A 57878-nucleotide genomic window follows, 5' to 3' on the forward strand; every position below is an offset into this window, starting at 1 on the left:
ACAGTATACTGTATTCTTTCCATTTCCATATTCTGGTATATTTTTGGGATTTTTTTTTTAATAACCAAACCCTGACACTTTCCTAGAACACTGTCACAGACTTATGATAGCACATTTATTTTCACGATACTATTCAGGATCTGAACAACATCTGGTCTTTTTTCAATTGTAATTCCCCCACGCCCCACAGTTTCAGTAAGCCTGCGCCCTTGGCTGACAGGAGTGGAACCTGATGTAGTCATCTGCTGTAGCCCACCCTCCTCCGGGTTCAGTGTGTTGTGCATCCTGAAAGGCTTTTCTGCTCACCAGGGTTGTAAAGAGTGGTTATTTGAGTTACCTTAGCCTTCCTGTCAGCTTCAACCAATCTGGTCTTCTCTCCTCCCCTCTCTTTTTTTTAAAGTGTTCTTCTCTTATCAAACTTTCAAACCACTGGGTGTTTTTGTTTTTTTTAAACTCTAGAGACTGCTGTGCGTGAAAACCCCAGGAGCTTAGCAGTTTCTGAAATACTCAGACCATCTGGCACCAACAACCACACAGTCTGTGAGATTACATGTTTTTGCACATTTTGATGTGAACACAAATTAACCATTTGCTGATTAGGGCTCTAAATCCTCATTTGGTCCAAATGATCAACTCCTCTGGAGCAGTGATGGTTTCAGATGGTATGATTTTGGATTGTGGCTTTTCCATTTGCTGCCCAATAAAGTTAGATATGAAACCTTCTTATCCCTCCACCTACACACTACATTGCCACTGTTGGCCAATTTGGCACTCTCCTAGCTCCAGTTTTGAGGTTTAGAGGTCTCTTCCTGTTTGGTCTAATGGTTGTACAGAAGTGTGTCAGCTTGCAGCAAATCTCTCACAAGGGAAACATAACTTTCAGCATATGGTTGGTGGTGAGACAACAAGGAGCTTTCCATTAACTCCAGGACTGCATTATAAGCCAGAGCACAATGCTTTTCATTCATTCTCATTCCCAATGTAGATTTTAGTGAATTGCACACGTGCCATATTTTGATCCCCATCAGTCTTAATCATTGTCTTATATTTTTACATTATTATCCTAGGGGCTAAAAGGTTTTGGGAAATTTTCCTGGAGCACCTCCAAAAATTAAGCAAACTTCATGAATGTTGTGTTGGCACTGGACTGTAGATGACTTGAAGTATTTGCATGGCTGCTCAGGACAACATTCTGGCTACATGGACCACAATGGAAACAATGGAAACAAGCGCTGTGCGCTTTATTGTGTTATCCTGGTATGATTATGTCAATATTTTATATATTTATTTATGTAAAGTTTTTACATGTTTATACCGAATCAATCAATCAATCAATCAATCAATCAAATACATATGAAACTTGTACTGCTTCACCTCTGACGCAGTAATTCACTAGGGAAGGAAACTGGTATATTCCTATGAGTATATTAATTTATGTAGGACATCATCTGCACAGGGCGGCACGGTGGTGTAGTGGTTAGCGCTGTCGCCTCACAGCAAGAAGGTCCTGGGTTCGAGCCCCGGGGCCGGCGAGGGCCTTTCTGTGTGGAGTTTGCATGTTCTCCCCGTGTCCGCGTGGGTTTCCTCCGGGTGCTCCGGTTTCCCCAACAGTCCAAAGACATGCAGGTTAGGTTAACTGGTGACTCTAAATTGACTGTAGGTGTGAATGTGAGTGTGAATGGTTGTCTATGTGTCAGCCCTGTGATGACCTGGCGACTTGTCCAGGGTGTACCCCGCCTTTCGCCCGTAGTCAGCTGGGATAGGCTCCAGCTTGCCTGCGACCCTGTAGAAGGATAAAGCGGCTAGAGATAATGAGATGAGATGAGATCATCTGCAAAGTTGTGTCAGTGCACAAGCAGACAGCAGTTCTGGACATAGATTGATGTGGTGCACAAGGTGGTGAAAAAATAAAGCCAATTAGAGTGCCAACTCCATTAGTACTTTAATGTAATTACTTTTTTGTAATTAATAAATTTTTTCATTAATCAGTCAGTCAACACCATTTTCTACACTCCCCAAGATGCATACAGTGGTGCTTGAAAGTTTGTGAACCCTTTAGAATTTTCTATATTTGTGCATAAATATGACCTAAAACATCATTAGATTTTCACACAAGTCCTAAAAGTAGATAAAGAGAACCCAGTTAAACAAATGAGACAAAAATATTATACTTGGTCATTTATTTATTGAGGAAAATGATCCAATATTACATATCTGTCAGTGGCAAAAGTATGTGAATCTCTAGGATTAGCAGTTAATTTGAAGGTGAAATTTGAGTCAGGTGTTTTCAGTCGATGAGATGACAATCAGGTGCGAGTGGGCACCCTGTTTTATTTAAAGAACAGGGATCTATCAAAGTCTGATCTTCACAACACGTTTGTGGAAGTGTATCATGGCACGAACAAAGGAGATTTCTGAGGACCTCAGAAAAAGCATTGCTGATGCTCATCAGGCTGGAAAAGGTTACAAAACCATCTCTAAAGAGTTTGGACTCCACCAATCCACAGTCAGACAGATTGTGTACAAATGGAGGAAATTCAAGACCATCATTACCCTCCCCAGGAGTGGTCAACCAACAAAGATCACTCCAAGAACAAGGCATGTAATAGTCGGTGAGGTCACAAAGGACCCCAGGGTAAGTTCTAAGCAACTGAAGGCCTCTCTCACATTGGCTAATGTTAATGTTCATGAGTCCACCATCAGGAGAACACTGAACAACAATGGTGTGCATGGCAGGGTTGCAAGGAGAAAGCCACTGCTGTCCAAAAAAACCATTGCTGCTTGTCCGCAGTTTGCTAAAGATCACGTGGACAAGCCAGAAGGCTATTGGAAAAAAGTTTTGTGGACAGATGAGACCAAAATAAAACTTTTTGGTTTAAATGAGAAGTGTTATGTTTGGAGAAAGGAAAACACTGCATTCCAGCATAAGAACCTTATCCCATCTGTGAAACATGGTGGTGGTAGTATCATGGTTTGGGCCTGTATTGCTGCATCTGGGCCAGGATGGCTTGCCATCATTGATGGAACAATGAATTCTGAATTATACCAGCGAATTGGGGCGGCACGGTGGTGTAGTGGTTAGCGCTGTCGCCTCACAGCAAGAAGGTCCTGGGTTCGAGCCCCGGGGCTGGCGAGGGCCTTTCTGTGTGGAGTTTGCATGTTCTCCCCGTGTCCGCGTGGGTTTCCTCCGGGTGCTCCGGTTTCCCCCACAGTCCAAAGACATGCAGGTTAGGTTAACTGGTGACTCTAAATTGACCGTAGGTGTGAATGTGAGTGTGAATGGTTGTCTGTGTCTATGTGTCAGCCCTGTGATGACCTGGCGACTTGTCCAGGGTGTACCCCGCCTTTCACCCGTAGTCAGCTGGGATAGGCTCCAGCTTGCCTGCGACCCTGTAGAAGGATAAAGCGGCTAGAGATAATGAGATGAGATGAGATCATCTGCAAAGTTGTGTCAGTGCACAAGCAGACAGCAGTTCTGGACATAGATTGATGTGGTGCACAAGGTGGTGAAAAAATAAAGCCAATTAGAGTGCCAACTCCATTAGTACTTTAATGTAATTACTTTTTTGTAATTAATAAATTTTTTCATTAATCAGTCAGTCAACACCATTTTCTACACTCCCCAAGATGCATACAGTGGTGCTTGAAAGTTTGTGAACCCTTTAGAATTTTCTATATTTGTGCATAAATATGACCTAAAACATCATTAGATTTTCACACAAGTCCTAAAAGTAGATAAAGAGAACCCAGTTAAACAAATGAGACAAAAATATTATACTTGGTCATTTATTTATTGAGGAAAATGATCCAATATTACATATCTGTCAGTGGCAAAAGTATGTGAATCTCTAGGATTAGCAGTTAATTTGAAGGTGAAATTTGAGTCAGGTGTTTTCAGTCGATGAGATGACAATCAGGTGCGAGTGGGCACCCTGTTTTATTTAAAGAACAGGGATCTATCAAAGTCTGATCTTCACAACACGTTTGTGGAAGTGTATCATGGCACGAACAAAGGAGATTTCTGAGGACCTCAGAAAAAGCATTGCTGATGCTCATCAGGCTGGAAAAGGTTACAAAACCATCTCTAAAGAGTTTGGACTCCACCAATCCACAGTCAGACAGATTGTGTACAAATGGAGGAAATTCAAGACCATCATTACCCTCCCCAGGAGTGGTCAACCAACAAAGATCACTCCAAGAACAAGGCATGTAATAGTCGGTGAGGTCACAAAGGACCCCAGGGTAAGTTCTAAGCAACTGAAGGCCTCTCTCACATTGGCTAATGTTAATGTTCATGAGTCCACCATCAGGAGAACACTGAACAACAATGGTGTGCATGGCAGGGTTGCAAGGAGAAAGCCACTGCTGTCCAAAAAAACCATTGCTGCTTGTCCGCAGTTTGCTAAAGATCACGTGGACAAGCCAGAAGGCTATTGGAAAAAAGTTTTGTGGACAGATGAGACCAAAATAAAACTTTTTGGTTTAAATGAGAAGTGTTATGTTTGGAGAAAGGAAAACACTGCATTCCAGCATAAGAACCTTATCCCATCTGTGAAACATGGTGGTGGTAGTATCATGGTTTGGGCCTGTATTGCTGCATCTGGGCCAGGATGGCTTGCCATCATTGATGGAACAATGAATTCTGAATTATACCAGCGAATTGGGGCGGCACGGTGGTGTAGTGGTTAGCGCTGTCGCCTCACAGCAAGAAGGTCCTGGGTTCGAGCCCCGGGGCTGGCGAGGGCCTTTCTGTGTGGAGTTTGCATGTTCTCCCCGTGTCCGCGTGGGTTTCCTCCGGGTGCTCCGGTTTCCCCCACAGTCCAAAGACATGCAGGTTAGGTTAACTGGTGACTCTAAATTGACCGTAGGTGTGAATGTGAGTGTGAATGGTTGTCTGTGTCTATGTGTCAGCCCTGTGATGACCTGGCGACTTGTCCAGGGTGTACCCCGCCTTTCGCCCGTAGTCAGCTGGGATAGGCTCCAGCTTGCCTGCGACCCTGTAGAAGGATAAAGCGGCTAGAGATAATGAGATGAGACCAGCGAATTGTAAAGGAAAATGTCAGGACATCTGTCCATGAACTGAATCTCAAGAGAAGGTGGATCATGCAGCAAGACAATGACCCAAAGCACACAAGTCGTTCTACCAAAGAATGGTTAAAGAAGAATAAAGTTAATGGCCAAGTCAAAGTCCTGACCTTAATCCAATCGAAATGTTGTGGAAGGACCTGAAGCGAGCAGTTCACGTGAGGAAACCCACCAACATCCCAGAGTTGAAGCTGTTCTGTATGGAGGAATGGGCTAAAATTCCTCCAAGCTGGTGTGCAGGACTGATCAACAGTTACCAGAAACATTTAGCTGCAGTTATTGCTGCACAAGGGGGTCACAATGAAAGCAAAGGTTCACATACTTTTGCCACTCACAGGTATGTAACATTGGGTAATTTCCTCAATAAATAAATGACCAAGTACAATATTTTTGTCTCATTTGTTTAACTGGGTTCTCTTTATCTACTTTTAAGACTTGTGTGAAAATCTGATGTTGTTTTAGGTCATATTTATGCAGAGATTTAGAAAATTCTAAAGGGTTCACAAACTTTCAAGCACCACTGTAATATTTTTGGCAGCAAAGAAAATGTAAAAATTGAACTCAGCCATAATTTCCAAAAATCTAAGGCTTATAAACAGATTAATAATGTGTTATTTAACAAAGAAAAAAACAGCATCATTGACATGGGGAATCCTTCTGTATGGAGACCTTATTATTTTTTTTAACATTCATGGAAGGAGTCTCTAGTATCAGGGTTTTGTAACGGTCAGTATTTTTTCCGCCAGTGTAAAGTCTTCAAGAAAGAGAGGACTTTTCTGGTTTTATGGCAACACAGTAAACATGTTAATAAAAATAGGGACACAAACTGCTGGGAATTTTTTTTTTGGTGGGGTACCAAGAATTCTGTTTATGCAACTCACATAGCAAATTCTCTGCTTAAACAAAGTAACCAATGCTTACTTTTTGTCATTATTTTTTTATTTTATTTTTAAATGTATTCAAAGTGTAATAATTTTAAGGTGTTAACAAACATGTCAGTAGTCAATTAAATAACACTTAACACTACCATACATACAGTACATAACATTTTACAGAGCAAAGACAATTTTTTTTAAAGCAAAAACTAACAGTGTTTTATAGGAAAGAAATAATTTGAGGAGCAAAAACTGACAAAGGACACAGCTACAAATAAATCCAAAAATTTAAAATAGACTCCTTTAATATCACCAAATGTGCTCATGTTAATGCATACACTTTTTGCAGAGATTATGCAGGAGAAGAGAAATTTGCAACAGATACACTGACCCCACTACTGAGATTCTTGTGCATATTTTGCAAACTCAATATCAAAACTTTACACAAACAATTTACTGAGGAATGTAAAAGTTTATTGCTGTATAAGAAGGTATATATTTAAAATCACAGGGTAGAGAAAGCAGCCTTTGGGTTGAGATTGGCCTAGCGATGGCCGTATTTGGCAGACCAGTCTGTGCGGCCGTGAACGGGCTGAAGAGGAGGCCGAGATCTCATGCCAGGTGTGCTCTTGGTGGGAGATGGCACGTAGGACGATGTGCCCACGTGACTGTTTGCCCTGCTTGATTTCCATGTTGCATAATCTAAGAAAATTACAAGTTAACATGAAACAGAATTAAATATAGCTTTCCCCCCAGGGGGGAAAAAATATATATTAAATACACAGGTATAAATGCACTAATTACACATAGATATTTAAAACATACACACACTGAAAAGACATCTGTGTCGATAAAGTACAGAAACGCACTGACAAACATTGATGGTGAGTCGGATTTGGGTATTGAATTTCATTTCAAAGCCAGAAGCATTCACAGGTGTGCACAATTTAATGTCTTAAAGACATGCAAATTTAAGCTGTATTTCAAGAGGGCAAATTATTTGTATTATATCCATTCAGAGAAATGGGGCATTTTGTAACCTTGAATAATTAATGCACATCATGTATGATTGGCATTAGGGAAATAAGGCAATGCAAGCCATGTTGCAACATATTACAATTTTACTTCAGGTAAAGTTAACCTCAAAAACAGTGTAAAAACCCGATTATGTTCAGAAGATTACTACTTCTCTCCACTTTCCTTACTACAGTCAAATGTAAGACACTTTCTGTATATTCTGGTCTGGGACACCATCCCTGAGGCCAAGTTTACATTAGACCGTATCTGTCTCGTTTTCTTCGCGGATGCACTGTCCGTTTACATTAAACCGCCTGGAAACGCCGGGAAACGGGAATCCGTCAGGGTCCACGTATTCAATCCAGATCGTGTCAGCTCCGGTGCTGTGTAAACATTGAGAATACGCGGATACGCTGTGCTGAGCTCTAGCTGGCGTCGTCATTGGACAACGTCACTGTGACATCCACCTTCCTGATTCGCTGGCGTTGGTCATGTGACGCGACTGCTGAAAAACGGCGCAGACTTCCGCCTTGTATCACCTTTCATTAAAGAGTATAAAAGTATGAAAATACTGCAAATACTGATGCAAATACTGCCCATTGTGTAGTTATGATTGTCTTTAGGCTTGCCATCCTTCCACTTGCAAGTGGTAAGTGATATGCGCTGGGATCACACACACAGCGGCTCAGTCCCGAATCACAGGTAGTGCACTTCACTCGCGTGCTCTGTGAGCTGCGCAGGGCCGGAGTGCGCACCCTCCAGAGGGCACTCGCTGTTCAGGGCGGAGTGATTTGGAGCGCAGGATGCCTGCGGAGCCGAGCGTATCCGTGTATTGGTGTTGCTGTGTGCACGCAAATCGTGTATTGGTGTTGCTGTGTGCACGCTAATCGTTTTAAAAACATTAATCTGATGATCCGCTGATACGGTCTAATGTAAACATGGGCTGAGTGTGCCTGGTCATGTTAAACCCAGCCCAAGACCTATGCATTTAAAAAAAAAAAAAAAAAGGGGGGGAGGGGGGAGAGAGAACCCCTTCTGTCCTCCCCCCCGCTTTTTTTTTTGTAATTAGCTTAATCTCACACTTGGCATATTTCCTTTTAGGGTTTCCTCTGGGTTCTAGGTTCCTCCCAAAAGCATGCCGGTTGGTGAATTGGCTACTCCAGGTGAGAGCAGCACCTTCTTTTTTTTAAACCCATCTTTACCAAGGGTGCCAAAAATTCTGAAGCTTTTATATATAGATACCACACTCTCTCTGTCTCACACACACACACACACACACACACACACAGTGAGACGACATTGCTAACCACTATACCACCGTGCCGCCCTATACGGTACATCATACCATAGCATGGAAATTCAGAAAGCTATAAAGCCACCCTAAATCATGATGCTGCCACCGCCACCACCACCCTTGATGGTCAGAATGGTGTGACCTGGGTGTTGGGCGGTATTGGGCTTTTAGACCAAACCGTTTAAAATCTTTTTTCCAAAAGCTCTCAGAATCTAGCAAACTCCAGGCATGCCTTAATTTTAGCCTCTCTCAGAAGTGGTTTCTTTTTGGCCACTCTCCTATTTAAGCTAGTGAGCTCTGTAACCCCTTCGGTGTTGTAGCTGGCTTCTTGGACACTCTTCTGACAACTGCCCTTCTTGCCTGTGCACGCAATTCACAAGGACAGCCTGATCTCGGTAATTATTTACCTGTTTATCTTATTAAAGATGTATTATATTAAAAGATGCATGTTGTACAATCGTTCTGCCACAGACAAAGAACAGTTCCAAGAAATCACTAAAAGCCCAATACTCATGTCTGTGTAAGTAAAATTCTGATCGCAACTGTATATACACAGCATGTACATATGTATATAGAGACTTATTCTGATATGCTATCATTTCTATGGTAACAACTACCCCATTAGTGCTTTCCCCCATAACAGCATACCCCCCATCATGTTTCATTTCTTACTTAACTTGAAGTACAGTGGTGCTTGAAAGTTTTCGAACCCTTTAGAATTTTCTATATTTCTGCATAAATATGACCTAAAACATCATCAGATTTTCACACAAGTCCTAAAAGTAGATAAAGAGAACCCAGTTAAACAAATGAGACAAAAATATTATACTTGGTCATTTATTTATTGAGGAAAATGATCCAATATTACATATCTATGAGTGGCAAAAGTATGTGAACCTCTAGGATTAGCAGTTAATTTGAAGGTGAAATTAGAGTCAGGTGTTTTCAATCAATGGGATGACAATCAGGTGTGAGTGGGCACCCTGTTTTATTTAAAGAACAGGGATCTATCAAAGTCTGATCTTCACAACACATGTTTGTGGAAGTGTATCATGGCACGAACAAAGGAGATTTCTGAGGACCTCAGAAAAAGTGTTGTTGATGCTCATCAGGCTGGAAAAGGTTACAAAACCATCTCTAAAGAGTTTGGACTCCACCAATCCACAGTCAGACAGATTGTGTACAAATGCAGGAAATTCAAGACCATTGTTACCCTCCCTAGGAGTGGTCAACCAACAAAGCTCACTCCAAGAGCAAGGCGTGTAATAGTCTGCGAGGTCACGAAGGACCCCAGGGTAACTTCAAAGCAACTGAAGGCCTCTCTCACATTGGCTAATGTTAATGTTCATGAGTCCACCATCAGGAGAACACTGAACAACAATGGTGTGCATGGCAGGGTTGCAAGGAGAAAGCCACTGCTCTCAAAAAAGAACACTGCTGCTCGTCTGCAGTTTGCTAAAGATCACATGGACAAGCCAGAAGGCTATTGGAAAAATGTTTTGTGGACGGATGAGACCAAAATAGAAATTTTTGATTTAAATGAGAAGCGTTATGTTTGGAGAAAGGAAAACACTGCATTCCAGCATAAGAACCTTATCCCATCTGTGAAACATGGTGGTGGTAGTATCATGGTTTGGGCCTGTATTGCTGCATCTGGGCCAGGACGGCTTGCCATCATTGATGGAACAATGAATTCTGAATTATACCAGTGAATTCTAAAGGAAAATGTCAGGACATCTGTCCATGAATTGAATCTCAAGAGAAGGTGGGTCATGCAGCAAGACGACGACCCTAAGCACACAAGTCGTTCTACCAAAGAATGCTTAAAGAAGAATAAAGTTAATGTTTTGGAATGGCCAAGTCAAAGTCCTGACCTTAATCCAATGGAAATGTTGTGGAAGGACCTGAAGCGAGCAGTTCATGTGAGGAAACCCACCAACATCCCAGAGTTGAAGCTGTTCTGTACGGAGGAATGGGCTAAAATTCCTCCAAGCCGGTGTGCAGGACTGATCAACAGTTACCGCAAACGTTTAGTTGCAGTTATTGCTGCACAAGGGGGTCACACCAGATACTGAAAGCAAAGGTTCACATACTTTTGCCACACACAGATATGTAATATTGGATCATTTTCCTCAATAAATAAATGACCAAGTATAATATTTTTGTCTCATTTGTTTAACTGGGTTCTCTTTATCTACTTTTAGGACTTGCGTGAAAATCTGATGATGTTTTAGGTCATATTTATGCAGAAATATAGAAAATTCTAAAGGGTTCACAAACTTTCAAGCACCACTGTATGTGATTACTTATTTGTAGGGCTGTCGAAGTTAACGCTATAATAATGCATTAACGCGATCTCAATTTATCACGATTTTAAAAAATGGTGCCGTTAACGCAAATTCTAATTTGGCCCTGCGAGTCACCCGTAGTTCATGTTGAGGCTTGTCGCGCGCTGCTGCAATAAGAGTAAGTGATGGAGAAAGGTCTGTTAAAGGAACAGTCCTCCGTACTTCCATAATGAAATATGCTCTTATCTGAATTGAGACGAGCTGCTCCGTACCTCTCCGAGCTTTGCGCGACCTCCCAGTCAGTCAGACGCAGTCAGACGCGCTGTCACTCCTGTTAGCAATGTAGCTAGGCTCAGTATGGCCAATGGTATTTTTTGGGGCTGTAGTTAGATGCGACCAAACTCTTCCGCGTTTTTCCTGTTTACATAGGTTTATATGACCAGTGATATGAAACAAGTTCAGTTACACAAATTGAAACGTAGCGATTTTCTATGCTATGGAAAGTCCGCACTATAATGACAGGCGTACTAACACCTTCTGCGCGCTTCGGCAGCGCATTGATACGGAGCTCAGATATCAATGCGCTGTCGAAGCGCGCAGAAGGTGTTAGTACGCCTGTCATTATAGTGCGCACTTTCCATAGCATAGAAAATCGCTACGTTTCAATTTGTGTAACTGAACTTGTTTCATATCACTGGTCATATAAACCTATGTAAACAGGAAAAACGCGGAAGAGTTTGGTCGCATCTAACTACAGCCCCAAAAAATACCGTTGGCCATACTGAGCCTAGCTACATTGCTAACAGGAGTGACGGCGCGTCTGACTGCGTCTGACTGACTGGGAGGTCGCGCAAAGCTCGGAGAGGAGGTACGGAGCAGCTCGTCTCAATTCAGATAAGAGCATATTTCATTATGGAAGTACGGTGGACTGTTCCTTTAAACGGGAAGTTTCATTTCAAAAGAAGAGTGTGATTGAGTTGGTTTTGGTATGCACTTTGCAGTTCTAAAATACTTTTGTAAAGTGAGATTTCAGTATGCTGTAGCACTGTGATATGACACTAAATGCCTTTATTGAAGTCCAACTGCAATTTATTTTTGTTTGCACAGCACTGTGAAGTCCTATAGGTTGTGACTGAATACAAGTCCGGCACAATTGAAGTTTTATTTCATTTTTATTTTCTTTGGTCACACATGTCTGAACTGAGACACAGTAGTATGTGATTACATGTTTTATATTTGAGACTACAGCTCCCTAATCCATCACAAAATCCAATTTTGTGTTTTGTATGTTCAGTACTGCTTAGTATGTGAGTGAATAAACTCCCTTACCATTTTCTCTTGTCCCAGCAGTTTTTAACAAGTACTTTTAGCATAAAATGTGTTCACCATTTTAATTGTAACATTCCACTTTAAAAGCCTTATTCATTTACATAGATTTAAAAAAAAAATGCGATTAATCGCGATTAACTATATGAAATAATGAGATTAATCGCGATTAAATTTTTTAATCGTTTGACAGCCCTACTTATTTGCTTATATGAAAGTTATGTCCAGTTCTGTAACTCACTTGACAGTGTTGAATCAACAGCTGCGAGATGCACTCTTTGGCCAGCTGAACCAACCTCTTTCTTATAAACCGCAGGCACATATCCACCTGTACGTGTACCTGCAACACATTTCACGTTCGCAACATGAAAAGGTTAAAAATGGTTCAAGACGTCATACTACAAAACGTGACAGTCCAAAAACTGTGCAGTTACAAACATTACCGATGAGACATGGACACCAGGAAGAATAGCCTTGTTCATAACAAGTGCTAATGGTGATTCCGAATAAAAATGAAATGGTATGCCAAGTGTTAGCTACCCTGACATTAAGTGCCACAAAAAACAATGTTTGTCTCTTACCATGGTTGCCCCTGATGGGAAGTGCCCCTCCGACAGGAACGCTACTGCCTTCCCATACATTTCCACTGTAGTCCTTTACTGCATGAACTACTACATTCTTCTTTGTGCTTAACCCTGTCATTGAGAGCACATAATATCCAAGCTAATTAAACGACATGATCTGAGGACAAATGAAAATGTCAGAATTTATATTTATTCTGATTATAGCACTTTAGCTACAAATATCAAATTCCAATTCTGCTTAAAACAAGAGCACTGTATAATACCAGACGGAGAGCTAACACCCTCTCCTGGACAGAGGATATGAATTGCAATAAGGTGACAAATGATTTTGCTTCAGCTCTGCACTCCAGCACACACAAGCTAAACAATGATGTGCTGGATTACAGCTGCCTTTTTTTTTTTTTTAAATACATACAACTCCCATTTTATAGCAGCAGTGAAAAGTACATGGTCATGATCCATACCAGCAAAACCACCTCAACTGTGAATTATGGTTGTATAGGTATGCAAGGCGGCCAGTGGCGCCGAAGCACTCTCTTCATGATGTGACAACTAGATTTCTGAAGAATATCGAATGCTCAGATCCAGGCAACGCCATTAAACCTTACACATTACAGTGTAAGCAGTTTAGACTTTGTGATTACAGTGGTCTTTTAAGATTCTCAAACTGTATGAGATCCCAATAAAATCTCGGCCGAATTTAATAACAGACTTTGCATTAATATGCTCTCTCTGCCCGATAACTGACGAAGATCCACCAACAGTTGACCTGCGATTCAAGAAGATTACTACTTTCTGCTTACGTCATTCATCAGTGCACGTGTTCAGAAAATGGTGAACTGGGAAGCATGAAAGTTTCACACTGCCATAAAGGAAAATAAACCAGACACATTTTAGAAACTGTAATTCATACTCCTTTCTTTCCATGCTACAGGACATTCTGCCCTATCAGGGATGAGTTTTTTCCGCTTTTCGGCGGATTTCCGCTTTTTCTGAGCAAAAATCGATATTATGCCAAATCCGGGCGGCACGGTGGTGTAGTGGTTAGCGCTGTCGCCTCACAGCAAGAAGGTCTGGGTTCGAGCCCCGTGGCCGGCGAGGGCCTTTCTGTGTGGAGTTTGCATGTTCTCCCCGTGTCCGCGTGGGTTTCCTCCGGGTGCTCCGGTTTCCCCCACAGTCCAAAGACATGCAGGTTAGGTTAACTGGTGACTCTAAATTGAGCGTAGGTGTGAATGTGAGTGTGAATGGTTGTCTGTGTCTATGTGTCAGCCCTGTGATGACCTGGCGACTTGTCCAGGGTGTACCCCGCCTTTCGCCCGTAGTCAGCTGGGATAGGCTCCAGCTTGCCTGCGACCCTGTAGAAGGATAAAGCGGCTAGAGATAATGAGATGAGATGCCAAATCCGTTGAGATTTTTTTTTTTTTTCATTGAGGGGGGTTGGGATATGTTCCTTCGTGATACTCAAGCATACGACGATGTTACATGTTTACATTTTCGCCATCTTTAGTCTCGCCAAGTCTCGCAGTAGAATACGTGTTATCTACAATGTAATTGGCCAAAACATCGCCGGCGAGAGCATGATAGCCAATCATAACAGTTCTTACAAGAGTGTGGGAGAGAACAAAAGCCAATCATAACAGTTCTTACAAAAGTACCCGCATCTGTTCTATTTTATCGAAACTTGCACATGTTCAACGTCGCTGCGCTTCAAAAATACGTTTCTCTTTCGTATCGGCTTTTTTACTCAAAATGCCGAATACAATTGACAAGCGAGACGAAGTGAAGGTACGTGAAATCGGTGCTGGTATAAAAAACAGAGAGAGGACTGACAAGCTTTTGTCTTTGGCCAAAAGGCTGAAGAAGTCGTCGAAATGATTAAATGAAAATGAGAAGTGACTGTGAACTATAAATAATTGCATAAAGTGTACATAGACATTATCCCATAAACTTAGCATTCGTTTGATTTAATACATTGAACATGTATATGATGGTCAGTAAATCTGAATTAATGCTGACAGTTTTGAAAACTTAAATATTTCAAAAGACTTTGAAATCATATGCAACTAATGAGGACATAGGGTGACTGACCTTTTCTCCCTAAAAATTTTATTTAATATATGAACATTTTGATAATTAATAAAACTTACGTTTAATGTGAATTTAGTTGGTCATTTTTGTTGATCATAAATTATAACCATACCCCTGAATGTAGAATGTGATTTTATTTTGAATTCAACCAATACTCATTGATTTGAAACACATTTTCATGTAAATATATAAAAAAGACAACAGATTTTTTATCTACGATTGCAGGAAAACTGGTTTGTAAGGCCTTATTTTTCAAAATTTTCCTGGGGGGGTATCCCTCCCAGACCCCCGGCTTCGGACGCCATCTTGTTTTCTGCTTTTTTGGTGACCACCCACTCTCATCCCTGCCTATCCTGATTAGACATTCTCTCTGCTGCTGCAATTCAACAATCCGCTCTTCGTTAAACACATCACGTTTCATTTGATCATTGCCACTGCAGGTGTAGCTGAGTTCTATGCCATTCTCCTACTGGTGAGCAAATCACATTATGCATTCGAAGTCCAGTAATCTCAACTCAGGACCAGAGAATTATTTTTATAGTAGGTGATTTTTGTCTGCAACAGCAAAAAGTATAAACCTTACACTGTAAACTTATGGTGGCTTTAAAGAAGGTTTGATCAAAAAATCTTTTTAAAAATTCTATGGAGGATCAAACATGGTATTTGGAAACAGGTTCATTTCATTTTACTAAAAACAAAAAGGCTGCATTTCAGGTCCAAACAGTTACTTTGGCTGAAATGTGATAAATAATAAAAGCTGTTACACCCCTTATGGGTCACTCATTATAGAAACCAAAGCAGTAAAATATAAAAGTACCGTCTAATGACTGACTATACTGTACTCTGCACAACTCTCATTCCTTTCTTCCAACCACAGGGAACCAGTCCTGGTTAATTTTTCCTGCCAACTCCAAAACAGCCAATTCGAGTGCCTTTTCCTTGAAATGATAACGAACCATCTCACATACTGCATGTATAAAAGACTTTAAAACTGACTTTAATGCTGGCTAATTCCAGAAATGCAGGTGTTTGCTTTTGGAAAACAGATTGAGTGATCTGGCTGTGATGGCAGGTGTAAATACCTGGTAAATATCTTGATTGTTTCAAGTAATGTTGTTTGGCTGATGCTGTTCTGGATGGATCCTGGAAGGGCAGCATGTTATTTTTATTTGTGACTCCGTCATTCCTGACATTGGACAGACTGAAATCCAAAATGTTTCCCAGCCTGCATAAAGTGTAACCAGAATGCCAAGTAAAACAGCGATTGAGATGAAATCACTTACAATATAAGCTGTAGGCTGATCCATCATTTCTATTTTTTTTTTTTTTAAGTGTTTGTAAGGTCATGTTTGCATTCCTACAGAACCATTTTATGGTGCATTTTGGTGGTTTTAATGAGAATTATGTAAATACTTGAATTTAATCAAACTCTTACATCCACCCAATAGACTGGTACCAAAATTCAAAAAAAGTGCTTATTTAAGGAGTTAAAGGCATTTTTGAGACAAAGTCGGCAAACAGTCTTATTTTGTCAATTTGGGTGTGCCGAATTCAAATCTGCAATATGCCGAGCTCTATCTGACCTCTGTTGACCTCTAGAGGTCATTGAACTTTGGGCCTGTAAACGTCTCAGCTGAACCCAGTTTCTCAGCTTTCTAAGGAATGAAATGTACTAAAATGATTAATGAAGTTAGCAAATGGCCTTGTTTGTTAAATGTTTGGGTGCTGAATTCATTTTTCATTTGTAAAACGACATATGACCTCTGGTAACCTCAAGGTCATTAAACTTGGCCTATAGGCCTATGCATTTAACGGCATTTTTAAACTGACTTTACTCCCCCAAAAAGAATATGAACAGACAAAAAACAAATAGAAAGGAACAAATACAACATTAAATGCCAGTCCATGTACATGTGACTTACTTTTCACAATGAGAATGCCTAGGCGATCACCTTACATAACATTGCATTACATTTAGCGGTTATTGTTTATACAAAGCTACTGAAAAAAGGACAGATTCAGCAGCATACAAAATGTGGGGGCATACAGGGTATACAGGTTAATCAGGGTTAGTATATATGAGTTTTTTTCTTTGTTGTTTGTTTGTTGTTTTGTTTTAAACAGGGTAAAGCCTTTACAAAAAACAAACAACAAAGACAAATTGACAAAATAAGACTGTTTGCCGACTTTGTCTCAAAAATGCCTTTGGGTGTCACAATTCTGGATTTTGGTACCAGTCTACAAGCACTTTTTTTGTTATTTTAAATCTTTATCCAACTGTCTGACCTTTTATTTAAGTAATATCAATTTCCTCCCAGAATATTGCTCGAGACAACCAAGTTACCTGTTCATGCTGCCTTCTCCCTGTACCCGTTTTTCATTGCTGATGAAAATGGGTTTGTTCAGAGTGGTGGTTGTAGTTTCTGCGTCCTCATAATCATCCCAATCTTCTCCCTTTAAGACCCCAGTCACATAACCCCACCTCCTCCGGCCTGCTTTAGGCTTCGATGAACTGCTCAACAAATTTGCATTCTCGGGTTCTGGAGTTAGCTGACACACACACACACACACACACACAAAAAAAAAAAAAAAAAAAAAAAAAAAAAAAACACACAACACCTCACACATGCATATCATATAAAAGCAAAATCACAATGTACGGTGTGATATGTACAGTACCATTCTTAATTTTGCATGTCCAGTTTAACCTAGAAGACATTTTGCCATTCATCCATAAGGCTTCATCTGCATCTTAAAAATTGTTATAAACACACAATATACATCAAAATAATTGTTACTGGCTAAAACCAAATTTCGGATTTTACACGTGTAAAAACTGAAAAATTGAATTCAGGTATCCAAACATTAAACTTCAAATATACAATATAGATTAGAGCATATTGTAGGGCCTGACTGAAAAGGAATTTTTGGCACCGATGGCAAAAAAGGTCTGATTTCTGATAACCAATATTACTCAGCTGATTCAAACACCTCAAAAAAGACAAGCATGTCTTCAATCAAATAGAAATGTATTAAAATATTGTGAAAAGTACAAATAGTGTCAAGCAGTATGGAAGTGTATCGCTGCCACACCAGAAGGGGGGGGGGATAATAATAATCATCAGCACCATAACATGAAAAGTTTGTTATAATAAAATATATTGTTATAACATGAAAAAAGGCAGCATGGTGGTGTAGTGGTTAGCGCTGTCGCCTCACAGCAAGAAGGTCCGGGTTCGAGCCCCGTGGCCGGCGAGGGCCTTTCTGTGTGGAGTTTGCATGTTCTCCCCGTGTCCGCGTGGGTTTCCTCCGGGTGCTCCGGTTTCCCCCACAGTCCAAAGACATGCAGGTTAGGTTAACTGGTGACTCTAAATTGAGCGTAGGTGTGAATGTGAGTGTGAATGGTTGTCTGTGTCTATGTGTCAGCCCTGTGATGACCTGGCGACTTGTCCAGGGTGTACCCCGCCTTTCACCCATAGTCAGCTGGGATAGGCTCCAGCTTGCCTGCGACCCTGTAGAACAGGATAAAGCGGCTAGAGATAATAAGATGAGATGAATGAACATGAAAAAAAAAATATTCATGCTATTACATGAAATGTTTCACTTATAATGTGGTAACTTTAAACTCGTGTTTGAACGAGGTGTGCGGAGAATAAACAGAGCAATATCGCTCATTTACATGATTTTATCAAATTTCTATTTCATGTTTGGGTTGAGACATGGCAAGATTCTACTGTGGTAAAGTTAGAAACATAGTCATAGATTCAAGCTGCCCAGATCAATAACTGTTAAGTGAAACATTGTTAAAACACAACAGACACTTCTTTATTACTGTACCAAGGTAGACAACAAGCTACAACCTAACTTTAATCAAAACAAGTCGTTCTCCGAGCTGTAGAAATAACACTGGTCTCTACGTGCAGCTGGCTGTGAGACGAGTGCACAGGGATCGTGTAAAAAGTGCAAGACCGAAAACAGATGCTATGAAAATATTCAATAATTTCACTCTTATTCACTGTAGTGTCACCAAAATCACTACACACATCAACATTTTCCTGTTTGTTATACTACGACAGTTATTTTGGAAAATAAACTTTTCATGTTTGTACGCGATACTGATTTTTTTCTTTTTTCTGGTGTTACAGCAATACACTTCTGAAAAGCAGCCTAAAAGGTACACGATTTAAAAAACACATTTTGAGCTAGGTACAACAGAATTACTTTAATTAGGCCTATATACATAACTATATACGAGTGTATCTCAAAAGATTTGAATATTGTGAAAAAAGTTCAAAATTTTCCTTCCGTTATTTAAGAAAGTGAAATGTTTAATCCATCTTCACTCAAAAATATAGCATATATGCAATGTTTATAACCAAGAAACACTTTAGGATACTTAGGTTATTAATGAGATCTATACAAAAAAAAAAAAATCAGTTAACACTACATATAAAAAAAAATAGATTTGTACATATACACTACCGTTCAAAAGTTTGGGGTCACCCAGACAATTTTGTGTTTTCCATGAAAAGTCACACTTTTATTTACCACCATAAGTTGTAAAATGAATAGAAAATATAGTCAAGACATTTTTCTGGCCATTTTGAGCATTTAATCGACCCCACAAATGTGATGCTCCAGAAACTCAGGTGGGGTTTACATTAGACCGTATCAGCGGATCATCAGATTAACGTTTTTAAAACGATTAACATGCACACAGCAACACCAATACACGATTCGCCTGCACACAGCAACGCCAATACACGGATACGCTCGGCTCCGCAGGCATCCTGCGCTCCAAATCACTCCGCCCTGAACAGCGAGTGCCCTCTGGAGGGTGCGCACTCCGGCCCTGCGCAGCTCACACAGCGCGCGAGTGAAGTGCACAAGCTGTGATTCGGGACTGAGCCGCTGTGTGTGTGATCTCAGTGCATGTCGGGCATGCGCGTCACTTACCACTTGCAAGTGGAAGGATGGCAAGCCTAAAGACAATCATAACTACACAATGGGCAGTATTTGCATCAGTATTTGCAGTATTTTCATACTTTTATACTCTTTAATGAAAGGTGATACAAGGCGGAAGTCCGCGCCGTTTTTCAGCAGTCGCGTCACATGACCAACGCCAGCGAATCAGGAAGGTGGATGTCACAGTGACGTTGTCCAATGACGACGCCAGCTAGAGCTCAGCACAGCGTATCCGCGTATTCTCAATGTTTACACAGCACCGGACCAGACACGATCTGGATTGAATACGTGGACCCTGGCGGATTCCCGTTTCCCGGCGTTTCCAGGCGTTTTAATGTAAACGTACAGTGCATCCGCGAAGAAAACGAGACAGATACGGTCTAATGTAAACTTGGCCTCAATCTGCTCAAAGGAAGGTCAGTTTTATAGCTTCTCTAAAGAGCTCAACTGTTTTCAGCTGTGCTAACATGATTGTACAAGGGTTTTCTAATCATCCATTAGCCTTCTGAGGCAATGAGCAAACACATTGTACCATTAGAACACTGGAGTGAGAGTTGCTGGAAATGGGCCTCTATACACCTATGGAGATATTGCACCAAAAACCACACATTTGCAGCTAGAATAGTCATTTACCACATTAGCAATGTATAGAGTGGATTTCTGATTAGTTTAAAGTGATCTTCATTGAAAAGAACAGTGCTTTTCTTTCAAAAATAAGGACATTTCAAAGTGACCCCAAACTTTTGAACGGTAGTGTATGCCATTCATTTATGTGTATAACAAACTGCTTTTTTTAAGATAGCTGAACATCTCTTTCTTACGCCCTTGCTACTCTGCTGGACGCTGCTCAGGTCAGCTGATTGCTGTGATTTGTGGCCTTTCAAACCAAAAGTTGCCAACAGTACAGTTGCAGTGTGCCCTCTGGTGGACAACTATGCAATGACACCTCAACATGGATTTAACAACAATGCTCAGTCTCTCCATTTCTTTTTTAAAATTATCAAATTATAAACAGCGATGCTGATTTATCAGCAATTAGCTCAAATCAGATTAGCATGTCATGGTTCCCTCACCAAACCCATTTTATTTGCTCCAGGGGCAGAGAAAATATAAACTCATTAGTTGTCCAACACACCCATGTTTTGGTTGCTCAGAAACCTAATTAACTCGACCTAATTAGATTTTAAAAAAATTAAGCGCATTAACACAGACTAAAGGGAACAAACAAGTATATGATCATGCAGCAAATTGTGTTTGTGCCCTTGATAAAATCAATGTGGTGTTTTGTCCTGGCGTTGCATGCAAAAGCAACTGTTCAAGTCTGGCTTCCATCTTCATGCTCTCTCAACCCCGAGGGGACTGTAAAGTGAGCAGGAGAGTGATATGTGCTGCACTTTATTTTGCTTGGTTTCGTCAAAGGTTTCCATATGCATGCGTGTTCCTGATTCTGAAAAGATTCTTGGTCATCTGTACATGTTGGCAAAAAAATATTTCTGTCAACCAGTCTCAGCTGATGTGGGTGGTGCAGTGGATGGTGGGATTTAGATGGAATAGCATAACATGGGTTACAGTTAAAGCACTGAGGTGGGTCACAGGGCCTGCACACCGACTGAAAACATACGTTTTGTGAAAGTCAAAAAGCAGTACATTTCATTCTCTTTGGATGGTTGTTGAACCTAATTATCCACCAGGCAACTACGGTATATAAAATGCCAATAGCCTGAACATGAAATTCACTTTTGGGTTGAATTTTGAAAATACATTTTTCCCCCCCACTTTTCCAGTTCAAAAATAAAATGTTTTGACTAATGTAATGAATTTTACACACACACGGGGGCGGCACGGTGGTGTAGTGGTTAGCGCTGTCGCCTCACAGCAAGAAGGTCCGGGTTCGAGCCCCGGGGCCGGCGAGGGCCTTTCTGTGCGGAGTTTGCATGTTCTCCCCGTGTCCGCGTGGGTTTCCTCCGGGTGCTCCGGTTTCCCCCACAGTCCAAAGACATGCAGGTTAGGTTAACTGGTGACTCTAAATTGACCGTAGGTGTGAATGTGAGTGTGAATGGTTGTCTGTGTCTATGTGTCAGCCCTGTGATGACCTGGCGACTTGTCCAGGGTGTACCCCGCCTTTCGCCCGTAGTCAGCTGGGATAGGCTCCAGCTTGCCTGCGACCCTGTAGAACAGGATAAAGCGGCTAGAGATAATGAGATGAGAGACACACACACACACACACACAAATAAAAGCCCTACAAGATGGAACTAGCACACTAAAACAGTGGCATCGCTCACCTTGCTCTGCAAGCCTTTGTCATGTATTAGAGGGAAGCGGCTTTTCACTGTTTTGTCCATCTTCACCTCTGCCCTTCCTGGCCTTTTAGGTGGCTGTGGACTGTGTTGTGGTTTATGGGTATTATCAGGTAAAGTAAAGGGTGGGATCTGAGGAGGAAGCTCAGGCCTGAGTTGTGGAGGCTGCGTTTGTCCTTGGTCCTGAATCTGCTGTGGTGTCCCAAGGACCTGGCCAACATGAAAGTAGGAATAGCGCAAGACCTAGAATTCAAACAGCCAGGGTTAGAAGATGAGGAATGGTGATTTTAGTGTTTAACTCCGAATATCATGATATCAGTTTACAACACCACATTTTCAAAGAGGATGACATTACATGCAGTGCTCTCCATGATTACTGAAACCAAAATTGGTCATCAATGGCTCTTCTAGAAGGACAATGATCCGAAGCATGTGTTCAAATCAACACAAAAACGTTAGCTGACCACACAGAATGAAGCTTGTGCCATGGCCATCTCAGTCCCCTGATCTGAACCCCAGTGAAAACCTGTGGGGTGAGCTGAAGAGGAGAGAGCATAAGAGAGGGCCAAGGACCCTGGACGATCTGGAGAGATTGTGTAAAGAGGAATGGTCTCAGATGCCCTGCTCCGTTTCTCCATCCTTATAAAACGTTATAGGAGAGACTCAGTGCTGTTTCACTGGCAAAAGGCGGTTATACAAAAGTATTAAATGCAGGGGTGCCAATAACAGTGACACGTTTTTGTTGAAAATAATTATTTCTTGACGAGGGATTTGTTTTTCTCTGACTAAATATATTTCAATTAAAGGTTGGATTTTTCTCATTTTGTCAGTGTGAGATGAAGCTACTTCAGTTTTTTTTTTCCAAACCCTTTTTACTAATCTTTACAAGGGGTGCCAATAATCATGGCACTGTAACACTGCAGTGGTGGTGTGCCATATTATAACTCCGACCTGCCAACCCTGAAGAAGGATAATGAGCAGAAGGCAGTTGGGTAAATGTAAAAACATAGTGCACAGTATAAAATGGAAGATATTCGATCTGGTCCTTTTACAAACCAGTACCAGTGGTTAGCGTGTCCGCCTCTCGATTGGGAGATCGCGAGTTCTACTCACAGTCGGGTCATACCAAAGACCATCATAAAAATGGTACCTACTGCCATCTGGCAAGGCACGCTGCAATACAGGTGCAAGTGGGGAGTAGGGTGCATCAGTTGCCCCCTCAAAATGAAAAGTTCCTCCGATCATGATGCATTTTTGTTTTTATGTTCCTTTTGGTAAGAAAACACACTGGGTGAAATATTTTGACAAAATTCAAAAGTTTAATGGTGGCACCAGGAGCTCAAAGTTATGGAAAAAGCTGCTATTTTATGACTTTTATGACAAAATTTCGATCACTTTTCATGAAATGTTATGGCACCTTATAGAGTATACCAAATATCTTAGATACACATTTTTATATCATCAAGCACAGTTTGAGTTTTAGCTGTTCATTGAATCATTGTTCAACTACTTTTAAACAATACAAATGTATTATGAATCACATTAATGCTTCTCAATCCCTTGCAAAGGTTCTTAACATGATCTCTGGGTCACAAGAAATCAATAAATGGAGTCCAACATTGTGATTCAAACCTTACGCGAAAACATAAAATAAGCGTTTTTTGGCAAAAAATGAACCTCATGGTGCCACCATTAGACTTTTGAATATGGTCAAAACATTTTACAGGATGTCTTTATTGGTGAAAAGGAACACCCAAACAAAAACGCATCAGATTTTATGAAAGTGAGGGCAACTGATGCACCCTAGTGGGGAGTCAAACTCTCACGGTTACCAGAGGACTAGCCCCCCACTGTGACCCTAGCTATGTAATAGGCGAGAGGCCGAGGGCTACGGAAACGGAGATCGGCGCCGCCCTGTGCGCCACATGGTGTGGGAAGGACTTTTTGAACCTTTTACAAACCACTTCTCTCATGTCCCTTGTACAAGCCTTGTGAAGTTGTTCCACACTGGCAATATTTTCACTGTTGATTTGCAGCTCAAACTGTTTGGACTCATCTGAGCATTTTAACTTATTGTTGCATTTAATTTTTTGGTCAAAATTTTCCCAGATGAATCAAATCAAAAAACACATTCCAAATTCTGGTGATTCTGTAATAAGTAGTTATGGGACATTCCACCGAATGGGTGCCATTTGCTTGTTGTACCACTTCCAAATTAAACTTACTTTGTTATATCTTTTCAACACTGATTATAATAACACACATATTTAACTATTCAAAATGTGTATTGGTCAACCTCAGGCTATGTTACAAGGTTTGGAAGTCAAAGATGGCTGCATTTTTTTTCAGTCCTGTTACCAAAACTCTGAAAGTAACAGGACTGAGTTTTTAGCCTAGGATTAGCTAATACATGGAATTAAGCCACATGGAGTCATTGCTAATAGCATGACCACACTTAGCAAATTCTAGTGATTTACCAAAAATCTGTATTTTTAAAATAAACAAATATCATCTAAGAAATAATTTAAGTAACAGGACAGTATGTTGACATAGACCTTATCAGTCAAAGTTAAAAAATCATCAAATATACAGAAAAGTAAATGAGAGAACTAACTTTTGGTCTTCCCATGGCCTTCAGAAGACACAACTGATATAACTTCCTGTTGAGCATGTGATTTATGGAATGTTCCAAATTTGTCAGATGGGGTAATATGTTTGGGTAACAGGACTGAGTGAAAACCCAGGGACACGACTAAAATGTGTATTTTAAAGGTGGGGTATGAGATTTTGGAATAACAGTTCCCACAAGCCATATTTTGAAAAGAAACAAGCCCGCCCTCGCCATGCTCCCCCCCCCACCTCGTTAAGTTAGAGTGTAGAGAGCTTCAGTCTGATTGACGTGTCAGTATCCAATCATTTTGAGGTGGTACCTCGATAGGATTGGATGGCGTTTTTCCTTTATTTTACACTGTAGACTGGATTAAAATATTTCGGTTTTGGGTCAAACCGTACTGCTTGCAACATGGGTGTGAGGAGCTTTTCAAGCAATATGGTAAAAAAATACTCCTGAAAAAAATCTGATACCCCACCTTTAACTAAGATATTGTGGATTTCTTATGAAAAATATATTTAAACCATGGATAGGATATGGAGTCACACAACAGTGCAAAATAAATACTGTTTCTGAAGGATTTTAATCATAATATTTCATAGTTAAGTATAAAGTTAGAGTGCGGGGACAGGTAACACATGCTATTTTTCAGTGTTTTAGGTAGTTTTTATTAATCCTTACAATTATATATTTAAATTTGAAATCAGATCAATGTGCAGGACATTCTGCGTAATAAGGAAATGTATTTTAAAGTATATTTTTATGTGCATTTATACATACAATTGTCTAGGGATGGAAATGGCACCGATTCAGTGGAATGGCTCTTATATAACAATAGCAACAACGTTAGCCACGTTAAACGTATATTGATAGATTTTGTACCACATTAATGAACTCAAAACATTCACCATGACCGAAAGCATCACTGCATCTATCAAATGGGAAAACTGAGTCGAGGTGAGCGCACCAACCAAAACATTACGAATGTGAGATGGTGGGGAAGGGGTGGTGCTTCCAGGGAGGGGTCAATTAATATCAGAATTCTGGATTCACATGTAGATTGGCTCATCTGCTTTATTGAGGGGAAAAGACTGCTCTTTTACCATCTTAACTCATACCAGAATACTCAGAAATGTGGAACTCCTATGCAAAAAAGTTGTCAGGTTTGAACATTGTTTGGGTAGACAAACTTATTTTAACAAGCATTTTAGACTTTTGGCCCTTTTCCACTACCCTTTTTCAGCTCACTTCAGCCCGACACGGCTCGCGTTTCGACTACCAAAAGAACAGCACGACTCGGCTCGCTTCAGCCCTGCTTAGCCCCTAAAACTCGCACCGTTTTGGAGTGGGGCTGAAGCGAGCCAAACCGAGCCGAGTGAGGCTGGGGGCGTGAGCAGACACTCCCCTGTGCACTGATTGGTGAGGAGGAGTGTCCTCACATGCCCACACACGCCCCGCGAGCACGCTGGGATCTGTAAACACCGTAAACCCGGAAGAAGAAGAATTACGAGAATTTCTGAAGCCTTATGCGCCTCGCCTCATCTATACGCTCTTGCCAGTATCTGTTGGCGTTGTCGGTGACAACAAGCCACAGCACCAAGACCAGCAACACTAACAACTCCATGTCCTCCATGTTTATTGTTTACTCTCCGGGTCGTGAGACTACCGCTTAAAAGATCACTGATGTCACTGTTTGCGCTGCTTAACGACATCACGTGACGTCCACCCACTTTCGCTAACTCCACCCAATGTGTCCACCCACTTCCAGCCAGCACGGTTCAGCGCGGTTGTAGTCGAAATGCAACTTCAATAGCCCCGCTCAGCTCGACTCAGCACGGCACGGCTCAGCCCGACTCAGCCGCGTTTGTAGTGGAAAAGAGGCATTTGTGTTACCTGGCAGGCTGCTGGCCGTTTGTTAGGGTCCCAATGCAACAGGTCTCTCATCAGCTGAATGGCTTCGGAGCTGGCGTTGGGGATCAGAGTGGATAGGCTGGTGGGCACGCACTGCGGCCAGCGGAAATTCATGGAGGCAGCCAGCTGGTATCCTTCAGGCCAGTCGTTCTACATGGTCCAGGGACACATTAAATGTTCACAGAAATGCACGACTAAGAATAAATCATTCTGATTTCAAGCAAAATAGATCATTTTCTTACATTTTATATAATATAAATCATTTGCTTCCTACCTTTTTTGGAGTTCCCAAAACCTGGCAGATCTTGAAAATAGTGTCCACCTCACTGGAGCCAGGAAAGAGAGGTCTGAGCATGTAGAGTTCAGCCATGATACAGCCTACAGCCCACTGGTCTATAGGAGAGCTGTAGCTTTGGGACTTGAGAAGAACTTCTGGAGCTCGGTACCTAAATTCATAAGGGAACAAAATAAATAAATAAATAAATAAATAAATAAATAAATATCAATCAGTAAAGAAAACGAAATTGAATAGGAAAAAAGGTCAGTAGAGTACGGCTTTGAGTCAGCAATTCTGAACTGTACAACCTGTGCATATTCATAATATCACTTTCACCTAAATTATCAGAAGAAATTTCTAAGAGGGGGAGGAGGGAAAAAAAAATTGTTACCATCTTGTCGACACGTATTCAGTGTAAGGAGGACAAGATCGGATCTCTCGCGCTAGTCCAAAGTCAGCAATTTTTACGAGCTCAGGACCCATGCACAAAAGATTCTCTGGCTTCATGTCTCTATGAAAAAAGCCTGTTGGCAATGAGAAACAGTTAGCACTTTGTGATCTTACAGACAAAGCTAGGAAGAGCAAACAATGAGGGGGAAAAAAAAAAATCGTTCAGCATCAGATGTTTAGTATGAAAAGTGTTTCTGACCAAAACATAAGACCACAAATGCTTCGGAAATATTTAACTTCTGATGAGCAATTCCTTTTGAAGAAAGAGTCAATTCAGGGACATTGCACTCATTATTAATTTAAATATTACATTTGCTGGTACAGCAATTAATGGATTGTTTTCTGAAATGTGTTTGGCAGGTTATAAAGAGAGACCGATTTGTTTGTGAAAGTTACCGTGTTTGTGAATGAAGGCAAGTCCCTGGAGAATCTGAAACATGATATTCCTCACTGCAGACTCAGGAAACATGCGTGTTCTTGGAAAAAAAATAAAAAATAAAATACAGGTGTGTCATATACTTCAAATCTATTTCGAGAATGTTATGAAAACTGTAGTCTGTAGTCTACAGTTCAATTTACTGGTTACCTTTCTTTCATTAGCTGATAAAGGTTCTCCTTCATATACTCAAACACAAAGTAGAGTTGATCATTTTCCCGAATGACCTCCTTTAGCTTGATCACGTTGGCATGGTTCAGTTTCTTCAAGGACTGGGAGTGAAAGAAATCACAGCTTTATCCAGCAATACAACACAGTCAACAAACCCATGAATTTGAACATTTCAACTTTGAAAGAAAAGAAGGTTATGATGGACAGGACATGGAAATAAAATGGGGCGCTGATGATGCAGACTGAATATTTTTCTATTTTTAGGTTTTCAACAAACAGGTTTCTATTGCTGCCTAAAACCAAAAAGAGAGTGAGATCTGAATTTAATATAAGCAACATACACTCACTGGCTACTTTATTAGGAACACCATAATAATACTGGGTAGGACCCCGAACTTATTATTATTATTATTATTATTATTGCACTGTACTATCGCTACTCGATCGGCTGACAGAAATATACTGCATGAATGAACAGGCGTTCCTAATAAAAGCGCCAAGTGTGAAAGCATCATCTAAATAGGCGTGTGCTGATATGGGACGATGGAATATATGATGACAACACTAAAGACAGTGTGGACAAAATGTCTTGAAATTTCTTCTTATATTTGTAGCTCAGCTATAATCTACAAGGTATAATCTGTGCCAAATGGAATGACCTCTATAACTGAATGATATTGCAAACCAATAAAAAGACAGTTATGTTATGAGAATTGCACATCAGCACAGGTCTACAAGCCCAAATCAGAAGAGATTGGGATGGTATGTTGAAATTGAAATTAAGAGTGAAAACAAACAATGATTTGTAAATAATATTTGACCTGTATTGCATTCAAAATACAACAGCACATTATTTGATGTTTTACCTCATGAATTTGATTATTATTTAAAAAAACAAAAACACTTATTTCAATTCTGATTCTTGCAACATCCATCAATCATCTGCAGCCACTTATCCTGTTCTACAGGGTCGCAGGCAAGCTGGAGCCTATCCCAGCTGACTACGGGCGAAAGGCGGGGTACACCCTGGACAAGTCGCCAGGTCATCGCAGGGCTGACACATAGACACAGACAACCATTCACACTCACATTCACACCTACGGTCAATTTAGAGTCACCAGTTAACCTAACCTGCATGTCTTTGGACCGTGGGGGAAACCGGAGCACCCGGAGGAAACCCACGCGGACACGGGGAGAACATGCAAACTCCGCACAGAAAGGCCCTCGCCGGCCACGGGGCTCGAACCCGGACCTTCTTGCTGTGAGGCGACAGCGCTAACCACTACACCACTGATTCTTGCAACACATTTCATAAAAAGTTGGGATAGTGAAGCGTTTGCCACTTTATAATGTTGCCATTCCTTCAGACAACACTTAAGATGTTTAGGGACTGAAGTCACCAAGTGATCGAGTCTTTCAGGTGTTATTTTGTCCCATTTACCTCATTACCTGCACTAAATTGCCCCGTCCCAACTAAATTGCCCCGTCCCAATTACCAAATAACTCTTACTTAGCTATCCACTTTTAAATTTAGCTTGAGGTTGTTTTATGCATGTGCTAACTAACAACGAAGACAATAAAAGATGAATACTTCATTAAAAAAAAACCATTTAATTAACTTTCCTGCTGATACAAAAAAGATAAATAAAAATTCCAATATCCATTTTTCCCTGTCAAAATTTAAAACCAAAGTATAAGCAAAGTCACAGCAATAAAAACAAAACGACATCAGTTTCCCCTTGATCAAGTAAATTAAAACAACCTAAGTTGAAACAGTGCGGACAGAAACGTGCATTCTGCGTTTTGTACATTCTGCTGTCTACACTCTTAGCTGCAATGATCACAGTTCTATACTGAAATGGAGGAAAGCCAACATCTCCACATGCTCCTGGGAGAGGCTCGCTCCATCCACCAGACAGACCAAATCCAAAAACAAAATCAATGAACTAGTTAATACCTCAATTATCATCAAATAATTACTCAATTAAACAAGCAAACAAACAAACCACTTCCTGTTCATCCAGACACCTTTGTGCAGACAAAATGCCCATATTTACCACTGACATTAAAAAGACTCCTGTCAAAATGGACCACATCGCCAAACACCCTATTTCCCTGTAGTGGTACAGCCACCCGGTTTTGCACTGGAACCAGGAAGCAGAGGTGGAATTGAATGGCAGCGAGTGCAACTACAGTGGTGCTTGAAAGTTTGTGAACCCTTTAGAATTTTCTACATTTCTGCATAAATATGACCTAAAACATCATCGGATTTTCACACAAGTTCTAAAAGTAGATAAAGAGAACCCAGTTAAACAAATGAGACAAAATTATAATACTTGGTCATTTATTTATTGAGGAAAATGATCCAATATTACATATCTGTGAGTGGCAAAAGTATGTGAACCTCTAGGATTAGCAGTTAATTTGAAGGTGAAATTAGAGTCAGGTGTTTTCAATCAAAGGGATGACAATCAGGTGTGAGTGGGCACCCTGTTTTATTTAAAGAACAGGGATCTATCAAAGTCTGATCTTCACAACACATGTTTGTGGAAGTGGATCATGGCACGAACAAAGGAGATTTCTGAGGACCTCAGAAAAAGCGTTGTTGATGCGCATCAGGCTGGAAAAGGTTACAAAACCATCTCTAAAGAGTTTGGACTCCACCAATCCACAGTCAGACAGATTGTGTACAAATGGAGGAAATTCAAGACCATTGTTACCCTCCCCAGGAGTGGCCGACCAACAAAGATCACTCCAAGAGCAAGGCGTGTAATAGTCGGCGAGGTCACAAAGGACCCCTGGGTAACTTCTAAACAACTGAAGGCCTCTCTCACATTGGCTAATGTTCATGAGTCCACCATCAGGAGAACACTGAACAACATAGTTGTGCATGGCAGGGTTGCAAGAAGAAAGCCACTGCTCTCCAAAAAGAACATTGCTGCTCGTCTGCAGTTTGCTAAAGATCACATGGACAAGCCAGAAGGCGATGGGAAAATGTTTTGTGGATGGATGAGACCAAAACAGAAATTTTTGGTTTAAATGAGAAGAGTTATATGTTTGGAGAAAGGAAAACACTGCATTCCAGCATAAGAACCTTATCCCATCTGTGAAACATAGTGGTGGTAGTATCATGGTTTGGCCTGTTTTGCTGCATCTGGACCAGGACGGCTTGCCATCATTGATGGAACAATGAATTCTGAATTATACCAGCGAATTCTAAAGGAAAATGTCAGGACATCTGTCCATGAACTGAATCTCAAGAGAAGGTGGGTCATGCAACAAGACAGCGACCCTAAGCACACAAGTCGTTCTACCAAAGAATGGTTAAAGAAGAATAAAGTTAATGTTTTGGAATGGCCAAGTCAAAGTCCTGACCTTAATCCAATGGAAATGTTGTGGAAGGACCTGAAGCGAGCAGTTCATGTGAGGAAACCCACCAACATCCCAGAGTTGAAGCTGTTCTGTACGGAGGAATGGGCTAAAATTCCTCCAAGCCGGTGTGCAGGACTGATCAACAGCTACCGGAAATGTTTAGTTGTAGTTATTGCTGCACAAGGGGGTCACACCAGATACTGAAAGCAAAGGTTCACCTACTTTTGCCACTCACAGATATGTAATATTGGATCATTTTCCTCAGTAAATAAATGACCAAGTATAATATTTTTGTCTTGTTTGTTTAACTGGGTTCTCTTTATCTACTTTTAGGACTTGTGTGAAAATCTGATGATGTTTTAGGTCATATTTATGCAGAAATATAGAACATTCTAAAGGGTTCACAAACTTTCAAGCACCACTGTAGGTATGAAGTTGTTTTACAAACGTTTTAACCAATAAACTCATATTTTAACAGCCAATGTGAATGTTTGTTTATATTTCTTGGTACCAGATAATGCTTATACAGATGAGTCATGAACATGATAAAGCATAAGGATGGAATATTTCAGTTTGTACACAAACATGTTTAAAAATGCTGGTAGGTCTTTCCCTGCACTTCTAAAACAACTTAGTTCATTAAAATTGAGTTAATCTTTGGCGAAAGGTGATAAATGACACAATGAACAGTAAAACAGTATAGAAACAGTAGCGGCAGATCAGCTCTTAGTTGTTTTTGCCAGTAAGCAGTGTAAATATCAAAATGCACATTGAAATGTGCTCTTAAAACAGTGTATTATTATTATTATTGTCTTATTTAGTGTTTCACTCGGAGAGAGGGAGCTGCCTGTGAAGCTTGGCGAGGCTAGGACCTTCACTGGCCGAGTTATGAAGTTTTAAATGCTGGCTTGAGCCATGGCTCATATTAAAAGTTTTCGACGTGGAGTGCTCGCACGAGAATTTTGGGGGTGAATAACGGGTCATATCGGGGCGTGCCTGGGATGGTTTGAAAGGGCTCGGGGAGAGGGGCGTGCCTGTAAAGTTTGGCGGGGCTACGACCATCGGTAGCAGAGTTATGAATTTTTAAATTCGGGCCCCCAGAGGCCCCTGTTTCACAGGCCGTGTTATGATAGAAAGTATTCGCCCAGTGTAACATCTGGAAGAAAATTAGAAGTAGATTAGACCCATATCTTTACAATTTTTCATGGGCCATCCAGTCTGATGCCTTTGAAATACAGACGGACAAATACAAAAATTAACGGTCAATGTCAGCCAGTCCGGCCTTATTTCCCCACACTGCGCTTCCATGCTAGCTAATGTCGGCTTTACAAATTTTGCAATCCCCCCCAAGTTCAGTGCGAAATGCTCCCACACTTTGAAGGTTTTTAAAGCTGCCTTTTGTTAACTTCTCTCCAGTAAGCAGTAATGTCAAAGCATTCCTAGTTAGCATGAAAAAAACCTGATGTCACCAACTAATCGACTATTAAAATTAGTTGACAACTAATTTGGTTGTTGATTTTAGTCGACCAAGTCGATTAATTGTTGCACCCCTAAATGAAGCACAAGTCAAAGTAAATTTAAAAATCACTGCTTTGTTTTTTTTATTTGCATTTTCCATACCGTCCCAACTTTGTTCTGATTCGAGTTTGTCTTTATAAGCTCTAATTCCATGCATTGGAAAGGATTCACCATCGTCTTGTAAAAAGGCTGCCTGCTTGATCACATGCTCTTTTCAATAGTTGCAAGATAGGATTAATACAGAGGAAAAGTGGTGTGAGAAGCACTGCAATTTCAAAACATGCAGATACACATGAGTCACCTACTATCTTCACTGTGCTGCTGCAGAAAGTTTTTTTTTTTTTTTAAATGTGGTATGCCAGCAATTTAAAAAAAAAAAAAGTGACAATCATAAGAAATGTAAGGACATTTATTCCCCACACCTTCAGAGCAGCTGAAGCCAAAAGTCTTTTGTGAGAAATGATTTGTATGCGGGAGTGCATTCAGAGAGATGAAAGCATGAAATGACAATTTTTTTCTATCTTGATAATTGTAGTTACCTTAACCTCCCGGAGATTCATGCACTCCTCCCAGGAATAGAACTTCCTTTTCATTCTGCAAAAATAAACACACACATGAACATGGAAAAAAAACACCCACAAACACCAGTAACACAACAACCATGAGTATAAGGCAGCTGGGCCATAGAAGGTTCACGCTGCACGCTGCATGCTGCACACTACACGCTACACGCGTGTAAAGAAAAGTGGACAAACGTAGCATGACTTGCTCTGGGCCATAGAACGGCGTTCACGTTGCACGCTGCACGCTGCACACTTCACGCGTGAAGCGTGAAATGAACATGCACACTTTTTTCTAGGCGTGAAGATGGAAATTCCAGTCAATGCATGCGGTCACCGCCGCGCCAGCCAATCAGAACGGGTCTAGGGAGATAACTCTATGCTTTCAGGGGAAAACTTCAGAAAAAATATAATTGAATGGTATAATTGAAAAATAGTTCTTCATCGGGATTGTCAAGCAGATTATAGAATGTTCGGTGAAATTCACCACGGGTTTCTCTCAGAAGGAAGTGTTCTCGGCTCCAAATTCTGTTCCTTTTTCTCTTCCTCTGTCTCAGTAAAAGCAGAATGAGGCAATCGTCGTCATCCGAAGAGTCCATATTGTTGGTTACTCGGTCAAAGTAGAACAGACGCAACACGTGAACATCCAAGCATGAAGTTTAATGGCCCAGGGTCCGGTTCTTCACGTGAACGTGTAGCGTGCAGCATGCAGCGTGAACCTTCTATGGCCCAGCTGCCTAAGGGCCTTTCACATGACGTCACTGTAACTGTGGATTTGTTTATGTGGCCATATTACTGGGCAAGCTTTGTGTTTGACAACGCACAAGTGTATGTGAATGACTGTAAGCGCAATTCAGGAAACCTCTCCAGATAAACTTGTAGAAGTTGCATCTAAAAGAACACTGCCAGAGACCTGTAGTGCTTTTGGATGTAATAACAGACATGGAGATAAGCCTGGTTTAACTTTTCACCACTTTCAGGCGAACACAGAAAGACGAGGAAAAATAGTGAGCTGCAGTTAAACAGGAAGACTGGATACCAACAAAACATTCCTCTGTGTGTGGAGAACATTTTATATCAGGTTAGTATGAAAGCTCTGTGCACTTGTTATTTCTCCTAACACTTTTTCTTGCTCAAGGCCATTCAATTATAAAAATCCCACAGATCTAGCTCTAGCCTCGGCTACTCAAGTTAACATTCAACAAGTTCGTAAGTTGGTGTAACATGGACAGAACTTTGGTCTACATAGTAAATAGATAGTGCATGTGACAAATAAAGGCTTCTTCTTCTTAAAGCTTTTAATAGGCGGTGTGTGTGAAGCAGTAAGAAAATCAAACACTTTCATGAAGGAGCTAACTCGAATGCGAGCAGAAAAAAAAACGAGATTCTTAAACAAACTCTTCCATCTTCACTTCTGACTTTCTGTTTATCTCATCTCATCATCTGTAGCCGCTTTATCCTGTTCTACAGGGTCGCAGGCAAGCTGGAGCCTATCCCAGCTGACTACGGGTGAAACACGGGGTACACCCTGGACAAGTCGCCAGGTCATCACAGGGCTGACACATAGACACAGACAACCATTCACACTCACATTCACACCTACGGTCAATTTAGAGCCACCAGTTAACCTAACCTGCATGTCTTTGGACTGTGGGGGAAACCGGAGCACCCAGAGGAAACCCACGTGGACACGGGGAGAACATGCAAACTCCGCACAGAAAGGCCCTTGCTGGCCACGGGGCTCGAACCCGGACCTTCTTGCTGTGAGGCAACAGTGCTAACCACGACACCACCGTGCCGCCACTTTCTGTTTATGTAAAATATATTTTAAATACAATCGTGAATTTCTCTGGAGTTTTCAGGCTGAGCTCCCCTCCTCATATTCTTTAAATCGCTCATTTCCTCATTGTTCTTGAAGCATTTGCTTCCATCTGTTAATATTTTTCTTGATAGCGGGGAGACGGTAATGCCTTTAATCTACTTCTCTGTTTGAACAAGCAAAAACAGCGCAAAAATTAACCAGACTGAAGACAGATTAAGCCTTGCTTGCATGAAAGACGGTGTCTGTCTGACCCCAGCTGTAATTATCACGTGATGCGTGACATCATGCACAAGGGGTCTATAAACAGTACGCGTACCACACTACAACAGTGAGGGTATATAAAATAACTTGCAAAGCAGTAAATGAAACCGAGATGAAGGAAACAGCCAAGACATCATGGCAGACACGTAGTGAGGGACGCTTTTAGGAACTGAAATAAAAGATTAAAAAGCCTAATTTTTGTGGTGCTAGCTCGCAATATATGCTCGTTCCAACTTGCCTCGTCAGGCATGTTGGGGACATATCCCACTTGTCCCGGGCAATCCTTAATGTTGAGCCCTGGTGTCATACTTAGCTCTACTGTACTACCAAAAAAAAACATGCCAAATATATGAACATTAAAATGTATATCTGGATGTGGGCTTTGGTGATATATTTTATTAGACCTAATGCTTGGTGAGACTAGCAGCATGTTTGTTGTCCAGGGTGTACCCCGCCTTTTGCCCGTAGTCAGCTGGGATAGGCTTCAGCTTGCCTGCGACCCTGTAGAACAGGATAAAGCGGCTAGAGATAACGAGATGAGATGAGACTCGGCTAAACACTACAAAATGTGCTATATCTAGGCCCTGGCTTGTTTATTACTGTTACAAGTCCATGTTTGAACTTACCTTTGTCATAATAAGGTATTTCTCTTTATTGGGCATTTCCCATAACATTCCGGCATGCACGAAACCTTTTGTGAAATATTGGTAGGCATCTGTATTTTCGTATGCCTTTAGCATCTCTCCAGTTTATTTAGAAGTCCAAATACTAAATAGTTCAGGATGTCATAGGGTCCCAAATCCAGTAGCTGGTTTGCCAAACACTTATCAAGTGGAATAAATACATTTGTGGGTAAATTAAGAAGAAGAAGCCTTTAATTTTGTCACATGTACACTCAAGCACAGTGAAATTCCTCTGCATTTAATCCATCTGAAGCAGTCAGTCAACACACACACACACACACACCCATAGTGGGCAGAATAAATAAACACGTGTGTGTGTGTGTGTGTGTGTGTGTGTGTGTGTGTGTGTGTGTGTGTGTGTGTGTGTAAATTATATGGATGGCTGCATGTTTCAGCTTTTGGATGTAAAGTGATCTGCTGGTATAATATAAATTTTTAATCGTTTCAGAGACTGCAGTCATCTCAAATTTCATTATTAACTGTCACAGCTATGATTTTTTTGTTTGCTCGGCAATATTGCGGATGCCGCATGATGAACAAAAATCTATGACAACAATGAAAAGCCCCTATACTGGGGTGGGCGATATGTATCGTCTGCGATGTCATCGTGAATGTTGTTTTGACGATGTGTAATTTTGCATTATCGAGTTTTTTTAATTAAGCCGCCAAAAATCAATACAGAGCGGAGCAGACCCGGCGCCAGACACGGACTGACGGACGGGCCTTGAATTGCTTTTGGGGGGGCACACATTTTATACGCCAAGCCAGGGCAACACAACTGTTTCTAGCAACCCAGGAGAGCAGCACAGACGTGACGAGTTAAATATTCTAAGAAACCTATAAAGCAACCAAAACAACTTTCCAAAATGTATCAAACATTGCTCAGCATATTAAAAGTTTTTTTTTTTTTTGCTCCGCTGGCCTCACAACGCACAAAGCTGATTTCGGGTATCTACCGGAAGATGTCGTGATATGATCCCGTCCAGCAATAAAATGTGATTGGCTGAGACAGCTGCTCATTTACCCAGATACCATCTGAAGAAAAAATGCGATTGGTCGGTTGGTTAATTTCATTACATTAACCCATTGGTTCCCAAGAAATATTAGTCCACGTTTATAGCAATGATCCAGAAATTATTACTAGTGTTTCTGTACTCACGGATAATAATGAATGAACCGATCAGCCGATTTCGAATAGTTTCAATACATTTTAAATTGAGCACATTTTTCTTTATTATTGTTATACTGAAAAACTTTGACTTGTAGTTTACGTTTTTTTTTTGAGGGGAAAAAAAAAAACAAAGAAGAAGAAGCTGTGACGGGCTCCTATCAGTCCAAGTGCGGTCACTCGCCGGCCACTTTCAGGCATCTTTTTCGGATTAGTGAGACCAGACCCTCTGAACATGAATGGGGAGATATCAATACTGGACTCTGTGAAAACTAACGGTCGCGAAGAGCATATGATTGAAATCGCCATGAAAAGTTGATTATACTTGAGTGTTAGGTTGGTTCTCATGACTCAGAAAAAGCTTTAAAATCCACTTTTCTCGTGGATTATTTTGACACTGCGCAGGCGCAGTACTATAACGGCAGGAGAGGGACAGCGGAGCACGAAGCTGCAAGATGATTGGAAAGCTGTTGGTTCAGATCGACATATGATTGGTTGTTGGCAGCGGAACAGGCGGGATATTTGCAGACCCGTGCTGCCGTCAGAGACGGTTGATTAGAATGTTTGCTGCCGTTACGAACTGTCAATTGAATTATTCATTTTTATTAATTTAAAGTTGTTTAAGAAAATAAATATGGCTTTTCCTTAAATACTTGTGTCACTGCAATGATTCTTTTAGTCATTGTAATTATTGTAATCTTTAAGCAAGTGTTTTTTTTTTTTTTTAAATATCGTCAAAATATCGTTAAAATCCTAAAAAATATCGAGATATTATTTTTTGCCCATATCGCCCACCCCTACCCTATACATGGTTAATTTTGCAATAAGAAACCCTGGATGAAGAGAGTACAAAAGGTCACCATCTTGTTTTCCTTGTACTTCCCCCTGTTGTGAATCATGACCTCTACAGCTGTTTGGCAGTCCGTGATTTAGCTTCCCCCCATGAAAAGTATCAGGTTCTTTTTGTAGCATTAGTTGATCAAAGCGTGCTAAAATAGTATAAAAACCTCTCTTTATGCTGATCACCTGATTATGGAGGCATTTTGCAGAGTAGTATTTTTTCATTACATTAATTATTTTCAGATTAGACGACCGTGTAATCCTGTGCTGCCAACCCAACTGCCTTAATGTACCGGTAAATACTCTTGAGTTAAATCAATGCAGGCCCGGCGCCATGGGGGGGCGAAAGGGGGCGTCGCCCCCTCGTGGCTACAGCCCCGCCCCCTCAACGGAGACTCAGATCACTTAATTGTTTTCTTATGAAAATATAATGTATTATAGATGTATTAATAATTTGCATTTTCAAATACGAAATATTAAGTGGTTGCGCATTGCACAAAAATACATTTCACATAAATCACTACTAAAACTGGCACGGTAGAACAAATCTGATTGGTTGTTATGATTCTTACGTTGCAATCGTAGAATTCAACTGTATTAAGGTAGGATTATTTCAAAAAGCCTGAATTTAATATTAATCCTGTTTAGACATATGCATCAATCCTAACTACTGGGGACTAGTTATTGTGGGTGTATGTGTGAAATGCTGACACAGCCGCGCACACACAGACCTGTGATAAGGACAAGGGGAGGGGTCGTGCGGGCGGGGGTTTTACATGCACACTTACAAGTGCACTGTCTCTGCAATATGCAGTCAGTTTGCGGGAGTAGTCTTTCCCCCACCGAATTCAACGAATTCAATCACAATATTGTGAATCCATTTTCTTTCTTTGTAGGCTAAGTTTATCTCCGTTTATGTTGGTGTACGTGTTCATATATGGTCCGCTTTGTGCGCAAATAGCGCAAGAATATGTGTCGTTGACGTCACCTCCCATGCAGCAGGGGTGAAAATTCATCACTTCAGAGTGTTTTGTCCCCTACACGCCTAAACTGGGATCGCGGATTAAGTGGTTAGCGTTGACTCGGTGCGAGTCAGGAAGGCTATTACTGGTGCAGCCGCGGGGTCTGTTGATTTTTTTAAATTATGATTTTGGCCGCCGAGCCAAGTACCTTAGACTTGCATTGACGTTTTGTTTTCATGCTGCGGAGCTATTTGTATGTATCTCATCTCATCTCATTATCTCTAGCCACTTTATCCTTCTACAGGGTCGCAGGCAAGCTGGAGCCTATCCCAGCTGACTATGGGCGAAAGGCGGGGTACACCCTGGACAAGTCGCCAGGTCATCACAGGGCTGACACATAGACACAGACAACCATTCACACTCACACCTACGGTCAATTTAGAGTCACCAGTTAACCTAACCTGCATGTCTTTGGACTGTGGGGGAAACCGGAGCACCCGGAGGAAACCCACGCGGACACGGGGAGAACATGCAAACTCCGCACAGAAAGGTCCTCGCCGGCCCCGGGGCTCGAACCCAGGACCTTCTTGCTGTGAGGCGACAGCGCTAACCACTACACCACCGTGCCGCCCCTATTTGTATGTATTTTAAATGTAAAGGACTTGCCTGTAGGTTTGTGTGTGTTGTTTTATGTTTGGCATCTTTCCGGTTGTACCGCGTGTCTGTGAGAAAATTGGAGGGGAGGGTTAACAGGTGGGCACGGGAGCTGATAAAGCGCAACTGCCCTGGTAATATGCCACATGATTTTCCCGGACTAAAGCAACCTTCGGGGCCGTGGTTTTGTGGTTGGCGCAGTTAATTGTTTGAAACACGTTGTCAGACCGCCATCACTACTACACACTATATGAAAAAATATTTGCCCCCTTGCGATTTCTAATTGCCCCCTTAGTAAACTGTTCCTGGCGCCGGGCCTGAATCAATGGAACACTCCAGTGCTACTGTTCATGTCCCCTCTCCCATAATAACATCCTGCTTAATTTAAAAATAGAACACACACTAAACAGTGGCTTCCAGAAGCCTGATAGATGTCTACACAATCACCAGAATGGCAGGCTTTAAACCCTGGGGTCCTCCACAGCTGAAAAGCTAGCAATCAGCTTAACTGTAGTCCCTTTCACAATGTCTGTTCAAGGCAGGAATCTTACAACTTTATTCCATCTCACATTCTGTGTAAAACATCCGAATGCAAGGGGGTGGTGGTGGTGGGGTGGAGGTCTGTTACCCCTTTTCCACCAAATCGGTTCCAGGGCTGGTTCGGGGCCAGTGCTGGTGTTGGTTCACAACTCGTTCAACTTGCGAGCCAGCTGAGAACCAGTTTGCTTTTCCATAGCCCGGGGTGCTAAGTGGAGCCACGTCATTACGTCGCTGTATACGTCAGTTACGTCGCTGCGTTTGTATAAACCTTGGCGTGAACATCGTAGCAACAACAACATGGAGAAGAAGCAGCAGCAGCAGCAGCAACAATAATAATAATAATAATAATAATAATAATAAATGGCTTCACGTTTGTACAGCTGCTGCTTCTCGCCGCTTAAAAATGGCGACCTTTCGCAATCTTGCTATTGTTGTTGGTCTTAACAACTCCGCTGACGTAAGCGGTTCCTTCCTCTGGCCCAGCAGAGAGTTGGTGCTAGCCTGGAACCGGTTTTTCTGGCCCTAGAGCCAGTTCTTTGTCAGTGGAAACAGAAAACCCGGTTCCAAACTAAGCATTGGCCCCGAACCAGCCCTGGAACTGCTTCGGTGGAAAAGGGGCATGTGTTATTCCGCCTGTGGGCCAAAACGATTACTAGTAGCACAGCGGAATTGACATTTTTGTAAAAGGGACAGCTGGCGTTATGGAACAGGGGTGTGATGCTTTTGACATTCTTCTATCAGAGACAAGTGTGAATTCAAATGGTCTATGGCTTCTAAGGTCCACGCGCCTTTTTGCCTCAAATCACTTCCTCCTTCTCTTCAGTTTCTCCTCCAGCATATTTCTGATTGCACAGATAATAATAAGACTTCAACACTTGCTTCATCTGCCATTATTATTTAGAAAGCGACACTAGTATGCTCAAGGTATTCGTATTTTTGATGCACAGTGTGTTATGTCACCCTAGATGCCAACATTCCGTTGTGTTGCATGTCACACCTCTGGTTGCGGAATGCCAGCATGCTGTGTAAAGCAACACAACACTGGCGTAGCTTTATTTGGTTCAGTGTAAACAAAGCCGGAATATCACAATATTTAACAGTTATTCCACGAAATCAAGTCGTACATGGCTTTTAGCCGACTCAGCACTACATGCCTCGTCAGCTGTCAGCTCATGTACGACTCGATTTCGTGGAATAATTGTTTTATTCTGTCCACATCCACTGGATTTTGAGAAAACAGAGCATTTTTATTTTTTGCAAATTCAATAAATAAAAAAACTTTATACAAAACTTCAGACAAAATCATTTCCGCTTAGAATGTAAACAAACTGGCGAAATGACAGTAGCAATTTGTGAAAAAATGCTATGATAATAATCAGAAAAAACAAACATTCTTACCAAGAAATACTTTCATTCCATATTTTGTTCCTTTTTTTTTTGTATTTTTTGGCGTTTTGTTTTCGAATAGGAGTTTTTATTTCATTCTCAGTTGGTTCAGCAACACGCTCCGCCATTTTCTTCTTCTTTAGGGTTTTTTTTTTTTAGCGGTTGGCAAACCAACTTAAAGAGGTGCATTACCACCACCGACTGGGCTGGAGTGTGGAACAGGAGATACTGGGGGTGGGGTGGGGGAACTATATGCTTTTAACTATTTCCGTTTCTTTTAAATACTTGATAAAGTGATATCTCGGAGTTGATGCGCGCCGCCATTTTGTTTTTCTCTACTCACAGTATATGAGCTGATATCCTAGTAGTAGAGTAGTCAATCAGAGCGCGTGATTCAGTGAATGTGGATAGAATAATGTGCGATACCTTTGTAAAAAGGGCTTGTGTTTGCAACGTGACTGTTCAGAAGCTGCACCGATATGTTTTAGCATTCAGGCTTACTGAAAAGGCAGTCACCAGTTCCCTGCTTGCAAATACAGCATGCTAGGAGTTGCAGTCATGACCTCATAGTCAGTCAGTCAGTCAGTCAGTCAGTCAGTCAGTCAGTCTCAAAACCTCTCAAGATATCGTAATTGTTAATTAACAATTATTCTCAGAAGGCGAAGTGAATATTGGTGAATAATAACCAAAGATGAAACTGAGGTCATTACTCACCAATATTCACTGAGCCTGAGGCGGATAACTGTTTTCGTATAAATACAAAAGGTGATTATTTTTTTTAAACAAACTGTAGGGGGAAAAAAATTTTCAAATTTCAAAAGCAGCATGCAATTGTAATGCGCGCAGACTTGTGTCGCTTATCTATGCCGAGTCACATAAAATACTTTGTTTTGAAATAGATAAAATAAAATCCCAGTTCCACCTTACCTTTGAATAGTTTTAGATCAAACTTCGTAGCATCTTTAGTGCTTTTAGGAACAGCATTTTCTTTCATAATTTGTAATTCTTCCTCACTTACAGTAATGAAGTGACTGGTTGTCATTTTGCCGACTCGCTTGAGCTGATTGGTCAAGAAATTCAGACTATTTCTCGATAATCAGTGTACGATTTTCTATAAATTACCTGAATATTTACACTAACAATCGTCAATCATTCTCAAATCCTCCCAAGATACCATAATCACCTTGTTCTGATGCTTAGACAGGCAGGGTAAGGGACTCTGTGCTTAAGGGCTTGGTTTGGGTCTCCGCCCTCTGCTAATCTATGTTCAGGTTGCTGCGCCCGGCTAGTCTTGGCCCCGGGTCTCCTGTCTGTGGCTCTGTGCTCGGCTAGTCTCAGCCCAAGTCTCTGTGATTGGATAGTTATGGTCTGGGGCCCTGTGCTCGGCTTGGCTCACAGCCACAAGTTTCTTTAGTGAGATACATTTAGCCGTAAGAATGTGAATATGGCCCTGAACCTCAGATCAACTCTGCTAAAAACACAGAAAAACATTAGAACAGCACAACTCACTTCTTGATGGCGACGAGCTCTCCAGATTCCAGGCAGCGGCTCAATGTGACTGAGCCATAAGTGCCGTCGCCAAGCTGCCGGATGGCAGTGTATCGGTTCATAGTGCTGTTTTCTTTCTCAGCATAACGCACAGTGGCGCCTGGTACCTGTTCGATGGCCGCTTAAATGCATGTGCATACCACCACCTGCAAAGTAACAAACTGACAGGGTCAACAGACAATCTGAGGAATATGAGGAAACTCCTCAACACACACACACACACACACACAGATGCCAGACTGGGGGAGCTCACCTGAATTTGGAGCTTTTTTTAAAAATGAAATTCAAACCAGATTCAGACTCTGCAATTTAAGCGATATAAAACTTGGATGATTCCAATTAAATCTTTTGATTATATGATGAAGATCCTATAACGACAGACCTGCGATTAAAGAAAATGGATGCAAACTTTAATGGAGTGAAGGACAAGATTTTCTTTTATTTTGCTTTGGCTTTTTATTTCCACAAAGTACACAAAACAACAAATTGTTCTCAAAAGTTAAAAAAAAAAGTGCAAAAACATGGATTTACTATTTTAACTTGTTTTACTTTCTATAACCAGTGTTCCCCACTTCTCAAAAAATAAAAGGTGGTAGCGGGGGTTTGGGGACCTGAAACTGATGGACTTTGGGCTTTTTTGACAGTGAAACTGGCCAATAAATGGATAGGAAATGCTAAATCATTGTTAAAATCATTTTACAAAAAATTAACACTCTTACTGTACATATCTTTATTGTCAATGTGAGACAGAGCCCTGCACTCCCGCGGGAGTCCCGCGGGACCCGACGCAAAGCAGTGCGGCGCGGGACAAATTCTGAAAGCTCATTGCGGGCGCAGGCGGGAGGGGGAGCGCACAATGCAGGAGCGGGCAGGAGAGGTGATAAGCTGCTGTCCCGCTAACTAAAAATGTGTTTAAAATAAATTTTATAAATTATTAATTTATGTCCATCATACATAATTTGTGCTGGATATTTTATTTGGCATTAATAAAAACATTTTAAGATGCCTAAATTTGCGGATGTGGTCTAATCTCGCGTACGTTTCCGATTCCTTTCCGCTCTTCCGTGTTTGAGATCTCCGATCATGGCAGAAGAGCAGAGCTCCTCTAGTGAAGCTCACAGTGCTTCAGAAGTAAGTGCTGCTTTAAAAAGAGGTACATTTACCATTAAAAAGTCAAGAGTCCTGAAATCAGACATTTGGAAGTCGTTCTCACTCATGTACGACGCAGAGGGAAATCAGCTGCCCTTTGCTTGGGATAAGTGCCAAAAGGTTCTGACATACAACGGGCATAAATCAGGTACATCAGGCCTGAATCGCCATGTATGTACTGTCTTAAAAGGACAACAATTGTTGGAGTTCAGAGGGAACAACGCAAAAGTGACAGATGCGTTGAAGGCAAAGACCGTGGAGAAATGCGTTGATTTTGTTGCTGTGGACCTCCGCCCGTATGACAGTATTGCTGGTTGGGGATTAGTTCAGTTAGCCCAACACTTAGTTGACACGGCAGCCACAACAGGCAAATTCGATGTGCAAGATATTCTGCCCCATCCAGTAACCGCGTCACGTCATGTAGATGATAGGGCACTCAAATTTAGAAGAGCTGTTGTTGATGACATGAACAATGACAAGAACTTTCGTGAGAAATAACGCGAACGTCTGCATCATGCGGGATTTGCAGGCGGGAGTGGGACAAAATATGGCAGGCGCGGGCGGGAGCGGGGCTGAAAATCATAATTCTTTGCGGGAGCGGGCAGGAGCGGGACTGCACAATGCGGGAGCGGGACTGAAAATTCTGTCCCGCGCAGACCTCTAATGTGAGACTCATTTGACATTTTAGTTGAGACTGATGCGCCTGTTGGGCATCCCTGAATTAATTATATTTTTTCCGTGTGTGAAAAATAAATGAACTCCCATGCATAAACAAAATACCCAATTACAATAAATGCATACGTTTTTTACAATACACAATGTCAATTGGGTGAAACCACTGCAATCCATGCTACGCGCCTTGTCAGCTATCAGCGCATGTACGACTCAATTTCATGGAATAACCATTAAATGTTGTGTCTTGTCTGTAAATTAGGCGTATCAGATGCTCGCTGGCCGTGCTGTGAAAACTGTGCATGTACTGTAGACGCTCATTTAAGTTTCCAAAGCTGTCATTGCTTAACTCTTGAATATTTACTATCATTAAAAAGCTTATAATCTCTGCTTTCCAAAGAAATTTCTCTCATTAAGATCCATTCAGTACTTTAGGAGTAATGGTACATTGAAGTTGGTACAACAGAGTGCACTCTCTGCTCACGGGATGTCGGGTAACTGCCGATGCTTTCTGAGTCACAAGGAAGCGGTCAGACACTCACTCTCTTTTCTGATCAGTTTCCGACTGGATTACTTGTGAATATCAATCAGATAACTTTTATAGGGATGTTCACGAGCTCTCAGTGTTTCTAATGAAGTGTTCAGCAAAATTTTCCATCTGCTAGTTTTGATGTTATGATTCACAGCAAACTATGACGCAAGTTTTCATAGCTTTACCTACTTATTTTTTCAAATGAAACTGATTCATGTAAATAAATAACTTTTAGAATATAACTGTAGTTGTTCTGATGAAAAATATTGAGATCTTAGTGGTCGGAATGATATTTTTAAAAACCGGAAGTCAGAAATGCAAGTGTCAGTTTCAATTCAATTAATTGGAATTGTTTATTGGATGTGGCTCACAGATTTTTTCGAGATTAGCCTTGAAAGCTGTGAATATTAATCAAAATAATCATTTATATTCTTTAATTTCAACACGAGTAGGCCCTACTTAGAAATACAAAGGCCTACAGAGGACAAAGAGGATATTAGAAATATTATTACTTTTTTATTTTTGATAGAGTAGGGTAGATGTGAATGACATTCACTGCTTACCTTACGCATATTTTATAATTAACATTGATTTCTCCTTCTTTGTGATGTATAATGCACAGAACGTGCGGGTCGGCAGTAACACCTCCAGGACCATCATGCTGAGCACAGGGGCCCCACAAGGGTGTGTGCTCAGCCCGCTGCTCTTCACCCTGCTGACCCATGACTGTGTACCAATCTACAACACCAACCGCATCATCAAGTTTGCGGACGACACGACTGTGGTGGGCCTCATCACTAAAAACAACGAAGCCAACTACAGGAATGAGGTGAGCCAACTGGTCCAGTGGAGCAAAGACAAACAAACAATCTCTTCCTGAACGTGGGGAAGACCACAGAGATTGTGGTCGACTTCAGAAGAGGTCACTCACAGCATCCCCCCTCTGACCATCGACAGTGCTGTAGTGGAGAGGGTGAGCAGCACATTGCTGAGGACCTCTCCTGGTCCAATAACACCATATCACTGGCCAAGAAGGCTCAAAGTCGCCTCTACTTCCTCCGCAAACTGAGGAGTGAACGAGTCTTCCCCCCCCCCCCATCATGTACTCATTCTACAGGGGCACCATTGAGGGTGTCCTCACTGGCTACATCACTGCGTGGTACAGAGGCTGCAACGCCTCCTGCCAGAAGACTGCAACGCATAGTGAACACGGCCAGCAAGATCATTGGTACTCCTCAGCCCTCCCTTACGGACATCTATCACTCCTGCCTCACCTGCAGAGCCATCAGCATCGCTGGTGACACCTCCCACCCTTCAAACTCACTCTTCAGCCTCCTGCCCTCAGGGAAAAGGTACTAGAGCCTCCGGGCCCGCTCTACAAGACTACTGAATAGCTTCATCCACCAGGCTGTCAGGATGTTGAACTATGTCCACTACCTACCCCCTACCCCTGGTCTGTAACACATTCATTTACACAAGAACTCTATCTCATCCGTTTGCACATCACACCACAATCATTTGCATTACTGTTGTATCTGCTGCTACTGGTCATTTGCACTACCGTTCATGTACACCTCATAAGCTACTCTTCTAAGCACCTTCTCCGTTATGGTCATTGTACTGTATTTGCACTACTGCTATTTTGTACATTGATTTTAGAGTGTATTTTTACCTAGATATTCTTTTTTAATAGAAATATTTTTATCTGATTTTACAAGTAAGGTGAAAGAAAGTGCATTTCAATTCTCCTATGTGTCCTGGATATATAGTGAATTGACAAAAAAAAAAATCTGTGAATCTTGAATAAATGAGAGTTAAAGTGCACATCTTGGGTAGATTTAGGAGCAAGATCAATGCAAATTCTCTTATTTTATGTTAAACTTTGGTCAAATATCTGTCACATTTTGCATTTTGTGCAAATTATTTCTTTTTACCTTGTGCAATACCAGAAAAATTCAGTCGAAATCAAGCCATTTGAGGCGAATTGGTCCGCCTCTGAAAAAAACTTGGCATTTGGATTTCCTGGCAAACATTGATTTTCGTGACGTCGCGTGCAGGACGCCTTCCTCTGAATCCTACGTCAGCGCTGGTTTGTTTATGAAAAAAATGACCTGGTGGTTTTCTGCAAATTTCTTCAACGTTATCACGTAATTATTAAAATGGTTAACAGATGTATCGTAGGAGGGTGTAGCAACACCAATCACGATGGGATTAGTACTCATCGTTTTCCAAAAGACCGGACAATGAGAGAGAAATGGGAGCGCTTCGTGCGAGGCACCCGGAAAAACTGGCAACATGCAACAGACCACAGCATCATATGCGGGGCTCACTTCATAAAGCCCAACGACTTTGAGAACTATCTGCAGTGGGAAATGGGCTTCAAGAAGCAACTTGATCTGAAAAAAGACGCAGTTCCATCTGTCAGAATGCCCAAAGCAACACCGTCCCCATTTGTGTCAGCGTCACCAAAGGAGCCAGCCGTGTTCGTCTCCCCTGACAGAAGGCAAAGTGACGCATCCACTGAGGCCCTCGAAGCCGAGAACCAAGCAGAGCCGAGAAAAAGACCAAGAAAATCGGCAATTCACAAGTTGACTGTTGCCAGGGTAAGAAATAAGAGAGACTATACTCTAAATTAGGTGTTCCTGTGTTTGTCTCTCAGCCTGCTGGCAGATCCGCACGTGGCGTCACGAATCTGGCTCCAGACTCCCTTGGGATTTTTCCAAACGCGTTTTGTTATTTTATTTTTTTCTGCTGTAGACAGATGGCCTTGTGCAAAATTACCTTTCTGGATGAGTGTGTAAAGGGATATACTTTCATATAAAAAAAAAAAACCCGCTAAATTGGTCCAGGATATGCCCTTTAAGATCGGCTTCATATTGTACAAATAAAGCCATTTGGTGAAACTTTGAAGAGAGTGTATTGGTTTAACATTTTTACCTAATTAGCATAATTAAATATTAATTTGGTACAGACCCCTTTCACATGACGTCACTGCGCTGCGAGATTTTGTTAGGCGCCATATTGGAAGACCAAGTACATGCACTCACAATATAAAACAAAGTACGAGCGAGAGTAAAGTGACACGATGGATGATAATTCTGGTTATGTGAGTACATTACCAGCTGCAGAAAGGGCACGGTATGTGGAGAAACCGGCTGTGATTGATGGGTTTGACCCATATGATAAGACTCGGGGCAAGGGAGAATGGAAACATAAGGAGGACCGGACACCAATTCTGCCATCTGTTTGCTACCCAGACATTGTAAACTATTTGTTGTTTACACCCAGTGACTACACTCAGTGTTCGAACTATGCCGATATTTTCGGGGGGTCCCTTTTTTTCCCTTGGGGCGCTTGCGCTTGTCTCGGAGCGCGGATCTCCAAACACATGAGAAGCCTCTCTTACGCACATATCACGCGGACTCCACACCTCCACACACGCATCGCGTCTGAAGTCATAACTCATCAGGGGAAATCGTGTCCGCATTGGCATGTTCAAAAAACAACCTCGCGTCAACAATGATACCACACGCAAGAACAAAAAAAAAAAAAAAAAAAAAAAAAAACAGTCAGGCTACTCAACAACCAACCTGGCAGCAGCGAGCCCCAAACCATCCTAAATTATTATTATTATTAAATTGTAGAAGTGTGGGAGGCTTGCTCCTCATACAGTTATCAACTTGGGGCCAATTTAGCATGTTTTAAATCTGAATTTCTTGCGTTTGCTTACCTCAAAGTGTCCGCAGATCATGCACAGATCATATCCACAGTTTTTTGCCAAGTCTCACACAGGTTTCTTTCAAGTCTACTGTTGGGCCAATAAATCATAAATAAAACAGCTCAGATTTGTTTGTTTAAGTCGTTTGCCACTCCACTTTATTCTCGTGGGTTCACATACCGCTGCCGTTATTTCCCCCTAATCACGAGTTTGTTGGTCTTCCAATATGGCGCAGGGTCTGTTTACTTCCGGTTTCGGGTGACGTCAGTGAAAGGGGTCTATACTAATTAAATCCTAATTTGTTTTTACTAATTTTTCAAACTTTGCATTCAGTATACAACCATCTATGTGCCTGCCAATTTCCATGTAAATATTTTATATATATTAAAAAAAAAAAAAAGTTATGAAGAAAAAACATTTGATCTCATTTGTTAATGAGGCTTGTTCTGGACCATGTTATCCGAATACATAATATTATGGCAGTTTTCTAAAAACGTAACCCTTTTTTTCCAATCTTTGATTTGTAAACTCAAGAATTAATAAACATATTTTAATTCTGCAAAAAGTATGTTGTTCAGCATTCAGTTTTTAATTCAATGAGACCAGTTTCAAGCAATCTGGCTTGAATTTGAATTTTCACATCCATCCATTATCTGTAGCCGCTTTATCCTGTTCTACAGGGTCGCAGGCAAGCTGGAGAACATGCAAACTCCACACAGAAAGGCCCTCGCCGGCCGCTGGGCTCGAACCCAGACCTTCTTGCTGTGAGGCGATATGCTTTTCACCTGATATGCCTAATTTTAGAATCCCAGCTCTACCGAAACTTCATACTGAGAAGTGGTATGAATCCTAATTTTAATTAATGTGCACCTTATGTTTTATGTAAATATCCTGCATATTGTCTGCATGGTGTACTGTTTAAATTGTTGATAGCATACAAATTTATAATGTACACTGTATATTATAGATATTGTATATTATTAATATTGTAGATAGATATATTAGAAATATTTAGATTATAGACAGATAGATATACTGTAGAATGCAGCTTGTGTATAATATAGGTATTGTATATTATATATATAATAGTTACTGTAGATTGCATATTATTATATTGCGTAATGGCTATCTATCCATCCATCCATTATCTGTAGCTGCTTATCCTGTTCTACAGGGTCGCAGGTGGGCTGGAGTCTATCCCAGCTGACTATAGGTGAGAGGCGGGGTACACCCTGGACAAGTCGCCAGGTCATCACAGGGCTGACACATAGACACAGACAACCATTCACACTCACATTCACACCTACGGTCAATTTAGTCACCAGTTAACCTAACCTGCATGTCTTTGGACTGTGGGGGAAACCGGAGCACCCGGAGGAAACCCACGCGGACACGGGGAGAACATGCAAACTCCACACAGAAAGGCCCTCGCCGGCCACGGGGCTCGAACCCGGACCTTCTTGCTCTGAGGTGATATGCTTTTCACCTGATATGTCTAATTTTAGAATCCCAACTCCATCCATCATCTGTAGCTGCTTTATCCTGTCCTACAGGGTCGCAGGCAAGCTGGAGAACATGCAAGCTCCACACAGAAAGGCCCTCGCCGGCTGCTGGGCTCGAACCCGGACCTTCTTGCTGTGAGGCGATACGCTTTTCACCTGATATGCCTAATTTTAGAATCCCAGCTCTACCGAAACTTCATACTGAGAAGTGGTATGAATCCTAATTTTAATTAATGTGCACCTTATATACCGATGTAAATATCCTGCATATTATATTGTCTGTATATGGTGTACTGTTTAAATTGTTGATAGCATACATATTTGTAATGCCTACTGTATATTATTTATCTCATCTCATTATCTGTAGCCGCTTTATCCTGTTCTACAGGGTCGCAGGCAAACTGGAGCCTATCCCAGCTGACTACGGGAGAAAGGCGGGGTACACCCTGGACAAGTCGCTACGTCATCACAGGGCTGACACATAGACACAGACAACCATTCACACCTACGGTCAATTTAGAGTCACCAGTTAACCTAACCTGCATGTCTTTGGACTGTGGGGGAAACCGGAGCACCCGGAGGAAACCCACGCGGACACGGGGAGAACATGCAAACTCCGCACAGAAAGGCCCTCACCGGTCGCTGGGCTCGAACCCAGAACCTTCTTGCTGTGAGGCGATACACTTTTCACCTGATATGTCTAATTTCAGAATCCCAACTCCATCCATCATCTGTAGCTGCTTTATCCTGTCCTACAGGGTCGCAGCCAAGCTGGAGAACATGCAAACTCCGCACAGAAAGGCCCTCGCCGGCCGCTGGGCTCGAACCCGGACCTTCTTGCTGTGAGGTGATACGCTTTTCACCTGATATGCCTAATTTTAGAATCCCAGCTCTACCGAAACTTCATACTGAGAAGTGGTATGAATCCTAATTTTAATTAATGTGCACCTTATATTTTTATGAAAATATCCTGCATATTGTGGTGTACTGTTTAAATTGTTGATAGCATACATATTTATAATGTATACTGTATATTTAGATTATAGACATATTGTATAATGCAGAGTGTGTATAGTAGATTATTATACTGTGTAATGTCTATATTATACATTACATATACACATAGAACTTGTTCTTGTATTACATGTACTCACACTTTTTTCCTTCTGGATCACTAGAGAGACACTCACCACCGGAACCAAATTCCTTGTTTGGGTCCAGATACTTGGCCAATAAACCCGGTTCTCAATCCGATTCCGATTCTGATATGTGAGTGATATTAGCCAAGCTGCTAACGGTAGCTACACAGGCTGTTAGCTTGAGATTATGTACCTGTTGTGCATTGCAGCCAGTCCGGTCTGTGCGTGTAAAGTCACTTTAATCCGATCTGTAAATCTCAGAGTCGCTACAGGAAGCTGCTGGGTCGCGAACCACCGGCCCAGTGAGTCACACTACAAACAAAACAGCAAACAAACCAGCCTCCGACAAACCCACCCGTATTCCGACAAATCCCGTCTCCTGCATTATGATTGGGTATTCCTTTCGATAAGAACTATTAACCAATCCGAGCGAAGGGGCAGGACGGTTCTAGCCAATCATGTAGCAGGATTTATATACGTCTGGAGTGCAGGTAGGAAAGGGATAAATGAGGAAAGAGGAGAAATGGGAGAATATCTTGTTTGGCTTTTATTAGATTAAGAACTTTATTGATCCCTTTGTGCGGGTTCCCTCAGGGAAATTAAGATTCCAGCAGCATCATTACAGGAGAAAAAGAGAATAGAAAATAGAGAAAAAAAACTTCTAGATAAATTAAATTAAGTATTTACATATACAAATATAAAAAGAATAAGATGTGGGGAAGAGAGGAGCAGGAGAGATATTGCATGGCACGGTGGTGTAGTGGTTAGCGCTGTCGCCTCACAGCAAGAGGGTCTGGGTTCGAGCCCCGTGGCCGGTGAGGGCCTTTCTGTGCGGAGTTTGCATGTTCTCCCCGTGTCCGTGTGGGTTTCCTCCGGGTGCTCCGGTTTCCCCCACAGTCCAAAGACATGCAGGTTAGGTTAACTGGTGACTCTAAATTGACCGTAGGTGTGAATGTGAGTGTGAATGGTTGTCTGTGTCTATGTGTCAGCCCTGTGATGACCTGGCGACTTGTCCAGGGTGTACCCCGCCTTTCGCCCGTAGTCAGCTGGGATAGGCTCCAGCTTGCCTGCGACCCTGTAGAAGGATAAAGCGGCTAGAGATAATGAGATGAGAGATGAGATTTACATATACAAATATAAAAAGAATAAGATGTGGGGAAGAGAGGAGCAGGAGAGATATTGCATGGCACAGTGGTGTAGTGGTTAGCCCTGTCGCCTCACAGCAAGAGGGTCCGGGTTCGAGCCCCGTGGCCGGCGAGGGCCTTTCTGTGTGGAGTTTGCATGTTCTCCCCGTGTCCGTGTGGGTTTCCTCCGGGTGCTCCGGTTTCCCCCACAGTCCAAAGACATGCAGGTTAGGTTAACTGGTGACTCTAAATTGACCGTAGGTGTGAATGTGAGTGTGAATGGTTGTCTGTGTCTATGTGTCAGCCCTGTGATGACCTGGCGACTTGTCCAGGGTGTACCCCGCCTTTCGCCCGTAGTCAGCTGGGATAGGCTCCAGCTTGCCTGCGACCCTGTAGAAGGATAAAGCGGCTAGAGATAATGAGATGAGAGATGAGATTTACATATACAAATATAAAAAGAATAAGATGTGGGGAAGAGAGGAGCAGGAGAGATATTGCATGGCACAGTGGTGTAGTGGTTAGCCCTGTCGCCTCACAGCAAGAGGGTCCGGGTTCGAGCCCCGTGGCCGGCGAGGGCCTTTCTGTGTGGAGTTTGCATGTTCTCCCCGTGTCCGCGTGGGTTTCCTCCGGGTGCTCCGGTTTCCCCCACAGTCCAAAGACATGCAGGTTAGGTTAACTGGTGACTCTAAATTGACCGTAGGTGTGAATGTGAGTGTGAATGGTTGTCTGTGTCTATGTGTCAGCCCTGTGATGACCTGGCGACTTGTCCAGGGTGTACCCCGCCTTTCGCCCGTAGTCAGCTGGGATAGGCTCCAGCTTGCCTGCGACCCTGTAGAACAGGATAAAGCAGCTACAGATAATGAGGTGATATGAGATATAGAAATATAAAAAGAATAAGATATGAGGAAGGGGGGGCAGCAGCAGGAGATATATTGCATGGCACGGTGGTGTAGTGGTTAGCACGGTCGCCTCACAGCAAGAAGGTCCTGGGTTTGAACCCAGCGGCCGGCGAGGGCATTTCTGTGTGGAGTTTTCATGTTCTCCCCGTGTCTGCGTGGGTTTCCTCTGGGTGCTCCGGTTTCCCCCACAGTCCAAAGACATGCAGGTTAGGTTAATATGGGACGGCCTTGGGCTGAGGTGCCCTTGAGCGAGGCACCTAACTCCCAACTGCTCCCTGGGCGCTGTTAGCATGGCTGCCCACTGCTCTGGGTATGTGTGTGTGCTCATTGTGCATGTTTGTGTTCACCGCTTCAGATGGGTTAAATGCAGAGAGGAACTTTCACAAGTGTGTGATGAATAAAGTTGTGCTTTCTTTCTTTTATATTACACATTGTCCAGTATTGCTTATTGTTAGGCTAGGCCAGCATTTCTCAACCTTTTTTCAGTCACGGCACCCTTCAGAAGTATGCAAATTCTCAAGGCACCCCCATATAAAATATACACAGTCACGCTGACCCCGGCAGTGACGTTGTGACATGGGAAAGGGGGCCATGAGACAAATTTTGATGATGCATGAGGCAGCGATGATCTGCATTAGTGTAACTATCATTTTTTGGAATTTTAATTCATTTTATTTATTTCAATGTTAGAATATATAATTTTTTGACAGCACCCCGAACGAAGCCAGACGGCACCCTGGTTGAGAAAGGCTAGGTTGGACTAGGCTACTGCTCCTTCCCGTCCTCTGTCCTCCTGTTACCCCTCCTCCCCCCCCAGAGAGGAGTTGGACAGTCTGATGGCGTGAGGGACAAAGGAGTTTTTGAGTCTGTTCATCCTGCACTTGGGAAGGAGCATTCTGTTACTGAACAGGCTCCTCTGGTTGCTGATGACGGTGTGCAGAGGGTGACTGGCATCGTCCATGATGTTCAATAGTTTGTCCATAGACCTCTTCTCCGCCACCATCACCAGAGAGTCCAGCTTCATGCCGACCACAGAGCCGGCCCGCCTGATCAGTTTGTCCAGCCTGGATGTGTCCTTCTTGGATGTGCTGCGCCCCCAGCACACCACGGTGTAAAACAGGACACTGGTGACCACAGACTGATAGAACATCCACAGGAGTTTCCTGCAGATGTTCAAGGACCGCAGCCTCCTAAGGAAGTACAGCCTGCTCTGTCCCTTCCTGTATAAGTGATTGGTGTTGCAAGTCCAGTCCAGCTGGCTGTCCAGCCACAGCCCGAGGTACTTGTAGGAATCCACAGCCTCCACCTTGACTCCCTCGATCAGAACTGGTCGTGATCTTGGTCTGGACCTCCCAAAGTCAATGACCAGCTCCTTGGTCTTCTTTATGACAGCAGAAATCTTGTCTCTTATTTTTATTTGATTAATTTGTTAATAATATTGACAAAATACTACATTCATAATTCTAAATTTCAGAATAAAAAACTTAATTTTACAGAACTTAGTATAGACATTAAACAGTATGTAACCACAATTTCTAGCAGCAATAATAAGAAGGCTGTCAAAACACAAACACTTTGTGCTATACAATGTGTTTTTATGATTTGTTTTTGTTTTTTTGTTTATTTATTTTGTAATGTACATCCCCCTGGTGTAGTTGCACCAATGCTTTTGTATTGTATACTCTTTGTATACTGTTTGTATATTTGATTTGATCTAATAAAAAAAAAAAATGAGGAAAGAGGAGGGTTGCGTTCCAAACTGTATACTACAGCACTAGGATATGTGCACTACTTCGTGTTTTTTGGTGCACGCTCTTGTTTACTCTTTGCTTTAAAGTGCATATCATGGGTAAATTCAGGAGCAAGATCAATGTAATTTTATATTAAACTTTGGTCAAATATCTGTCACATTTTGCATTTTGTGCAAATTTTTTTTTACCTTGCGCAAGACCAGAAAAATTCAGTTGAAATCAAGCCATTTGAGGCGAATTGGTCCGCCTCTGAAAAAACTTGGCATTTGGATTTCCTGGCAAACACTGATTTTCATGACATCGCGTGCGGGACGCCTCCCTCTGAATCCTACGTCAGCGCTGGTTTGCTTATGAGAAAATGACTTGGTGATTTTCTGCAAATTTTTCAACATTATCGCGTAATTATTAAAATGGTTAACAGATGTATCGTAGGAGGGTGTAGCAACACCAATCACGATGGGATTAGTACTCATCGTTTTCCAAAAGACCGGACAATGAGAGAGAAATGGGAGCGCTTCGTGCGAGGCACCCGGAAAAAGCCGAGGATCAAAGCAGAGCCGAGAAAAAGACCAGAAAATCGGCGATTCACAAGTTGACTGTTGCCAGGATAAGAAATAAGAGAGACTATACTCTAAATTAGGTGTTCCTGTGTTTGTGTGGTACACGGATAATGTTATTTATTGACACACAAAAGTAAACAACACGAAAGTGCTGGGCAAGAATACCCTTACTTCACATGTGTCAAGGGATATGTGTGTCAGGGTTTGAGATCTTGGGACCTGTCAAACATTAAATGTATATACAACCCTGCTTACAAAATGTAACAATAGATAGATGAGCATTGATGCATGAATCCATGGGTTTAGAAGCTCAGGTGACAATTCCATATTTCAATGCAAAATCGCTAGCTGCTAAACTTGGTCTACACAGACTGTGCACTGAAACCATGCAAGCTCTCTCAGCCTGCTTGCGGATCAGCACGTGATGTCACAAATCTGGCTCCAGACTCCCTTGGGATTTTTCCAGACTCATTTTTTTTCTGCTGTAGACAGATGGCCTTGTGCAAAATTACCCTTCTGGATGAGTGTGTAAAGGGACATACTTTCATATAAAAAAACACGAAATTGATCCTGGATATGCACTTTAAGAATGTTAATGGAGAAGTACAGGGAAGGCCAGAGAAAGCTACATTGTGTGTTTCTAGATACGCTAGAGTGCCGAGAGATGAGTTATGGTAATGTAATGAGAAAGTGTGCAGTGAATGAGAAGTATATCCTCCTGAGAACCAACCTATAGACTTGTGTCCTCTGTAGTTGACATTTGTTTTATGTGCACACCCTCTTACTCTTTCAAGCTATTCACTTGAATCCTGGTGTCTTGTAAAGAGTACATCCTGGGCCGGGGCGTAGCTAGAATTTTTCAAAGTAGGGGTCACACACTGACTGGCAGCCTGAGTACATTATCTCATCTCATCTCATCTCATCTCATCATCTCTAGCTGCTTTATCCTGTTCTACAGGGTCGCAGGCAAGCTGGAGCCTATCCCAGCTGACTACGGGCGAAAGGCGGGGTACATCCTGGACAAGTCGCCAGGTCATCACAGGGCTGACACATAGACACAGACAACCATTCACACTCACATTCACACCTACGGTCAATTTAGAGTCACCAGTTAACTTAACCTGCATGTCTTTGGACTGTGGGGGAAACCGGAGCACCCGGAGGAAACCCACACAGACACGGGGAGAACATGCAAACTCCGCACAGAAAGGCCCTCGCCGGCCACGGAGCTCGAACCCGGACCTTCTTGCTGTGAGGCGGTGACAGCGCTAACTACTACACTACCGTGCCACCCCGAGTACATTATGTAACAAAAAATAATTACCATTGCTAGTTTTTTTAGGTAGCGGGCGGCACGGTGGTGTAGTGGTTAGCACTGTCGCCTCACAGCAAGAAGGTCCAGGTTCGAGCCCCATGGCCAGCGAGGGCCTTTCTGTGCAGAGTTTGCATGTTCTCCCCATGTCCGCGTGGGTTTCCTCCGGGTGCTCCGGTTTCCCCCACAGTCCAAAGACATGCAGGTTAGGTTAACTGGTGACTCTAAATTGACCGTAGGTGTGAATGTGAGTGTGAATGGTTGTCTGTGTCTATGTGTCAGCCCTGTGATGACCTGGTGACTTGTCCAGGGTGTACTCCGCCTTTCGCCTGTAGTCAGCTGGGATAGGATCCAGCTTGCCTGCGACCTTGTAGAACAGGATAAAGCGGCTAGAGATAATGAGATGAGATGAGATGAGATGAGATGAGTTTTAGGTAGCTTAGAAACCGGCTCTTCCATTATTGCTGTTTCTTCCACGTTTTCTTGATGTTGTGTTCTAGAAACGGCACACTAAAACTTAGCTTCAAAGC

General features: G+C 42.0%; 1 protein-coding gene across 3 annotated transcripts; it reads right to left on the bottom strand.

Moving 5' to 3' along the window:
* Positions 1-6069: 6069 nt before the first annotated feature.
* Positions 6070-52065, bottom strand: LOC132883363 (serine/threonine-protein kinase ICK-like). 3 transcript variants are annotated; one of them, XM_060916896.1, is made up of 14 exons: positions 51896-52065; positions 42952-43136; positions 33106-33160; positions 27656-27777; positions 27466-27545; positions 27011-27143; positions 26617-26788; positions 26325-26492; positions 21806-22063; positions 16902-17107; positions 15640-15782; positions 12467-12580; positions 12127-12225; positions 6070-6662 (listed from the first exon to the last, which is right to left on the bottom strand). In XM_060916896.1, the coding sequence occupies exons 2-14, from the start codon at positions 43050-43052 to the stop codon at positions 6505-6507; spliced, it is 1809 nt and encodes a 602-aa protein (XP_060772879.1). In that variant the 5' UTR covers positions 43053-43136; positions 51896-52065; the 3' UTR covers positions 6070-6504. The 3 variants fall into 3 exon arrangements, with proteins under 3 accessions (XP_060772879.1, XP_060772880.1, XP_060772881.1); XM_060916897.1 differs by lacking the exon at positions 51896-52065 and adding an exon at positions 51718-51881; XM_060916898.1 differs by lacking the exons at positions 6070-6662; positions 12127-12225 and having other exon boundaries at positions 12545-12626.
* Positions 52066-57878: the final 5813 nt, after the last annotated feature.

This window comes from Neoarius graeffei, chromosome 3, assembly GCF_027579695.1.
Source record: "Neoarius graeffei isolate fNeoGra1 chromosome 3, fNeoGra1.pri, whole genome shotgun sequence".
NCBI classification, from domain to species: Eukaryota; Metazoa; Chordata; class Actinopteri; order Siluriformes; family Ariidae; genus Neoarius; species Neoarius graeffei.

What these genes read in the sequence shown, in the direction of transcription:
- LOC132883363 (XM_060916896.1), bottom strand. Translation starts at nt 43,052, where the DNA reads ATGAACCGATACACTGCCATCCGGCAGCTTGGCGACGGCACTTATGGC. An exon ending in AACGGCCAGCAGCCTGCCAG is followed by an intron (nt 22,064 to 26,324) that starts GTAACACAAATG and finishes TTTGAATTCTAG; the next exon opens with GTCTTGCGCTATTCCTACTT. An exon ending in TGTTGATTCAACACTGTCAA is followed by an intron (nt 6,663 to 12,126) that starts GTGAGTTACAGA and finishes TAATTTTCTTAG; the next exon opens with ATTATGCAACATGGAAATCA.